This window comes from Blennius ocellaris (assembly GCF_963422515.1).
Source record: "Blennius ocellaris genome assembly, chromosome: 13".
NCBI classification, from domain to species: domain Eukaryota; kingdom Metazoa; phylum Chordata; class Actinopteri; order Blenniiformes; family Blenniidae; genus Blennius; species Blennius ocellaris.
Genome location: NC_137662.1, coordinates 19,698,494 through 19,761,028, shown reverse-complemented (window position 1 = coordinate 19,761,028; position 62,535 = coordinate 19,698,494). Strand labels below are relative to the sequence as shown.

The 62,535-nt window shown below is 41.3% G+C and overlaps 4 protein-coding genes across 4 annotated transcripts; 1 reads left to right on the top strand and 3 right to left on the bottom strand.

Moving 5' to 3' along the window:
* Positions 1-7,629: 7,629 nt before the first annotated feature.
* On the bottom strand, positions 7,630-27,517 carry pgbd5 (piggyBac transposable element derived 5; the record flags this gene model as incomplete). The annotated part of the gene is made up of 7 exons (XM_080507701.1): positions 7,630-7,825; positions 8,370-8,475; positions 9,312-9,509; positions 11,367-11,547; positions 16,110-16,244; positions 20,666-21,096; positions 27,130-27,517. The coding sequence occupies 7 exons, from the start codon at positions 27,515-27,517 to the stop codon at positions 7,630-7,632; spliced, it is 1,635 nt and encodes a 544-aa protein (XP_080363827.1).
* A 2,230-nt stretch (positions 27,518-29,747) lies between these two features.
* Positions 29,748-37,714, top strand: cog2 (component of oligomeric golgi complex 2). Its single transcript, XM_080507827.1, has 18 exons — positions 29,748-29,885; positions 30,423-30,584; positions 30,834-30,899; positions 30,982-31,062; positions 31,243-31,346; positions 31,518-31,626; positions 31,856-32,035; positions 32,260-32,384; positions 32,579-32,705; positions 32,824-32,963; positions 33,700-33,761; positions 33,849-34,000; positions 34,113-34,298; positions 34,669-34,741; positions 34,853-34,995; positions 36,481-36,620; positions 36,714-36,897; positions 37,045-37,714. Exons 1-18 carry the CDS (start codon positions 29,829-29,831, stop codon positions 37,141-37,143), a joined length of 2,190 nt encoding a protein of 729 aa, XP_080363953.1. The 5' UTR covers positions 29,748-29,828; the 3' UTR covers positions 37,144-37,714.
* A 1,237-nt stretch (positions 37,715-38,951) lies between these two features.
* Positions 38,952-41,036, bottom strand: agt (angiotensinogen; the record flags this gene model as incomplete). Its single annotated transcript, XM_080507935.1, has 6 exons — positions 38,952-39,128; positions 39,217-39,373; positions 39,495-39,643; positions 39,780-39,904; positions 40,168-40,534; positions 40,620-41,036. The coding sequence occupies 6 exons, from the start codon at positions 41,034-41,036 to the stop codon at positions 38,952-38,954; spliced, it is 1,392 nt and encodes a 463-aa protein (XP_080364061.1).
* A 16,471-nt stretch (positions 41,037-57,507) lies between these two features.
* Positions 57,508-62,079, bottom strand: ikzf5 (IKAROS family zinc finger 5). Its single transcript, XM_080507914.1, has 5 exons — positions 62,058-62,079; positions 61,829-61,951; positions 61,569-61,735; positions 59,962-60,135; positions 57,508-59,879 (listed from the first exon to the last, which is right to left on the bottom strand). The coding sequence occupies exons 3-5, from the start codon at positions 61,699-61,701 to the stop codon at positions 58,915-58,917; spliced, it is 1,272 nt and encodes a 423-aa protein (XP_080364040.1). The 5' UTR covers positions 61,702-61,735; positions 61,829-61,951; positions 62,058-62,079; the 3' UTR covers positions 57,508-58,914.
* Positions 62,080-62,535: the final 456 nt, after the last annotated feature.

Below are 62,535 nucleotides of genomic sequence, written 5' to 3'. Positions count from 1 at the left end.
TCCAATAAGTGTGTAAAATTCGGAACATTTCTCAAAGGGCTTTATGAATCTGTAACCTCCCGTGAACATTCAATGTGAGACTTCACATCAGTTTTTGTCAGATTTATGAAGCGATAAGACAAAGAAGGAATGAGTCCTCAACTGCTTTTAAGCATTTAAAAGAAATATATAATTAGCATATTATATGTTGCTGGAGATAGCTTCAAAGTTAGAGGGCGTGAACGTCAGCTGTACAAAGCTGTCACTGATTGGATGAATGATCGAGTAAGAGCAAAACATGCAGTCAGTCCTTAATTGTAGACTCTTTACAGTCGGTTGAAACAAAGTGAGAGACAATGCAAAAGACAAGCTCCATTATAACACACCAGCAATTAGTTTGGTGCAGCTTGTTGGCTTTGAAAACCAACCTGCAGGTTTGGTCATTTCAACCACGAGGCAAATACTGAGGCCGTCACAGGCTTGGAAAGCATCTGGTCGACTTTTTGCCAGATCATTGAAGAACGGCTCTCCAGGTTAGACCACAATCTTAACTGTGCAAACAGCCTGCGGCAACTGGCCGTGCAGAACCATGGCAGGCGTTCATCGCTTGCGCAACTCTTGTTCACGACTGTATGCAGAAATGTAATTTCACACGGCAGCTTTGAATTTCATGTGCGTCCAAAATGACAGCTTTTGGCTTTCATCCCAAAAAACTGGATGAGAATTATCGCGAGAGACGTGGAATCACGAAAGGGTAGATTTTATTTGAAGCCGAAGAGAACGTCTGGCTGTTTTGATATCCTATCAAAGACATACATATCATGTTTTGACACTCCCTGATATATCCTTTATTTGAAATAAACTAGCTGAATCACACTGGTGTATTGCCCTGTACAAGATTCAGCAGATTATTCTAATAATTTTTTTTTATTGATTAGGGTTAAGGAACAAATGGAGAACATGTAAACTCTGCATTCTCTTTGAGGCAAAGCGGCCAGCTCGTCGAGCAACGTGCAGCTTATTTCAGATATTAGCAGTGGGGTCGTCCTGCTGGGTAATATTTCTGTCTGGCTGATGATACTGGCTGCAGGCCCCACAGCCAGCCCCAGAGAACCCAGTTTGCGCCTCATCGCCACAAGATCGCTTGCTCGTGGCGAGTAAGAAGCCTTGCTTTCCTTTGAAGATGCTGCTAATAATGCAATTCGACTACCTCTTCTTTCAAATGCAACATCCAACTCCTTGTTGCAATCCCTCTCTTCATATTGTTAAAATTATTATACATCTCTGCAAATTCCTTCTGCCTGGTGATTAAATTACATCTCAATGCTGTCCATTTGGGAAGTTTCTGAGAGCTCTCAGACGGTGTTGCTTTTTGTCAATCAATACAACAACATGAGGAATACAGAGGCCCCTCATATGGAGTTTCTTAGGAACCAAAAATGGTTTCACCTCAATTTGTATGGAAGCAACATCTATCGATAACAATGACGATACAAGTATTATTAGGTTTGTGTGCTGTTTTATGTGGGGGTTGGTAATGTTTGTCATTTGTTTTTGGTTGTTTGTGAATACTCCCAACTCGAAATTAGGGTTTTACCAACTGGTAACTCTGATGAATGCACCATTACAGAATGAGGAAGTGGGATAGTTCTGACTTCTGAGTATTTGGAAATTACAACCACATACTTTGTAAACTTCATCTGAGAGACCACCCAAAAGCAATCTGGAAGCATCAACAACAATATGCACTGAATATACTGTAGATTCACCTCCATGAGTGTTTTCCATCGAATCCTAAAGATTGACGTTTACTAAAGACAGTTTTACACATTTTTGTTTGTACTGTGATAAAAGATTTGACATTTGTTTTCTAATGATTTGCTACAAGGTTCCCCAATACTTCATTTTTTTTTTTTAATGAAGATACATTTACACAACAATCTTGCACAACTTATCACAACACACATGGTTTTTTTTTTTTGGTTTTTTTTTTAAAGAAAGTTATTTGGTCCAGCATACACCAGTTATTTCACACATATGATTCCACCCTAACTTCAGCATTTCATGCACATAAACACATCCTTCTGGCTCCTCTGTGAAGCCAGATAACACTGTAGCCCACAGTACTCAGTTACTCCACATCCTGCAGCCACCATTTCAAACCACAATCAAGAAGAAATGAAATAAATTGTACACTTTTTTTTTTTTGGTGCGCAGAACTATCTATATTCCTCACATTTCATTTTTAAGCCATTCTGACGAGTCGTAGTTGTGTAACTTGTGTGATAAACGACCCTGGAGTTTACTATTGACAAGCTGCTAATAACATCAAGTAATATTGTTCTACTGTTCATTTTACATCGGTATGATAGCACCTGATAAGGTTTTACACGTTTATTTACTGCGTGTGGTTTTATTGAGTTAATATGTTGAACAGCAGTTAGTTGTGAAGCCCTGAGGTTAGTCATTTTAATCCGTTATCACATCCAACAAGCTTACTCCTAGATATCATCACGAATGGCAGCGACCTCAAACACAATGAGAGACAAACAGAGCACACATGGACGCCACCGAAAACACAGTTCTCACCATCACCGACACAAACAAAAGGGAGTCTAAGTTATTTGAAGCCATCCTCCTCAAATTTTAATAAATGGGCCTCGGTCAGTTTAGTTAAGAAGGTGGGCTGAGGTGCACATGTTTAACTGTACCCCACTCTTATTGTCTTTATGAAAACTCAAATATGTTCACAAACTTTGTTTTGTCACTTTGTACATATATACTTCGAACAGTTTAAGGCTATTAGGTCGCTCATAATGTAAGATACACAGATGTGTTGCTCATCTTGTTTCTACCATGTGACAGTAAGCAAAGACTTATACTTAAATTTTTTTCTGAATTTTTGCTTAAATTGAGACATATCATCCACACTATGATTTTTCCCTTCTGATTTACATCTTTAGTGCTCACTTTGGCTCATTTATCAATTTTATGTTCAATTAACCTTCCTTCTTAGTATTTAACCCATGTTTTAAAAAAAAGAAAAAAAGAAACTGGCACACATTAATAGTATCTTAATGTTCTTGATATGAAATGTTAATGCTGCTCTTGCATAACATGTGCATAACACGCTTTTTATATCAAAATTTCTATTGTGAAAACAGTGACTTGATTTGATCATTTCGTGTCTGTTATTTATAACGAGCAAATTTTAACATCTAAAAAAAAGTTTTATATTCCTCCATAAATTGCATCAAGCCCATCGTAGGATATCAGCAATATTGAACCAAAGCCATGACGGGGATTAATGAGCAGAAAAGGCACTGTAGATACTTACAGATTTATGGCTGATCACTAATCACTGAAAGAGGTTCCGCCTACCTAAAATCACATCAAAGATCAACCTGAGAAATTCCAAAAAATGACACCATTTATTTGATTAACGAGGGCTACGACACAGCCTGCCTCTGTACTGGTACTTTTTTTCTTGATTGATGGTAAAACAGAAGATGCATGAAGCTCTTTCTGCAACCGAAATGTTAACCATATCAGAATATTTATGCAGGGGGAAAAATGTAATTAAATTAAAAAAACAACAAAAAAAAACATAAAAAAAACTGCCCTCCTTTTTTTGGCCTCCCAGACGTGTGCAGTATATAGAATTTGTTGCCAAGTAACCAAGGCCCTGCAGACTCCCCGGTGCATATTTTTTCCTCATTTGTGGCCCGAGCTGAATGATATAAACACTAGAGAAGCCTGTCGCAGATGTCTCTCTCTCTCTCTCACACACACACACATCCTCGGAGTGTCACCTTAAGGTGTATGTGTGCAAATCATCACAACATTCAAATGCTGCCACATTCGCAGGTGCTCATTTTCACAAGCACGTGGTAAATTATAATGAAAGAAAATTATGTTAGGAAAACACTCAGACATGCAATTTGTGATGCAGTCCTGGAGTTGTTTTGGACTTTTTTTTGTTTTTTGTTTTTAAAATAATTTTCTGTGTGTACTCACTCTACCTCAGCCTACCTCTTCTATTTCTGCTTGGCTTAGTAATGACTGCATCCATGCCCTGCAGGCAGAAACGCTTGCATCAAGTCCCTGTGAGTTCAGCCTTGGTAGAGATCCTGGTTTCTATGACTTGCATGATGCACTTCTCACTGCCAGATCGTTAGGTGTCAGAGGAAATTTGTGGAATGGGAAGTGCTTGTTTTTGTTTCTCTTTTGTGAAAATCTGGGTTTTCTCAATAATACTGAACAAATACCTCTCAAGCTGCTCAGAAAATAGAAGCAAGTCTAAATATAGCCAATCATTGAAGGAATTGGTCATTAGGGGAAAAAAAGAAAGGCTTAAAAGATGTAGAAGAGCAACATAAAGATGCAGTTTAGGACGAACTGCCGGGACATAATGAGCACCCCTGCAGTGTGTTATAATATTGCATTTCTGAACACACACAGCCACAATGAGCATCAGAGATGCAAAAATCCTGAGGGGCTATGAAACAGCAACTCAGCAGGGTGTTACATAAGTAAAAGAGTAACAGGAGGAATGGCTGAACTCCTGGAAATCTGTCAGATAACAAATCCAAATCAAAGTGTTCTTTCCGTCCTTCTTCTCTTATGTGATTATTAGGAGCGTGGGTGCAACAAGATGAACAGATGGTGGCAGTAATTATCCATTCGACTAAGGTTTAAGTACTACCGAGAAAGAGAATACAGTGAGACGAGCTCCCAGCAAACCACAGAAAATTAAAGTATGCACAAACAGTAAGGGAGTTTGTTTTTGGTTTGGTTTTTTTCCTTTGTTGTAATGAAGCTTCTTGGAAAGCCCGATTATCACACTTTAAAATCATGACACCCCTGTAACGAACGTGCATTTGTGGGATGAGCAGCACAACATATTCTTACTTTTTGTGCATAGTTAATAAAAGGACAGTCTCGGAGTTTGTTTAGCTTTTTTCCACCATTTGTTTTCATTTCCGATCTTATGTAAGCAAATGAAAAAGAAAAAGGTGCATAAAAATAAGTAGAAGCATTTTTTTTTTGTGAGGATTGTTTTTTTACTTCGCTGAAGCGCAGAATATGGGACAGAGGTGATGGCTGAAGCAAGAATACCAGATGTCATGACAAATACGTGGCTTGCAGATATCAAAGATTGTAATAAAATCGTGAGGTGACGGGAGGGCCTCGTAAGGCGAACGGCGTCACTTGGAGATGGGTGGACACGTGACGACACTCAGTGGTTCTCTCACACACGAGCAACAGCAACAACGATGCTTTGGGTTAGTGAAAAAGTTTTGAAAATAAAAAAGAAACAAAATTCACAATCTTGAGTCTTCGATTATGCACATACACTCACAATACTTTGTAAACAAAATATACACAGACATACTGTTCCTCAGTCTCTAAATCTACAATAGAAATCTTTTCACTTTTGGTTAGTCATTTAATTTCAGTCTTCCTTGTGTATTTTTTTCTTCTTCATATATTTAATTATTCTACTCTATTTACAGAATTGATCTATGGGAAGTATACATTTTTTTTCTCTCCTTTTAATGCAAAACTAAAAGGATCATCTCGTAAACGTGTTGCTAACTTAACAGCTCTTGTCAAAGTGCAAGACGTGATGGGGGAGGGAAGTGCATGAGCCCAGTCACTGAATCACTCAGCAGCTCTGCTCTACCAGCATGAAAACTGACATTACATTACCGCTACATGTAATCCCCATTAAACCACGCTGATGGAGTAAACACACAACGGAACCGCTTACTTATAAAGTCCTCCTGTTTCCAGTTTTTAAAGCCGCAGACTGCGGTGTGATGGAAGATTACAGTCGTATTTTAGCATCTCTCTGGATGGATGAGCGACGGCAGGTCTAAATCTGTGACTTGGCAAGAAAAAAAGTGCCTCCGAAAAGAAAAGCAGTGCTCACGGCGTGTAAAATGAAGCCTCACACATGGGAGAAAGCAACATTTCGAAACACATAGGCGTCAGACAGGCATTTCTTTTTAAATGACTTTAACACATTGATAGTTATAAAATTATGTGTATATAAAAAAGGTGTCTTGTCTGTTAAAATAATTGAACCACGTTTTCTAAAAAAAAAAGCCTTAATTTCATCGATTTGTTTAATCTCCTACGCCAGTGATTCAATCTTTATTTCCTCGCATTAAATCTTGTTTCACATCAATTTAGACTGAGCCAATAGTCACATTTGTACAAGACTGAGGGACTGTAAACCGCTAAATTTCAACTTTTACTATATTGAAACATTAAAACGCATTTTTTTTTCTTCCAGTGAAAGCATAGTCGTTGAAGTCCTGTTTATTTTACATGCTTCCATTTTAGATTTTTAATTCTTTGGGAACTAAGAATTTATATTTTGTGTCCATCTAGCATACATTGTTTTCCCCAAAATAGTATTCATGTTATGGTTTTAGGATCATACATGGTCAGCAGAGTTTTATCTTTGGAATATTCATGCAAATTGTTTGAATTAAAAGAGGATTTATCAAGAAAAAGACAAAAAAAAAACAAACAAAAAAAACTAATTCACGATGGGACCTTCATTTATTCTGTATATTCTGTAAAGGGACTTTTAGATTTTTTTTAGGACTTCTCGATTTATTTTCTTGAAAACTGCTTTATTAAACACAAATTTATTATTACTTTTAGGTGAAGATATATATCCATTGACACTTACGCTTTTAGTAAACTCAAAATTTTCCAGTGCTTTCTGCCTTTTCGGGGGCTCTTCCTACACGACAGGTGGCACACTGGTTGATGTCGCTTTTTTTTTTTTATCAATCTACATTCTTCCTCTTGCAAGTACAGTATGCAGCAATACAACACATCTGGGTCACAACAGCCGTACGTTTACATCCTCAGGCTCAAAGCCACGCACACAAATGGCAGTTCCACTTACTTAAATACACACACACACAAACCATTTTTTTTTTTTTTTTTACCCAACAGTCACCTGGAGCAGAAATCATTTTCACATTGAACAACAGAACATCACAATCCAGATTGTTAATGCATGCAGCATGTGGACACACCGTAGTCCTTGTTTACCAAGTTTTTGTTACAGGGTCACAGGTGGGGTTTTTTTTTTTTTTTTGCAGAGTGTAAATGTTGAGCTACAAGTAGCATTTTAGCCTGAAGACGATTGGTGTTGGGTGTTCGGTCAGGCCCGGGTCAACAATTCCCTTATTTGTTGTAAGTGGGAGCTTGGAGGTGACATCATTTAGGAGTGAAATCCTCCTCGTTTCACTGATTCTTCCTCATCCTCTGCATTGTGAAGTTGCTCCTGCTTGACAAATCCTTAGTAAATCTGTGACGTTAATAGTTGCAGCTGAGGCATGTGAAGTGTCCCATGGCTCACCATTCTCTGTTTAGTGTGCAGCAGTGTTTTAATGAATATTTACAGAGCCACAAAAAAACCCCAACAACTATAGGAACAGAGAGACACACAGGCTTGGCACCGCTTCAGTATTATCACATAGACACAGACTTGCAGAGTCTGTAGAACCGAGTGTGAGTGTATGCGTGGGGGTGTGTGTGTGTGTGGGGGGGTGTCAGGGGACCGTATTTGTGTGTTTCTGTTGCGCCCTCCTTCTGCCGTCGTCAGACTCCTCCCGTTCCTCCTCACTGTGTGGGGGAGCAGTCGTCTAGATCCAGCAGCTCTCTGACCAGTCTCTCTCCGAACTGCGCTCGGCTGTAGCGTTTGACCGTGTAGGCGTCGGACATCTTGTAGAGGATGTACGCGTTATTGATGGCAATGCTGATGCTTAACCAGAATACCTGCTGCCAGGTCTTGTTGGGCTTGTGGAAGATAAAGTACCTGTGTGTGGGGGGCAAAACAACTGCTTTCAAAAGAGTTTCTATCAAAAGACATTTTACGCTTTGAAAACCAGCTGCAACTGCGTTTAAAGGGTTAAAGCCGGCCCATCACAAGTCAGACACAAAGTGCGATACAGTCAAACACTCAACCATACCTACGAGCAATTTAAGAGGCAACAATTTACATTAAATCCAATTTTAGAACGTAGGAGGGAAACCCATGCGCACACAAGGAAAACATGCAAACGCAAGAGTCAACACTGATATTAAAAGCTTAAAATGCAAAATGACATAGCTTATATGAATCATCAGCTTACTTGCTACCATCAGATACATTTAAAAGCAACTGAAATTGAACTCTGTGACAAATAATAGCATTCTGGCTATAAAAAGCTATAAAACAAATGGAATACCATATATATATATATATATATATATAAAATCATAATGTTGAAGAACTAGCGTTTGTCACGTGTTCCAATAATCCACAAAACGCTCAGTAAATGTTTTGTCTTAAACACTTTGTAGTCAAAAGTAGGACTTACTTGCTGTATTTATCATCATATTTGCAGATGTAGCTGAGATGTGCAGCGAAGGCCTCAACCGCCAGGGGACATGGGATCTCGCCACTTTTCCTCTTGATGATCATTCCTGTCGAAACAGAGACGCCACGGACTGAGATTGAGACGCGTGACGGAGAAGCCCGGATCTAATTATGGGAATACATTTTTTTTTCTTTTCTTCAGACTGACCAAAAATAATAAAAAAACAAAACAGTAAAAGGAGCACGTGCAGCTGTGCATTATTTTGATATACTTAGTTTGGCTTTTCAATGTTTTATTCTGGATTTAAAGACTATTTGCTAGTTTCAGGAGGAGTTTTTTTTTTTTTAATATATATATATGAAATTGCTCGTGTTTTCATCTCCACGACTGGATAAGAATTTTCTTCGACTTTCCTATACATTCTTTTAATGCTTCATTATTAAAAAAAAAACATGTTGGCGTTATTGATAGCTTCAGAGAAGTGTTTTGTTCTTTAAGCACATGATGAAAAACATTCCCACACACACACAGTGGAAAATCAATACAGGATGATAATGGTTTAACTGATGTGGAGCCTTGCTTTCACACAGCTCATTTAATGACTTAATGAGAGCACGCACACACACGCGCGCACACACACACACACACACACCTACAACTTAGTTTAAAATGTAGCAAAACTGACTGGATTACGCTATAAGACGATGGGAGTATCATGATCCTGTCGACTCCTGGAAATGGATTATCATGGATTAGAAGCTTTCACTGATTCTCACCGACGTGAATACTAAGTGGCAACCGCACCTGATGCTAACCCGAATCCAAACACGGCTGTAAAACTACGTTTATTTTCACCCCGACGTTAACCTCATTCAATGTCGGTTGTCTACGATATGACATATAGCAATCAATGCAACTCCAGCAATGATATCGTTATTTTACCTTCTTTTGTTGGGGAATAGGCATTGCTGAGGAACCTGAAGTGTCCCTTGTTGTACCAGCTGATCAGCGACATGCTGCCCTTCATCATCACGTGCGACTGTCCGCGTTGCGCCGGCGTGGATCCGCAGACCAGCATGTTTTGCGGTAAGCCGGTGCAGTCGCTCTTTCTGGTGCTCAGCAGGCCACAGCAATAGATGTCTGGAAGAACGACAAAAGGACAAAGGCAATGTAAAGATTCGATCCTCCACAAAAGGCGACGCCAACTGTTTCATATGGTTAGAACAACAGTTGACACAATACCGATGCAATGGTTTGTTTATAAATTCAATATCCGAGTGTGACAAAATGGGTCGATTTCATTGTTCCACTTTTTTATTCAAGACATTTGTCGAGTCAAGGTTTCTTTCACGCGTCTTGTTTGGAAAGAAAACCTTCGGATCAAAGTGGTCAGTGTGGTTATCTCTCGCCACGCTGTAAATGGTTTTCTCTCGTCTACACAACATTTCTTTGTCCACCGCCTGAGCCTTTGTTTCTTCCGTGGATGAAGAGAGACGAAACAATCATGTGGCGAACTGCTGCTGATTTTTAATGTTTTCAATTTGTAGACTGATTTCCATCAGGATGGTTCTATGAGTGGTGTGTGTGTGTGTGTCTCCAAGATCTGCGGTAGAGAAGTGCCCAGTAATTAACTCGGCTAATTAATCCTGCAAGATAAATTTGGAAAAACAAATGTTGGAAAATGCTTTCACAAGCTCAGAGCTGTTTTGCGTCACTGAATCAACTCATCTTCACCATATAAGAATGAGTAAATATCAATTTTATCTACAGTCCTCATATTTTAGTACGTGTACCGAGCTCTCTTTGGCTGAGTTTTACACCGTCATTGTGTTGATACTTGAAAACAAAAAAATATTTGTAAAAAGGAAAGTAGAGTTGATGAGATAATCAGAGCAACCCGATTAGTGATTCTCTCTTTTTTTATTTTTAGCTTGTTACGACACGTCAACACGGTCCCACATCTGAATCTTATCGCGACATATCTTAACACAGTAAAAATTAGTCTGTCATAATTAAAAAACAATCTAATGAGCCAGAAAATCAAAGCTTTGAAGATTGAATATCAACTTCAAAGAAGACTAATTTCCCCCACTTATCTTCAGTGATCAAGTGCGGTTCAATTTGTGAGAGGCGTCCCAACCGGTTTGAAAATCCCCACCTTTCCAAAGTCGTCACACCTTGGTTATGTGACATTTGCAAAAGCAGTACAACCGACATGCGCAACATCAGTCAGGGTTCATGCTTGTCATGTGTTGAAGCGAATGGTTTTGCAATGAAGCGTCCGCTAACGCGCCCACTTAACCGATTGATTGTTTTGAGCTATGACCAGAACAAAGACTCCCCACAGATGCTTTATTTTCCAAAGACAACGAGCCGGCGGCAGTGTTTCCAAGCTCAGCTGTGATCGATGTCGAACATCTGAAAATCATCCATCTTAACAATCTTCTTTTAAAAAAAAAAAAAAAAAAAAAAAAAAAAAAAAAAAACAACATAAACAGTGATTATATCCATTTTTCAGTGTAATTTCTCCTTGTTGCAGGGGTATCTGAGTCCCGAAAGTGACTATTGAGAAGCAAGGTACAGTGAATGCCTGATTGGGCGAGAAAGTCACCCGAACTGAAGGCAACACAGAGACACGCTCACATGTGACGGAAAATCTGTGAAACTGGGTTTGAAGAGGAAAAATATAGAAAACTGTAGTCGCAGCCAATCACTTCTCTGAGCGGTTTAGCCTGAAAGATGCTCTTATCACACCATCATCAAAAATAAATAAACAAATCAAAAATGTTAAAGAGAACAAGGGGTGAGATGAGGATAGAGAGATGACAATCGGTATGTGGAGGAATAAGATGAGGGGGCGGATAAAAGAGAACAGTGGAGGAGGAAGAGGAGGAGGAGAAGTAGGAGGAGGAGGGTTTTTTTTGTTGTTGTTGTTGTCGTTGTTGTAAGGCAGGTGACGATAGACCCGATCTCGACTGATACGACCATTTTGCGCACCTTGCTTGCTGAACTCGGTGAAGAGGCTGAGGCTGGTGATGGACGGCCCGGTGAAGACGATGGTGTTCTTGCCGGAGACGTTCTGGCAGAGCTGCTTGGCCACCAGGCTGTGGAGCTGAGGTTTGTTCTTCAAGGTGGCCAGACCATCTGTGCCCTGGCCCTCCTTCAGATGGACCGAGATCTGCAGAGTGGGCGGGTTGAGACATGGAGATGGAAGTAAAAACGGGCTTGAAGCGACCAGACTCCATTTTGTTTTGGGGTTTTTTCCCTTCAAAGTGCCAATCTTATCAAATATTTAGAAATGTAACCTTTCTGGAAGCTTCAATACCAAGGTTACACTAATATGTTGTGTCTACATTAAACAGTGAGGGATTGACAAAAAATATATGAGTTTTTTTGCAGCAGCTGGTTTTCATAGAAAGTCGTTGCTCACTCATGGTGTCCTTTTTGATACGCTCTGCTGCAGCTCATGAGCAACATGGCATTAGTTTGATTGGGGAGCATCTATACCAGACCTGTAGCTATTAGACTAAGTAGGTCAGTCCATGCATGTGTGTGTATGCATGTGCATCTCTGTGTGGTGCACTGGCTAATGGAATCTCATTGATTCGCTCCATTAACTCATTTATCTCTCCCTCCTCCCTCCTCCCTCCTCCCTCCTCCCTCCTTCCCTCCTCCCTCCTCCTCCTCCCTCCCTCCTCTCTCACCTCCTCTCTCCTCTCTCCCTCTCTCCTCTCCTCTCTCCTCTCTCCTCTCTCCTCTCTCCTCTCTCCTCTCTCCTCCTCTCCTCTCTCCTCTCTCCTCTCTCCTCTTCTCCTCTCTCCCTCTCCTCTTCCTCCCTCCTCCCTCCTCCCTCCTCCTCCTCCCTCCTCCCTCCTCCCTCCTCCCTCCTCCCTCCTCCCTCCTCCCTCCTCCCTCCTCCCTCCTCCCTCCCTCCCTCCTCCCTCCCTCTCTCCCTCTCTCCTCTCTCCTCTCTCCTCCCTCCTCCCTCCTCCCTCCTCCCTCCTCCCTCCTCCCTCCTCCTCCCTCCCCCTCCTCCCACCTCTCTCCTCTCTCCTCTCTCCTCTTCCTCTCTCCTCTCTCCTCTCTCCTCTCTCCTCTCTCCTCTCTCCTCCCTCCTCCCTCCTCCCTCCTCCTCCCTCCCTCCTCCCTCCTCCCTCCTCCCTCCTCCCTCCTCCCTCCTCTCTCCTCTCTCCTCATCTCCTCTCTCCTCTCTCCTCCCTCCTCCCTCCTCCCTCCTCTCTCCTCTCTCCTCTCTCCTCTCTCCTCTCCCCTCTCCCCTCTCCCCTCTCCCCTCTCCCCCCCCCCCCCCCCCCCCCCCCTCCCTTAACACAAATCATTTAGACAGAGCGCTCAATGGAGGCACATGTCAGCGTACAGCGGGCTGGTAAACACTGAGTGACGGCCAAAGGGCTGCAGTCACAGTGAATATTAATGCTTGTTGGTAAATGGATCTGATAATGGAATAAGTGGTCAGGCACAAAACTTGTTGTTTGACACAGGAGAAGCTGGATGGGAAGACATAATGGTTCAATCATTACTTTACATTTCATATGAGATTATCTTTTCCTTCACAATTAATTCTGGCTCACACTCGCAGTAAAAAAAAAAAAAAAAGGAAATAGTATGTGTAGTCTTATGGCAGAAATCCATCTATTTATTTGCTTTGTTCAATAAAAAGTTATTCGTTTCTAATATTTGATGTCTCGGTTCAATTCTATCCTCAGCTTTTGTTCCTAAAATTGTCCCCCTTGCTCCTCCTGTGTGTTTGTTTCCCCCTGCTGGACGTTCAAACGATGCATTTGGTCACTTACCAGTTGACAACGAATGAGTCATGTGGTTCACATACTGGAAATGGAAATCGTTTGATTCTCTCACAGATTGTGATCTTTAACTGTTCGTAATCTATGAATCTGCTTTGCAGATTCTGCTATGTCCCCATCCCATCACAGAAAGCTGATTCTTCTGCTCTTACAGTGGATTTTATGCGTTTTTCGGAATCAAGTCTTTCAGGCAGTGCATGTCGTAAAGACCCGCGAGGCACATTTGGGATCAGTGATATGCAGCTTATACATAAAACTGACTTGACTGTGGTTTATGGTTTAATGTTCGGACGTTGGCTGCAGCCCAGAGAAATCGGTGCACCCATTCTCTAATACTGTTGCAGAGACTGGTTGCATCTGCTGCATCAGTCTATCTATGTGTTCATGCTGCACTTATTCTTTGTCTGTGTCTTTCGACTGCTCCATGTCACCCTATCCCCTGCCTCCTATAAATCTCTGTCCTCATTTCTTATATCCATGAATGTTCTGAGGGCTGAGGCCCCCGATCTCTTCATTTAATCTAATGTATGTTGTACCATGTGTATAAGCATCAGTTTAATGTTCTTGTCGGTGAGTAACGGTTTGATTTAAATATCTCAATAAATAAAACTTTTGGATATATATAACTTAAAGAAACAAAAAGGGTTTCCACCTGTCTGTAAACAATGTTTAATGCTCATAATAGCCATAATAGCCCCTCTTATATCAAATAAAAATGATCTCAAGCAGAAAAAAACCAAAACATTTAACCTATAATATGAACAGAAATCAGTTCAAAAATAGTTTCTGAAACTAAAGTCTACTATTGTGCATATATAAAGACACAGACAAGAATTTACTGGCAGTGACAGCAGATTATTCTGCCTACTATTTTAAGATAAAGTACTTTGCTTCTCTGGTGTAATGTCTAGAGTCTGAGTGGATTATTAATCTGAAAATATTTTTTTGTGTGTTGGTAATCGATTAGTCAAGAGCGTCTTAGTTAGTTTTGTGTTTTTCTTCTGTGATACCTATAGGCTTACCTACAGACACCTATAGAAAGGTAAGGACTCTGATAGGTTTAGCCAATGCAAGACAAACCAAACAACAAAAATATAAAAACACACACACACACACAGACATGCATACACAGTACGTTATTTACAGGACATTTGCACCCTGAGTTATTTCTGTCCATCAAACTCTCTCCTCTCACAGATCTGGGATGCCTGTGTAACTAGGACACCGTTTCCAAAAAGAGGTGTTGATGTTGAATTTTTAATATGATTTTCCAGCACTTCAGTGAAAGCCCATGCACCTGCAGTAAGGAGGGAAGAAATCTCAGAGACTAAATATTACAAATTGGAGATATTAACAACAAAACAAAGCCTCCACCCAAAGATTGTGCTTGCAAGATGTTTACAAAACTCTCTATGGGGCACGCTTTGGAAAACTTGGAAATTATGATCTGTTTACTTTCAAAATTCAATAAAAAAAAATTTAATTATGTAATTTATACTACCGTATGTTGAATTGTATGCATCATTCCAATTGAAGTGTACTGAAAGCGTAAAACTAACCCAAATCACAAACACCATGGGATTTAAAACTCAAAAATTACTTTCATTCTGATATATATTTTATTTGAAAAATATTATGTGATCCTGTTACGTAACCTGTCAGTTACATTATCCTACCAAATATGCTTCTTTTATTATGCAAAAAGGTGCCCTACTGGCTATAAATACAATTTCACTAGTTTCATCGCAACAAAACATGTTCAAATTGCTAAAACAAGTTTGTTTTATGCATCCTGATCAGTACAGGATTACTTTTCTTGCTTCGGAACTCTTGGTACTATGAACTCCCTTGTGCAAACATTTTTGTTTGTTAACATATTTTTCAGAAAACCTGAATGTGTTGATAATTGCCATGGCCTCCTGGTACAATATACAAACGCCCTTAAACATGGCCATGAATTGCCCTTGAGCTTAATTTGAACTGAGGTAATATCCACTGTAGTTTTTCTCCTCAGGCTAATGCTGGAAAACACTTGTTGCACCACAGGGTGCAGGATTTATGTAGCCTTGAGTGTGCATGCTTTCTCAAATTCACAACTGTATTATGGATACGATGTTAATGCTATTTCCCTCCCAACAAGAAGGCTTTCACCTCTGTTTTCCGGGTTAGGGTCTCAGTACTGTGTTGTCTCTGCTAGTCTTACTCAAACAGTGTGTGATGCCATGTAAATACACACACACACACACACATACATATATGTTTTTTTTTTTAAATCAATAACCCTGCATGAAATAGAAAAGACTCCTGTTTATCCTGTGTAACGGCTATTATACTGGTCAGAGATCAGGCAGGTCGGTCAAGTGGTCAATCAGGTCTCCCGTGGTCTCAGGATCGCAGACTTGTTACATAATGTGAGTGGAGTGGAAGGTTGCATGAAGGTCGGCGTTATTAGTGTGCACAGTATCTTGGCTTCTGGTGTAAGAGAACACATCTATGCCCCAAAAAGCATCAGAAAACCAATATATTACCCAGAATGCACTTCTCATGTTTGATCAATTTTTAAAAACATGCTTTAAAAAAAATGCTGCTCACCCCCCCCAATGCACTGAAAAGTCCTTGAAATAAACATGAGAAGCGATTTTCTTCTTTTTGGCGTACAGTGCACTAGTAATTGGTAGAAAATGATTCAACATCTACCACTTGGGGATAAGATTTCTGATTTGGTGAGGATCAAAGCCTGCAGACATCAGTCTTCCATATTTGACGTACAATATAAGGTTTTTTTCCCCCTAAGAAGTTTGCGAGCAGCAAATTAAAATAGAATCAAAGCGGACACGTCGTTTCTCTCTCCGACTCTGCACACTGGAATTAAACCCGTCTGATGTGTCACTCTATAAACTGGGAATTTGTGTGAGCTCACCTGACAGATGAATCCAGTGGATGTGCACTGTCGAACCCACAGGCTGAACTTCCTCTTCTTCCTCTTCCTCAGCTCTCGTTCCGTACAGGTGGTGATGAAAACTGGGTCCTCGTCTATTAGGGGCTCGTGAAGAACCTGCAAACACAGAAAGGCAAAAATGTTTCCGTACACGCGAGTTAGAAGATTTTTATATAACCGTGTCACAAGTACAAAAGGTGCTAGTTGGGGAAAGATAGCCTTGACAGGGCTTTCTGTGTGGATATGGTGCATGATGTAACATCCCAGTTACAAAGTGGAGAGGGAAGGCTGCCAAGTGAAGATCCTCACACGTCTTGTGAGAGTGTGATACTGTGCGAGAGGAAAAAAACACTCAGCAGAAACACAATTTCAGCTGCGCAGCAGCTCTGAATGCAAAAGCCCTCTGAAACAATCACTTCTCTCCCTTAAGCCTCAAGGGTTTCCTTTCCAGCGTCTCAAACGGAGCTTCGTCCTTGAAGTACCTCTGAAGCAAATCCATCAATTTGGTTTCAATCTCACGAGTAACAAAGCATAACTGAAATGATGTGAAAAGTGATTTATGTCGTGCTGTGTACATGATGGGTTTCTATTTCGGGAGTAAAAAGAGGAGGAGAAATAGCTCAGTTTGACTTGGGGGGGGCCTTTCTGTGCAGTGTCTGCATGTTCTACCTGTGTGTGCATGGGAATTCTCTCAGTCAGATGGATGTATAGAAGATGGGTGGATGAGCAAAATGTATAGTTCTATAACCGCTTTAAATAAAAAAATGTAGCTTATGAAAATAAACATTGTTCCTGTCTTGTTTTTCTTTAGTTTCATAAAAGAAAACTGACTAAAAAACAAGTCTATGAAATATTAATGTCAATAGATGTGCAACATATCAAGAAGAACTAAATCATCTTTTGTCCACTGGTAGATGTAGACCTAACAAACTATAAATTCACTCATTCTTACTCATCTTACTTAGAGAAATCATTGATCCATAAAAGACAGAGCTGAGGGCTGAAATATGTCCGTCTGTAAATTCAATTACAGCGCACTTGACCAAGCAGCCATTTCTCAGCTCATCATTTTTGACACTGAATGCAGCGCCATGCATCTGGCCTTTTGTCAACACTCCTATCTTACAACCTGATCTGAGATCATTTACTTGACCTTCACCATCACCATCGTCATCCTCATCAAATTTATTTATAGAGCGCTTTCAAGAAGCACCATTTCACAAAGCGTTTTCGCAGAGAAGAAATGGAAAACAAAATGACATCCATAGTGGAGTTGTACGTTATTTGTAAAGGTATTTGAAATTTCACTTAAAATGGTAAAAATTTGTTTTTAAGGAGCTTTTTTCAAGGAAGCTTGTGATTCTGCCAGTCTCATGTCCACAGGCACTTCGCTCTCAAGGAGAGAACATTTTTAAACGATTCCTTAATGTACAGAGAGACGATGCAAAGATACGGATTATATGAAACTTTAGAGTTGGAAACCGTCTTCTGCATTAACAGGTTATCACTTGCAGGGTTTATTGTTTCCGTCAATGTTTCTACAGCACAAATATTCCAGGACACTAAAAATATCTACATTAACACGATACATTGCGTGCATTTATATAGCCGTGGTACTTACGATCAAAACAGCCTGAAAACTGCATAGAATCATAAACAATACATGACTGAAGATTTGGTTTAACTGGCGTTGGGAAAGAAAAAAGCGCCGTGTGCTCTTTTACATGGCGAACGTGGCAGACCTTTCACTCAAACAATCCTTTGTGACAAGAATTATCAACACAAAGCAGTCGATCTGGTGCCTGCCAAATCTGGTGCCAAGTGATTAAAAATTAAACATGAGAGCACATAAAAAATGCATCAGCAAAGTTAAAGTTTTATGACTCTCCACTTTTTAAACAATCACTTTGCCACATGGCAGAGCTACAAAATGGTTAATCAGGAGGTCAGGAAAAAAGAAAAGAAACTATTTGATGCAATCTTTAGAATGTTGTTATAACATAAGTAATTGCAGCCGCTTTTTATAGTTTCCACAGTGTGGACATGATGAAGATTTTATCGTCACAGTTTCATAAGTAAAGAAAAATGAGCCTTTTTATTTTTAATGCCATCTCCCAGTACCATCTCCCAGACATCCTCACTGTCTATGAATAATCAGCCTGGAGTGAGATCAGATACGGAGGATGAAGTTCCAAATGAAGATTACAGCGAGTATTCAATAACTGGCCCACATTCACAAATCTGAACCTGCACAAACACAAGCAATAATGCACAGCAAATATTTGCAATTCAAATCCTTCCTTCCTTCCTCCATTGTCATCCAGGTCAATCGTGATTTGACTAAAGCAACTGCTAACAAGCCAGCAGCCCCCCCCATAGCGCCAATATTAATAAGTAATTTCCCAGTCAAATACCGAGTTATGGGTTATTCCATTTGAAAATGAGAAAATGAATGGGGATATCATCCCACTGGATGGATGAGATCACCCACACCACAAGAGCCTTTTTCAGAAATCTCTCATCCTGCAGCAGCCACACACTCAAGGTGGCAACATAAGCACACAAATCCTCAAAGTAAATAATTTGCATAGGTCCATTAACCCCACATTGAATAAAGTAAGCAAGACAATCCATTAATCGGCTTACTGCCTCTCAGTGGATATCCAGCGAGAACTCCAACAAAATGCTCTTAAAGATTTTACAACCTGTAAGTCGATGGCGATGCAAAGCATCATCGTGTCGTTTGAGCGACTGCAAACTGCCGCCAGGCTGGCCCAGAAACAAAACAAAAAAAAAAAAAAAAAAATGTGACACACGTCTTCGAATAAAAGCTGACACGTAGAGCGAATATGCAGCGCAAGTTTGTGCACATATGCGCGTTGTCACATACACAAACATGCTGAGTGATGCAGAGTGGCAGAAACTTCCAGGTCACAGTCTCACACATGGCGAGATATTATGTGTTTGAACTCCGTGTTGCAACACAACATAGATGGATCACACCTCCTTGGACAAAACGCATCACTGTCTCTGAATAATTTGTACATGTGGATTTTTCTCATCTTTCCTTACGTGGAAAACGTCTGGTGTTCATCCCATTCATGGTGACCTTCCAAAATCTATTTTTTTAAACCGACGTAGATTCATATATTTATTCTACGTATAAAAAAACGTTTTCTGTTATAAATTTAACTTACCAATTCAGAAATAAAACTAAAACCAGCATCAAGATCAATGTTGTTGGGTTTTTGTCCACTATAGGATATTAAATCTATTATTTTCCACACTTTATAGAGATTATCGACACTTTTCTTGGGAAAAGTAGATTAAAATCGTCATTAGTTGAAGCCCGAAATCAAACAAGCCCATCAATTTCTTTCCTCCATTCTCAAAAAGTCAGTCATTAAATGAGCTAATTACTTTTCCATTGTTCGTGGAGCAACAGTTTCCGTCTGCGCTGTGCCACTCTGTCTCTCTGCCCCTGGCACAGAAAAAACCAGTAGCTAAAACAAAGTGTTCTAGACACACGCACAGATTTGGACTGACCACGATCAAAAAAACACATTCCAGCCAATCACCGAACACTTGTAATGAAATGAACTCAACTATATATATATATATATATATATATTAAAAAAAACTTTTTTTACAGTGTTTATTTGGTGAAACGGCACAGCTGAATTAGTTAGAATTGTCCGTATTCTCAAATGCATCAAAACTCTGACGTCACTTTCACAATCATGCTTTATTGCTTATTCTCCGGAGGGGCCAAAAGCAAATGAATCAGCCACTTTCCCACACTTCATTAAATTTTCAAAGCTAAACGTTGGCTACAGAGATGATGACACGTGCTGTGGGAATACAGCTAGCCACCCCTGGTTCTCTCTTTTTAATTAGATTCTGAACATCCGGCGTAATATTTACATTATTTTAAAAAAAGAAAATGTAGTCAAATAAGAAAACTAGCACTTTTTGTAGTCTTGCTTTTTATGAAAGACGGCACATTATGTTTACTCGTGTCTTTCTTTTTGACACACAAATACTCAACTCCAGTAATGTAGAAGGACTGGCATGATCTGACCCACGTGGGTTATTTGTGGGCCTTTGCAAATAGCTAAGCAGTGTTACAGCTCATCCAGATAAGAAAAGTGATGTAGGAGTTGAACAATAGTCCAGCCTGCACAAAGATAGAGAAGCAAGGCCGGCGCTCCACTGCCCCAGTTGCATAAAGGTATTTCTACCATACACAGCATAACACAGAACAAGAAGTCTGTTAAAAATGAGTGCTATTCCACATTCTTGCTGTGCAGACAGTTTTCAAGCTGGAACTCCAAAAATGAGCTATTTAAGTTGGTTTGACCTAGTTTAAGATAAGTTCCTGCACATTTTGATTTTATGCAATCATTTCTTAGCTGCATGTCAAATAAAAACCAAGTGTCTCAGCATTAAATGTATTCATAAAGTTACATTTATTTATGTAATCACAGACTAGTTTAGAAAAAAAAAAAAAAAAAAGAGTGCATGCGATCTGTACACACCTGAGTCTGTGAGGGTCTGAAGGTGCAGCCAAACGACTGCTGCAGCGAGTCCAGGAAGGGTTGGATCTTGTACAGGCCCTGGTTGCTCCCTTGTGATGGCCGGAAAGCCACGATGTGGAAGTACTTGAGGATCTTCTCAAATCGCGACTGGCTCATCTTCAGGGCAATGCTGCGGTTGCTGAAGAAGCCCGAACTCCAGATGCTGAGCACCGACTCGCAGCGGTGGACGCTGGTGGAGATGACGAAGCCCAGGAAGGCCTTCATCTCCTGGGCGGTGACGGGACGCCAGCCCTCGTCCGAGCCGAAGCGCTCCTGGAACTTCTTGGCGTACATGTTGGTCTGGGTGACCATGTTCTGGATGCAGTTGTCTGGGACGAAGAGCTGGAAGAAGTCCAGAGCTGTGGCAGTGGCTGTCATCTTCTGAGCAGGACCTGGATCAATGAGGATAAAAAAAGAAATTGAACTTTCCTTACAGTGAGGAAAAAAAAAATCTATTTTGTTCAGGGTTTTCAATGTGGACTCCGCATGTTCAGAGACAAGCATGACAGGTATATTGATACCCGAAATGCCAATAGGTGTAAGCGCATGTGTTTTCACATATTGGCAGCTAGTTTAAGCTCCAGCTGCCCAAGTTGGATAAAGTAGGACAGACGAACGAATGGAAACTTGACCGAGTGGCAATCAGACCTCCCCTATGTGTTAACTGACAAGCAAAACCATCCCTTAGTACCAAGCTCTAAACTTTGTCCTGAGCCTTCAATGTGATTGATTTTGTAGAATAAAATGTTTCACTTTTGACACAGTGAGCCGTGGTAAAATGTGATTTGTTCAGCCATCACCGTCAAGGCTGGGTGGGATGCACAAAAACTCTTCTTTGCACACATAAACTACACTGGCGTCTGAAAAGAACAGCAGCAGCAGTCACACAGACAATATACGCCATTTGAAATCTTGTTGGAAGACAGCACTGCATTCATACACACATGACACATCTGGATTTTACATAAATCAGCCACTGCAGCTTCTAGTATTAATGTCAGAAGCCCAGGGCAGAGTTGGAAAGTTCACACAACATGACAGTCACCACATTGTGACGCTTGTCACAGCGTGATGCATGCATGCCTCTGGAAGGTTTCAATTTCTCCTTGCTGTAATGTTATGGGAGACAAATGAGTCAAATTCGTGTTTAAGAGTCATCAAGTCAAGAGAAGTGTGTCAGAAAGGCAACATTTTAGGGCTGGTTTCTACTTAAACTGCTGCATTTATGCATTAAACTGAAAGGATAAATTAAAACCAGAAAAATCACACATGGAGCTGACGGACCTATTACTGCCCCTTTTCATCCAACCAGATGTGCTCCCACTCCGGGTGCATACATCTGCATTTACATGAAAACTTGTGGAGTTTTACTTGATTAACTACAATACATAAACACACTATATTCTTAGATATCAGCATGGTGATGTCCAATCCGATGCCAAGGCCGACCAAAAGTCTAGCGGCAGGATGGCGTTACCAAGTGGAAAAGTAACAAAAAGCAACTGCTATTGATGGTTTGTCCACGAGGGGTGGCAGTCACTGTAGCGTGCAAGATCGACAGACAATATCAAGAACTAAACCTGGATTGATAATTGCAACACTGCAGAAGAACCTGCTGGTCTGCAAACTTACTAAACTCCAAGTACGTGTGTCAAACAATGAATGGGCAATTTTAATTTTGAGAGAAAGAAATCACTGTACTCATGAATGGTATAAAAAGAATAATGGATCAAATAGAAATATAATATTTTAAGCAATGGATGATCAACACCACACACTCTCAATCACACTTCATGACAATTTAAAGCCACAATTATTCTCCAATGCATGTTTTTTTTTAAACTGTGGGAAGAAGAGAAGCCGCGAATGCACAGGGAGAACACACAAACTGTGTGCAGAAAGCAGGAAACCAGGGACGATCCCACTGCAAGGAGAGAATACTCATCACTACAACACTGTGTAGCACTGGTTCAATAATCAAACAGTTAAGCCAAACTAAAGTGTACAATAGGATAAAGGTTGATAAAAGCAGTACAAATAAGCAATAACAATGATAAATGGAGGTGAAATAGTAAACTAAAGTATGAAACTGATGAGGACGAACTTCAAACTTTTCCGTTTTCCCCAGATCCCGACATTCACATGACATTTAAGGGCTTCGTGCCTTGAAGCCTTGAGCTGCTGCTTTGAACGCCACACAGTCGATACACAAAGCGACGACTGGCTCGTGTTTGTTCAAGTAAATTAGAGATTTTCTCCGAGGTTGTTAGATCGCACGACAGAAAATTTGGACGCTGAGCAGAACAACTTCAGGCTCAATTGAACAGCGCGATCTCATTATCTCCGAACAGCCACAAACAAGGTTTTGACTCTCTCTCTCTCTCTCTCTCTCTCTCTGAGCAGCTACAGGAGCTGCAAAACCAGTAACACAGGGACGTTTTTTGGGTTTTTTTTTGTCTTTTGCTTCTTTCTGTTAATGTTGACACATACAAGATTTCATCCCTGATGTTACACAGTTAAAGCGTGGAGGAGGACGATACAACAAAGTAGAAAAAGAAAAGAATAGACTTTGGAGGACAAGCGCGCCCACACAGTGGAAACTCGTGGACAAAGCAGCAGAAGTAGCCTGGGCTCGGCTCAAAATTCACTCATTTGCATCCCATTAGGACTTGAAAGCTGAAAGTAAAATCCAGCATGACTTTCAGGCCACTCCTCAATAAAAAAACATTAGACACTCAGACTGAAGGTCCACGAAGGCCGAATGATTCACCTTACCTCAGAATGTAGCCAAGAATACTACCAAAGGAAGAATAGATCATTTTTATAGATAATGAAACCGTTTCATGTGCTGCTGAGCAAATACATCCGTCCTCTACAGACTTCTTTCGGGTACAGTTGATCTCAAGCACAGCCTGCTTCGCAATGATGAATATGGACAAAATGTTTTCATAATTCTTCTTTGGCTTAACTAATATTATCCCATGTTAAGTCTGCACGAGAATCCTAAAAATATTCATTTCCCATATTAATCGTTACGGAGGTTCATCCGGGATGTACAGTCGCAGCTATAATCCACTGTGGTTATCAGCCGTTGGAGTTTTTCCATTGTCGAGGGACAAACATCTGTCTTGTAGGGCTTTTATAACCATGGATTTAACTGCGAGAGATTATTGCGTATTTGTAGCAAATAAACCCTTTACGTAGGAAAAGTGGTCTTTGAGCTCAGTTTTTTTTAGAGGAAATCAAAGAGAGAGCACTTGAGATGTTGAGAGTAACTTTAATAACCACCATCACTACAAGAGGTTTTGGAAAAGAAAATCTGCCTTTTTCTGTGACAAGTAGTACACAATATCTGTGGATATCTTTAGACCTTTATGCCACAAAAAAAAGCATAGTATGTTAAAAGAAAGCAGAGCTTTTGTTACCAACAGTTCGAGCAAATTGATAGCGCTGAAATAAATCCATATATTGTGCTGGAGCAGATCCCATCTGACGAGGAAGGCAGGTAAACCCCTGGACTACACACAGGAGATTTGAAGTGACAAGTTGACCTTTAATACATGTTTTTGTTTTTGTCATAAACAGTGAAGGCCTATGGCTGAGGTGTTGAATCCTGGTCCTGGAGGGCCACGCTCACGCTTTAGACGCCTCACTGCTCCAACACACCCTGATAGAATGAATGCGTCATCACTGAAAGCCAGGTGCGATCCAAAAAGCTCGCATGACCAGGATTTGACATTGTCCTAAGGCTTTTGCCGTTATCACTCATGCATATCGTCCGGTGTGTCGTCATTAAAAATGTTTGTCTCTGCAACTGCAATCTACTATCAAGATGACAAAAATGTCACCGTGTGTGCGCATGCTTTTAAATGTTTTTGTAAAACACAGGCAAGATGGGCAGAAATACACGCCCTGACAGATGACTGACATATGGAGGGGACCACTAATCCATCAGCCACGCCCTGCAAAGTGAACGAATAAATGGCTTCTGAATTCCCCTCAACATCGCAATATATATCATTATATCGGTTATATAATCTTCGATGCTGCATGTGTGCATTATAATCCCCTGGCCCGGTAAAATAACACAAACTGCAGACCGTATGATTAACCATCTCACACTGAGAGGAAGATAAGACATAACCCATGAACCCGCCCCCAGTGTAAGCCAGATTTGAGCTCTTGCCAAGAAGCTCAGCATGGTTTCAAAATTGTGCACCTGCTTGGGAGACAAAAGTGAGGAGCCACGGCGCCGACTGGCCGCATGCACACATCGCCACCTCGTCTGAAGCTTGCGAGCGTTTGTCGCGGGTTTGACTCAATGCTTTTTGACAGTGGCTGATGATTTATGTACAGGGTGCACAGTGTCCGAAGAGGGGGGCTGTCACATCCACACTGTGTCTCCGTCAGCACATTGACAGACATTCAAATTGGGCAGACAGGAAAGCCACAAAGACAAGATCGCCAGACAGGTGGTGAGTTAGATAAAAAATTCAAACTGGTGATAAGAGTATGTCAGTGTGAATCACAGTCCAGAATTTCCTGGGAATAAATAGCTTCAGCAGAATCCTGGGCCTTAAAAAACCTCTACTGGCACATATTTAGATATGTTACATATTTAAGGAGCACTCTTGCCTCAAAAAAAGAACACCCCAGGTTCAAATTATTAGACATTTATTTGTTTAGTTTCCATGTTCTCCCTATGCATGTATGAGTGTTATTGTGCGACTCTGGCTTACTCCCTACAGTGTGAAAACCCCCCCCCAAAAAAACATACATTAAAGGCTAAATGGTATAAATGAACTCCGTCCTTGCCCATGGGCGGCGGGGATCGGCTCCAGCATCTCGAGACCCCGAGTTAGATGAAGCACTTGACAAGATGAATGGACGGTTGGATGAATGCTGATGTTTAGGATGGAGTCAGACTTTAACTGTTCAGGTTGATTCAATCGCAAAATGGCTCCAGTTTTCTTAAGGTCTGAAGTGTGATTATGTTCTCTGGCAGCACCACGTCCAGGCAGCTCTTAATCATTTCAGCCCCGACACGGGATGACAGGCTCACACTCTCGCTGGCCCGCTCTTGTGCAAACACACACACAACTCAACAAATCCGACCAGACTGTACGAAGCAGACAGACACACCTGCTGCCACCCAAGCTTAGGTCAACACAACCGCGACAGTCAAATAGAGCAGGACACTCCAGAATGTGCAACCGTCGTCTAATTATAGACACTCTCATGGTACCCCAGTTTTTGGTTATTTAAAGGGAGGGGTAAAACATAACTCGGACCTGTTTTTTTTTTAAAAGCCGGATTATAACAGATGGCTGGAGAAAGTATGATGGAAAAACAAATCTCAATTAAAAAGAGTTTTTGTGTGAAAAAAAGCCTAAAAGCCACCACTTTCAATTTCCAGGTCAGGAGGCAGATGCAACAACTGAAAACCTTTCTGTCATAAGAGCATGTCCTCTTTTGTTGTGAGCATCGAGTGCAAAATGAATCCGACTTTGGTTAGTACGACTTCCTGCCAGTTTATCTGTGGTTGGTTCTGTGCTTCGGCTTTTATCAATTTGTTTAAGTGTGCTTCTGGGCTGTGAGTGAGAGCAGACTGGGGCCTGGCCCATATCTGTTACAGCCATATGATGTTGGTGCAGCTCCAAGTCCGTAACAGTGCAACTGTAGAGGATCTCCACCAGCAAAAGCTGGAAAAAATTGACAACAAATCCAAATGCTGCACTAGAAATCCAAACTGCAGTGGCTGATGCACACCGCGGTGAATGGTTGATAGAAAAACTGAACTGTTAGGAGAACAAGAGGGAGAGCAGTGTGGGTGCATGCAATTGTTTCACTGTCACGATTCACACATACAAACGTCTCCTGTTTGCACACACAGAGGGATCAGACAGAATGTAGGCAGCCAGCGCTTTTAACTTATGGGAAAACTTGAGTTCATGGTAATTAACTAAACCAAAGGCAGCCTTTGTGCATCAGTTCTGCATATAGATGTACAGCATATGCATGCATATCTCTGTGGATCCAGGAGAGGCAGCGTGCTGTTTCTCTAAATTAAACACCATGGCCCCCCTCCCCTCCCATCCCCTAATACCAGCCCAGCCTGCCAGCATGTGTAGCACAGCACCAAGGGGTGAAGTATCAAAGGCTAAGCGTATGTCATTAAACTTAATACAGCAATTAAGGATGCAGTCTCATGCTTCTCTCGGTCTGTCACTGCACAGATGAGGATGAGACATGGACACTCTTGTGCGGAAGCTGTGTGTGTGTGTGTGTGTTTCAGAGCTGCAGAAATGGCCTGCTTGACCTGGAAAACGTGAAATTGCACGGTTTGGCTCCTGCGTCTGTCCGAAGCAGCCCCGCAGCTGCGGGCAATGTGCACGGGTGACCTTATTTCGCGCTGCACGTCTCACCGTATGTCTCCTTGTACGGCGGCACGGTGACATCCTGCAGGGTCTCCGTCCAGCCCTCCTCCTCCGCCTGGCTGCGGGACAGAGCGCCCGGGGGGCCGGCCCCGCTGCCTCCGCCGCCGGGGACACTTCCCGCTCCCCCGCTGTGACCACTCTCCTTCTCGCCCCGCTTCTGTTGGTGGTGGTGGTGGTGGTGGTGATGGTGCGACTCGTCCTCGCCTACCTCGGCTATGTAGTTGTCGGAGTCGGAGTCTCCGGAGGTGCTGTAGAAGGGATTGTCGCTGCTGTCATCGCCGGACTCCCCGAACACGTCGTCGGATATCTGCAGGCTCTCGTACCGGGAGCGGGCCGCTTCCAGGAGAGACAGCGCCTTCCGCCCGCACTCCGCCATCTCTCTCCGTGCTGATGCTCTGTCTCCCTCTCCCCTCCTTCTCTCTCGCTCTCTGTCCTTCCTTCTCCCCTCCTGTCTCACCCTTTCACAACGGCTCCGGTTGGCGTGAAAGTGATCACGATCTTGCAGGAGCGGAGACGCGTGCGCCTTGAAAGTGGCGGCTGCGCCCTCCTCCTCTTCCCCGGGATGAATTACGACCCTCCACCTGCCGGCTCGGATGCGGAGACCCACCGGTCAGAGAGAATAATTAAAAAAGAAGAAAAAAAACCCAACAACGTGTGGATCCGGGCAGAGCTCTCCGTTTGAAGGGTATTAAAATATGTCCGCTCCCTTGATCTGCCTCCAGCAGCACGCGCACTGGGCTGAATTATCAATAGTTATTATGGCTCAGCAGCAGCAGCATCCGGGTTGGGAAGCAGAGTAGTGACTGCTGCTGCATCACCTGACCCCATCCTGCACTGTCATCCAATAGGACCTCAAACCAACATTCTTCTTCTTATTATTATTATTATCATCATCACAATTTTAAAATTTCAGATATATAGGCTAATGACTTGTGTTGACATACAGAGGCAATGGAGAAAAAATTTTTTTCCCCCCATTTATTATAAATTGCTTCTTGGAAATCACAAGCTGAAAAATGAGTCACTCTGACCTGCAGATAGTGTCCCTTGTGACAGATCAGCCACATTTTATTTTTTTTAACAACTCCTGTATTAGACTAACAACACAACACTGTTTAACCCAAATGGTATCAAACTAATTCATGTTTTTTTCCACATTATACATTAGGATCCATGGGGAATAAAAAAAAAAAAAAAGGCTCAACTTGTGTTGTCCTAGTTCAGGGTAGGGTGTCCATCTTCTGCGTTTCATTATCCTACACATGTGCAGGGTCATGGGGCCTTGAAGCCATCAGCTTACTATGGGCAAGGGCAGGATACACTCTGGAAAGGTCAACGGTCCATCAAAGGGTAAACACAGAGAGACGGATAACCACACACACACTCACATCCACACCTACAGTATGATGAATTCAATGTCATCAATCAAACTCACATGCAGGTTTATGACATAATTTTATGCATTGCTGGACAAAAACAAATTAAAGCACATGACATATACACATAACACACAGCTTGCTTGGTGCCTATATGTCAGCTGACCCCACCTGGACTACCACACTCTTCCACACTGTAAAGAAGTCCAGCTGAGACTGCTTTCGCAGGAACCTGAAGCCAACTCTTTTCCCTCATCCTCTACTGATTAGAGTATAACAGTCAGCCATGAAGAGCCTCCTGACTTACTGCTGCACAACGCGAGTCTTGACCTGTACAGAGTACAGGAAGGACCTGCTGCAGGTGATGAGGTCAATGAAGTACATTTAAACTGACTGACAACAAAGGAAAGCCATCTCTATTTTGAAGGACTTCATAAAAGAAAATATCATTTTTTTATTGTTATATTAGACAAAACACATAAATAAATGGTTAATAATTAGATTAATGGTTTCTCTGTTCCCACAAAGCACACACATACCAGTTCTTTTTTCTTCTTTTTTTTTTTAATCAATGCAAAATTATTTCAATTTTGTTTGTTGTTCAGTGATAGTCATGGATATATATTAAAATTTCTCTCAATATATTTGATTATACTTCGAATTTAAAGCAGGGGTCAACGATGTAGGTCACTGGAGTTTCCATCCTGACTTGAGGAATGACTTTGCAAAGTGTAAACAAAACTCACCACCACAAACAACAATAATTAAAACATTTAATTCAAAAATTAAATAGAAAGCACTATAAAGAAACATTGTGTTTTGACGTGTTTCACCAGGAGGCATTGGTAAAATGCCGTAATGTTGAAATGTAGCCTTTTATTCCTTTGTAAATGTAAACCTTTATAGGTTTTATAAATACATGTTGAATCAAATGTTCATGTATTCATACTTCTTTGCACTGAAACAAAGAGGGAAAAATTTGTAATGTGTGGTCATACACAGAGTACAGTGAGGTCAAAAGTGAGACATAAAGCCCTACCAAATGTGAAGTTGATGAAAGATAAAAGTATCTTATATTTCAGCAATACACGTAACAGATGTAGAATTAATTGCAAAGCAAAACTCTGCTTTTGTTTGGACAGCAGGGTGCGGTTTCGGCCTCTGGGGGACGCTGTGGTGCTTCTGTGCTGCTTCTTCTTCGTTGGTGCGCTTGCCATGTTTGCGGAAGTGTATCAGTAGCAGCTAGCTGTTGGCTCATCGACTCCGTTTTTAATATTTTTTTACGTGAATGAAATAATATTTAGGTCCAAAATGAATCTACCAAAGGGACCGGACTCTCTTTGCTTCGACAAAGATGTTTTCATGAAGGTGTGTTTGTGAACGTCTGTTAAAAGATCCGTCGTTAGTGTATGTTGGCGAAGTAGTGAGCATTGGTTTAGCTCAGAAGATATTGACACACGGATATTATTAAATGTATATATTCATACGTGTGGGTTACAAACAGTATATATTAATATTTACATTTATAAACGAGGAGGTCACTCCATCTTAGACAATTATTCAGCTACACTTCAACACATTGAAAGTATAGCTGAAGTTTGAAAGAGCTTTATCACTCTGATCGTTTAATGCTGTTGGAGTTTTGTTTGGAGTGTTTGTTTGTTAGGAGTTTTACTTGAGGGATTTATTGTTTTCTCTTTATTATAAATATGTTCAGTAACTTTAGGCAAGAAACAGAAGCATAATGCTTTAACCTTAGAATCTGTCTGTGTGCAGGATTCCTGTCCCTTTAGAGCTTGACATTTGCATTTTTACGTGCAGCACTGTTTAATTTGAGTTCATCACCTAATTAGCGTAAGACATGAGTAAACACCACTTCTTTGTTTCCCCCCTCTGTATTTCCAGGATGATTTTGATGCCGACCAGTTTGTTGCTGACTGTCGGAAGCAGGTCCAGTTGGAGGAGATGAGAGAAGACCTGGAGCTCTACTACAAGCTGCTAAAAACAGCCATGGTGGAGCTCATCAACAAGGACTATGCAGACTTTGTTAACCTCTCCACCAACCTGGTCAGTTGATATCAATGCTGCTCAGTGTCAATCATTGTAGTTTTGATCCCATGAAATTAGACCAAGCAAGAAAGGGTTGAGTTCAGTGTCAAAAATGACTCTCATTCTGTTTTGTTAGGTTTTGGCTTATTACCATAGTAGTGCAGCTTTTAGCTTCATCTCCATCTGTGTATGACTGTTCTAATTTCCTACTGCAGCTCTTACAGTCTGAAGACAGTCTGTGTTCTGACTTCTGCTCTCTCCTCTCAGGTGGGAATGGACAAAGCTCTCAATCAGCTTTCTGTGCCATTAGGACAGTTACGAGAGGAAGTTATAGTAAGTCCCCTTGAACTCTGAACTGATTCATTTCTGTGGCGTAAATTATGTTCTTATTATTTCTGCTACTCCTTCCATGCAGAGTCTGCGATCCTGTGTGAGTGAGGTAATACAGGCTATTGACAACCAGCTGTCCAAGCAGGAGGACCTTCAGAAGAAAAAGGTTTGATTCCTTCTTTATATATTTTGAGTTTAAAGTATATTTGCTTTTTCACACCCTGGTATGTCCCCATGTGAGTGGAGCATGGATAAACCTCAGGATAGAATATTGTAGCAATACTGCTATGTGCAGTTGGCAACTGTTTTCCAATCCAAGAGATAATACATTTTTTTCACCCATCAGGTGTGTGTACTGAGGCTTATCCAGGTGGTCCGTTCAGTGGAGAAGATTGAGAAAATACTTCACTCACAGACCTCCAAAGAATCCAGTTCTCTGGAAATCAGCAGGTAAGGAACTGACATGTTAATTCAGCCACTGGCATTGTTTCGTAGATTATAAAGTTGTGCATCAAAAGTGAATGATTTTTGAGTTTCGTGATTACAATAACAAAATGCAAAGTTGATAGTGATACCTCTGTTCATACATGTGTCTGTATCTGTCTTTCTGTCTGTGTGCAGCCCATTATTAGCAGGTCAGATACTGGAGAGAATTGCTACAGAATTTAACCAGCTGCAGTTCCACGCTGTGCAGAGCAAAGGCATGCCCCTTCTGGATAAAGTCAGACCTGTAAGTGATAATAAGTCAGGCAGGCAGACAAAGAGCCCCTCTCTGGGTCAGTATGTGGGCCTGAGAGCAGCTCCTCATGTCTGCATGTCATAATTACAGACAGACATAATTGGCTTCTGAGGAGTACTTCTTTTGAATGTTAAGGGAACTTCTCTTACATCACTGTGCATCTGTGCTAACTGTGTAACAAGACGCAAAACAATGAACCCTATTTGATGTCCTCTGCCAGCGTATTGCAGGGATTACCTCCATGCTGCAACAGTCTCTGGAGGGCCTGCTGATTGAAGGCTTGCAGACATCGAATGTGGACATGGTGCGTCACTGCCTGAGGACATATGCCACCATCGACAAGACCCGCGATGCTGAAGCCCTAGTAGGACAGGTGCTGGTCAAACCATACATGGACCAGGTAAAGAACTTGCATATTCAAGGAAAATTCAGCTTTTTGGAGACAATTGCAGCTATGATAGATGAGAAGTAATGCAGTGACAGATTCTATAATTCATGTAGTGATTTGAATTATTTTCAGGAAGTATTTTTTTTCCAGCTGAATTTTAGTATTACACCAAAGATGCTCTTTCAATAAGTTTTTTTTTTTTTTTTTTATGTTTTCCTACCTTGTCTTATTTTTAGGTAATTGTTGAAGAAGCGGTGAAGTCGAATCTAAATGGTCTCCAGTTGATGTACTCTCGACTTTTGGATTTTGTTCCTCACCACTGCAGGCTGCTGAGAGAGGTGACTGGAGGAGCAATATCTAGGTATAGAGACATATTCAACACATTCATAGACTGAGTTGTTACTTGACATGGTCTTTTTAATTAGAAAAACTAATTGTATAATGGTAAATGTCAATAAAGATCTTATAGTTTGTCACTATTGTCAGTTTATGTGGAAAAATTCAGGCTCTGGCAAAGAAAGTGTTTAAGTTATTTCAAATGTTTTCTCTCCTCAGTGACAAAGCTGACACAGTGCCAGGTTATGACTTCTTGGTGAACTCTGTATGGCCAGAGATCATCAAAGGGATTGAGGAAAGGTTGGCATACCTCTTCAACCCTGGAAACCCCGACATATTCTATGAGGTACAGCCGTAGTTGCTTCGTGTATTTTACAGATTAATAAAAGACTGGCATATTGTACTTTGAATAGAAGTAATATGTTAATCCCAGAAGTTAAATTCTTCACTTGTGTGTCTTCTAGCGTTACAGTGCAAGTGTGGACTTTGTGCGGAGGTTTGAACGCCAGTGCAGTTCGCAGGCCAGTGTGAAGAGGCTGAGAGTGCACCAGTCGTACACCAGCTTCCACAATAAATGGAACCTGCCTGTCTACTTCCAGTTAAGGTGCATATTACATTAAAAAGTCGAAGCTTACAGTTCAGGGGCTACATTTGGTCTGTGGTGTACTCCTGGCTAAAATATGCTTCCTCTTAAGACACTGCACAAAAACATAAATCACCTATTTTTTGAATTTCTAAACTACACTTCTATACGACATGTTATTGTTTATTATAAACTCACAGCCTTACGTTACATGATTTTTATGTATGCTGTAGAAAATGGGTACATTTGAATCACTATTTAAAGCAGACCTACACAGCATCTACTTTGAATAATGGACGGTCCTTAAAATTATAATGGCACCCCGTCTGTATTTTTTCAGTAAAGGAAAATACAGATTGATCGATGATTTCAAAGCAAATGGAGGCGCTTTCCAATGGAATGGAAAGGGGCGGAGAATTCCAAGTAGAATAAATAAAAACGACACAAAACTAAACCTCATATTAACATGGCGGCTGATCTACGGTTTCAACAGCGTATGTGGAAAAAAAACCCCAGATATTGTTTGTTGACCCCTTCGAACACACATTCATCATTACGCAGTAGCACAAAGATTACAGTTTGTGTCCCTATTTCACAATGCAAGCTGCCCCACAGTTTTCTGTGTAGTGAAAAAAAAAAATTGTTTCACGCAAAGAGCACGTGTATATCAGAGCTGATGGAGGGGAAAAAAACAAAACAGATAACAAATCGATTGTTTTGTTCTTTTCTTCTCTGATTTCTTCTTGCTGCCTCCTAGATACAAGGAAATAGCAGGACGCCTGGAGAACGCCATCACTGATGGATTAGAAGTGGCACCAGGTTGGGCTTTATGCTGCGACAGAAACAACAGTGTGCACATTATTCTGTACCCACGCTGACTTTGAGTCTGTGTTTGTTCATATCCAGCTGGCAGCGCATACCACCTGCAGGTATCAGAGGTGCTCTGGTCCTGTTTAGTGAAGTGCTGGTCAGACAAGGTCTATCTGTCCCCACTGGCCCATCGCTTCTGGAAGCTCACTCTGCAGCTGTACTCACGATATGCCAAGTTTCTTGACGAGGTAAGCTTACATTAGATTGTAAAGAGCAACAATCAGAAAAAGAATAAATGAAATAATAATCCAGTTGCTCTTTTTTTGATCATGGTCGTCATGATGATCGAAATCTTCACAGGTGTTGACGAAGACTCCGTCCACTGAAGTGACGAAAGAGCCAACCAGACCGCTGCCCAGCTCCGCCTCTTCCACGTCCAGCCGGACGTCGCTGGACGAGGCCGGCAGTGAGAGCGGGAGTCCCGCCTCTCTTTCCACCAAACAACTGGTTCATATTGCAGCGGATATTCAGAAGCTTCAGGAGCAGGTACACGTACACACGTACACACACGTACACACACGTACACACACGTGTACACACACACACACACACGTGTACACACACACACACACACACACACACACACGTGTACACACACACACACACACACACACACACACACACACACACACACACACACACACACACACACACACACACACACACACACACACACACACTTCCTGCTATTCGTTTACCGTAATTATGACGCTTACACATTTTGAAATTTTCCACATCGAGACTTGATTTTCATTCCCACTTGTCCATCATCACTTTAGGAAAGGGTTACCAACATTCTACATATCCTGCTACTATCTTTGTTTCCTCTCTGACATTTGACTCCTCTTTCGCCCAGATCCCAGAGCTGTTTGAGATCGTCAAACAGCGGTTTGATGCAATCGGATTCAAAAACTTTGCTGTTGTGGAAGGCAAGTTCATCATTTCTTGTCTCCTTTGGTCTTTTTTCCCCTGTACTTAATCAGAAGGATAATGAGATGGTGTGTACCTGTGCATTTACCCTCCCTCTTCCCACATGTCAGAGGCTCTCGCCGAATCCAAGGCGTGCTTGTCGAGCAGCATTCCCACTCTAAACACCAGGATGATGCAGCATCTGACCGAGCGCTGCTGCCGCTTCCTGAAAAGTGCCTCCGAGGTTCCACGACTCTACCGCAGGACTAATAAAGTGAGTGAAGCTGCAGACTTGCATGCATGGGATTTCAGATTTAGATAAAACCTTTAGGGTCTCGTTCCTCAGGTTTTTTTTTTCTGATGCAACTAATCGAATTGAAGGGTAGGATCTTTGGTCCTGAAACTGAAATGAGTAATGCACCAATTCATGGACCAATATACAGTCGGATATATTTGTAACCCCAGATAGCTAATAAATAGAAAGGGGTGTAGTACTCTGGGGCGGAGCCCTGATTCAATTTTGAACACTCGAGTTTAAACAAATATTATTTATTACAAAAAAGAAAACATCCAATAAATCAAAACAAAAAAGTAAACTACTCAATATGGATAACTTAAGTTGACTCCAATAAACGCAGGAGAATCGTTTCACTTCATCAGCACCAATAAATGAACACAGTTAACCAAAGATAATCTAACCTGGATTTGCTCACTCACACAGTCAATAAATTAATAAACGAAAGTAAACAAAACCCCTCGTTGCAGGCCCAGTTCGTTGCTTATGAGCGTGGAGACCAGAAACACAAAATGGCCACTTCACTGGCTGACCAGCATAAACACAAAGCGCGTGCGAAGTGTCGGTTGCTTACTCACAGGTCCCACGAGTGAATGATGGGGAAGGATGAAGGGAAAGGAGGTGAAGAGGCGAATGTTGGGTCAAGGGCAGGTGTAGTAGGAGTTGCAAGGTTCGCAGGCACAGTCTCTCTCCAGGTGGTCCAGACGCCCCGGTCCTCCTTTCTTTCAGTTCCTCTGGCAGATCCAAAGTTCCCTCACTTCACCCGAGACAACTCGTTGTCGGCCCGAGGGGAGGAATGTTCCTCAGCAGAGTCTCTGGTCCTGCTTGGAGGTCGAGAGCACTGTGTCTGCTCCTGTCTCATTAAGCTTCACAAGCTACGCCCCGGGGCTTGCAGAAACCCCTCCCCTCTAACAGGTGTGATTGTTCTGATGAGCTACAGCCACCCAAGGAACATACAGAGAACTGAGGTTGACCTGAAGGCTGAAACAAGCTTGACTGCCCACCACAACACTGGCTTGAGTTCTAGACTGATAAACATAAACACTAGAAAAAAAACCAGTTCATCACATACACAACAACATTATTTCAACCAAGGCTACACATTTTAATGACTTTATGAATGGCTGAATGTCAGATTTAATTATTCAAGGCCCCCCTATGTTCAAAGTGATTTGTCAGAGATTATGTTTCCGTGGTGAAGATTTTCACGATCCGGTATTGGGGAGAATCTCTATGGGGAGTTTCCATGTTCTTCCCATGTGCGTCTTCTATTTGAGGCTCATTAATGACTGTAAATTGTCTGTAAGTGTAATATTATACTAGAAGCTGAGTGGACAAGCCTTCATCAGTCCTTCAGTTTCAATAGGAATAAAGTAACGACTTTCAAATAAGCAGGATTAATCCAACTATGATGCGTAATACAAACAAATGTGTTTTAACCCTTCCATTGCCTTCTTGTTTTAGGACCCGCCAGTGCGTGCGTCGGCATACATGGACAATGCGTTACGTCCATTACATCAGTTAGTGACTGACTCCTCTGGACTAGTCACACCCAGCACAGCACAGGAGTGGCTGCGTGTTGCACTGTCTGAATGCACACAAAAGTAGGCTGGAACATAAACACACCCAGATACTCTGTCTGTCTGTAAATTGAATTGTAAAAAAAATATATATATATGGCTTCATCCCGATTCCAGGTACTATGAGACCATCTCAGAGGTGCTGAGCTCAGTGAGGAAGATGGAAGAGAGTCTGAAGCGCTTGAAGCAAGCCAGAAAAGGAGCAGCCTCGACGACGACGACAGGAGCTAACGGGGGCCCCACGGATGACGGCAAGATCCGGCTGCAGCTGGCTCTGGATGTGGAGTATTTGGGGGAACAGGTCACTGCCATTGACCTTCATATATAATCAAATATTTGGGAAAGACATGACAAATGATTACATTTCTTCTGTAAATCCATTGACATTTAAGAGAAATATCGATGACGTTGCACACTGCTTCTAAGTTTTGTAATGTTGTTGTTTCAGATCCAGAAGATGGGACTTCAGCCACATGAAATCTCCATGTTCTCGGTACTCATGGACCTTGTGAATGAAGCTCGGGAGCTCGCTGAGCAAAACCAGTAAAGAGTTCACGCTGCAGTGACTGAAAGCCTCTGACATGCTGCACACATGCTGAACTAAGTCAGCGTTATGGGAGGGAAGCTGTAACAATTACCAGACCCTGAAGAGTGCAAGGAAAAAACGATGCACAAGTTGTGTTTCAGCGATATACAAAAAGATCTTTTTGAAAGACCTGAGTTGATGACATCTTTCAAAGCCACAGTGCACAAACATCTTAGAGTTGCATCTGGCCCAGCCGGACATTGCTGGAGAAACTTTAGCATCGGTTCTGCTGAAGCTAAGTGGGATTAAAGGGGTTGTGTATTATTGTATTCATTAGGTGTTTTTAACAGGGACCGATGTTGAATGTTTTTGATATGCACTAAAAACTTTCCACAACTGTTGTACTCATCTGAACCTGGTTCTGATGTTTACAAAAGACTCTCCAATCCATATTGTCATGTGAGTTTTGGTCATGCAATGACATTTCCCTGATGGTGACAGATTATTTTCTGAGTACTAAGCTTGTAACATGTATGTACATGTTTGGAACTAAATTATATGTCTAACATGATTTACTCGGGAATAAAACGAGATAAAAGATAATTAACTTATTGTTTTATTAACTTGTTTGCACTGCATATTTTTTCCTAACTGAATAAGTAACCCGAACACGACGTTCCCACGATTTCATTAAAAACAGCAAATCAACAGATGTAGCCGAGCTAAAATCAGAATGATTACTAATCAAAACTTGATAAATTTATCAAGAAAAGGCTGACAATAGCATTTCTTTGAATGGCAATGTCAATATGCACATTATTTTGTAAAAGCTAAAATATTGTGTATGCTACAAGTGCAGCTAGGATTTTTGACAAGCCATGGTAAATCAATAATGTTCTGATCACTAAGTAGATTGTTTCTAATTCACTACTCATTTAAATGACATGTATTGTTCCTGCTGATACTTGCATGCTATGTATTTTCTCATCATGTAGTTGGAAACATGTTTGATTGGCTCCAAATGTATCCTGCAGCAGAGGAAACTGACCCTTGACATGCAGACACTTCATTTAGATCTGCCTTCACATTAAAAAGACCCCAACAGACTACAAATCTAAATCCTTTAACAGGCACAGATTATATGATGTATTTGCGAAGGCTTTCCTATTTCAATGATAATCCCATCACTTTTGTCTCTTGATACCAACCTAAATCTTTTGCACATTGAACATAAGGGGTGCTATGTTGAAATAAATCCTGCATTCAGACCAGAAATTATACTGTATTCCATGATAAAACAAGCAGGTTTTGAAATAATTAATCAGTATGTTAACCATTGAAATGTTAAATGAGAAACGGCTACATTTCAACTATTAGAAACAAATGTTTTATTTCATCAATCACAAGACAAAAATAAACTCTTAGTTACAATATATAATGATAATTAACACAAAAACTTGTGGTTATTGTACTCTACTTAAAAGTAATGTACAGAACTCTGCTGAAACACATTTCACAGGGGGAAAAAAAAATCATTAACAATTTGAAGTAACATGTTTTCATAAATACTGATGTAGATGTCCCCATTGACCGCAGCCTGAGCTTGGGAAAAGATCAGCTTGGGGACGAAGGGTAATAACACTGTTGACTATTGATCTACAGCGAGACAGTGCTGCAGTTCTCATCTAAAAACGGCTGTGATCTAAATGAGATATCTGCGCCTGGATGAGTGATTTCATCTCCTGCAGAGTCGACAGCTGTGGCGGTGGAGCACATCGTAAAGAATCGGGTCTGACATGTTGGGCATTTCGTATAATTTTCGTGAATCTTCAGAGTGTGGGGTTGGTGATTTTGCCCAGTATGAGGATGGAGTTAGAGTTTCCTTCTACCACAGCATAGAAGAAGGGCTTGTTGAAGGATAGTTTGAGAGGGATGCCGGCTTCTTGTCTCACATCCTGTGGTTCTGCTCCTTCCTCTGACATTTCAAACAGCACCTTGTTGACAACCTGAGAAGACACAAGGATTTTTTTTTTTTTTTAATTAGTAACAGATCCAGACAATGTTTTTAAATCTATGAGAAGGGGTTTTATTGACCTTATCTACAGTGAAGGGTTTGGCATTGCTGAGTCGGCTGAACTCGGCCTGTGAGCCCAACAGCGCCGCCTCAATTTTTGGATCCATGTGGGTCAGCAGCTCATGCAGATCCATTTCAGATGACATGGAGAACTTCGGGAGTGAGAGTTCCAACAATCTGGAAGAATTCATAACCCTAACATGAAAACTTGGTGACATACAGTAAAATCAAACGTCTTGTCTTTAAAAAAAAAAAAAGCATTGCCGCGCTGTAAGACAGTAAGAACATCGACACTCACCCTTCCTGGAGGCTTTGGTACCAGCCAGACATGACGCTTGTCTGCAGCTTCAACTCTACATCGTGAAGGGTGGTCCCGTCGTGGGGCAACACCAGCAGCATGTAAGACCGTTTGCTCAGAGGCAGCTTCACAATGGTGCACCGCCGCAACTATCAAACAAAACAAGCACAAATTAAAAACACTGCAGGTCCAGTTTGGGTCACTTCTCAAAGCAGGGAATCAGCCATGCAGCTCAAATGTTTCCACAAAGCAATATTGAACCAAAATTAAATATTTATATTTTACCTTGTCATTCACGTAGTAGTACTGACCCGTGTGGGTCATCAGTGGAGCCGTTACTGTGGTTGTATCATCCACATGAAACTCTTCCATGGAAGTCTTTTCTGGCTGGAAGGCTGTCTTCCAGTTGCCTAAACAGAAAACAATAAAAGAACAATGTCAGGTACAACAAAGATGTGTTGAGAAGCAGTGTCTCTAAATACTCACTATAAAGTTCTGTGTAAAAAGAACTGAATCAACAACAAAATGGTATTCATCCCCAATTCACTGGATATTCACACATACAATGTCAGGTTTGAATATTTCATTGATCATCGACTGAAACCCTGGATTTGCATAATATAAATATCTGGTTCTTTCCAATTTTAGTCAAATGAACTGAACAGAGACTGACCTTGGAAGTTGAAGGAGGTGACGAAAAGCAGGTTGCTGCTGGGATTCAGATCTTTGAAAATGTCCTTCACCTTCTCTCCTGACGTCTTCTCCACAAAGGTGTTCAGCAGCTGCTCGGCCTCCAGAGGTTTGGAGAAGTCCACACCTCGGATGAAGGACGCATCTGAGAAGTCCTGTGTGCCTTGAATAAAGTCCTCAGATAGGTTCGTGTTCTGACGGGCGAAGGCCCAGACCTGGGTGATGATTTCATCTTTGGGTCCGTCATCCACCAAGGAATTGATGCTCTGCAGGGTCTGAAGGACCTTGTGTCCATCCACCAAAGACACACAGTTCTTTTCGTTGGAGCCTTGACTGAGGCCTAGTAATTCCTGAAAGAAAAGCCATTTAAAGATATGATTACATTGCTGTTCTGTTTGCTATTTTTACCCATCTCAATAATTCATAAACAAAGACCTGGAACAAGCTCGCTGTCTTCGTGGACGCTCCCAGGTAGAAGGTGGCGAGGGACCCGTAGGTGTTGACTGGAGAGAGGAGGGTGTTGGCGCTCGGCTGCTTGGTGCTGACAGCCTGGTACATCCTCAGGCCAAGAGAGTTCAGCAGCTCGGCCAGGACTCCCGTCCTCTCCGTGATGTTCTGCTTCTGAGTGTCCAGCCTTGATACGTCCCTGCTGTCTGGTGTCAAGACGTCCACGTCAAGGGGTGCCACAGGGAGCGTCTCCAGCGGCTTGGCCTCGGCGGCATCCAGGCTCACGCAGCTGACGTTCTCGGCAGCGAAAAGATAGAAGGGGTGGACGTACACACGGTTTCCTTGACTCCCCGAGAGGCAGCAGCACAGCAGGAGGGCTGCGAGAGGCGAGCGGAACCTTTGCATTTTATCTTTGATTGGTGGTTACTTCGATCAATACCCTGTTGGGGGAACAGACAGACCTTTGAAATATCATTTACTCAGTGTGTCTAGCACTGATGTTTTATAAATTTTCATCCCAAATCAGTCTGGTTTTTTCTGCCTCTGATTGGATCGGCTTGCAGGAACATGGGCCATGGGCCACCATGTCAGTGATTGATTGATTTCTCTTTGTTTGTTTCTTCTTCTGCTGGTCAGTGAATGTGAGCAGGCATTACCCCTTTCAACAGGGGTCACATAGATAATGAAGATGCATCTACGTGCGTCACGGTGCGTGCGTGTATTTGCATGTATTTTCTGACTAAAGTAAGATCGATGTTTCATTCGGATGTAGTTACATCAGAGCTGCATGAAGGCAGACGCTGAAAATTGCTCATGCTCAAATTGCAAACACGGAGTGAATAATAACAATAATTTAACAAAAGTGATTGGAAAATAGGATTTTTGTTGGAAGAAATTGGGCTTCATATTGTATCCATTTTCCATAGACTTATAAAAGTTGCACAACAAACTTTTACCTGCACAAAAACCTTTTAGTTATCAAAGAAAATATGTCTTCTCAAAACACCATTTTCTCAAAGTTAGGAATCTAAATGAATAGACTTTGCAAACGTTGGAAGGACTGAATGAGTGACATCTCTCTTACACCAAATTAGAACTTTATCTGGCTTACTGGAACATGCAGAAATGTGGACTGATGAACTCTTGCAGGAGGTGAGCAAACACTAAATGTTGTATGTACTGCAGGCCATGGCCTTGGTCCCTGATCAATAAAAGCAGCTCACACAAATTATCTCTACACAACCATCCAGGATTAAAAGAGTTGTGTTTTAACCTCAGTTCAACTTAGGCTTTTTTGTAAATCAAATGTTAAACAGTTTGTCAGAGCTGAAACAACACCTCGTTGTTTTGTTTTTTCCAGATAACAACTGATGTTTCCAACTAACCACAGGGAAGCCGTCAATTGTGAAATTTTGACTCAGCTCCTAAAATCACAGTTAAAAGGCAGATTGAGAGAGATGAAGTGAAAATGTGCTCTTACCAGATGTGTCTGCCGCTGTTTAGTGAGGTTCTGACTCTGCTCCTTTACTTAAACCCACCCGGCCGGCCGCAGTGCTCCCACTCAGGTTACTGATTAACCAAAGCAGCATTGAATTAGGGGCTCTGCTGCTATGACTCACAGCTGGCTTTGTATGGACAAACTCCTCCTGAAGATAAATAGGTCTGACATAGAGAAGACAGAGACCACCCAATGTCCTCTTTATGTTGACTTAGGCAGGATGATGTAAGCACATCCTGGAGGGGGTGAGAGGGAGAGCTCAACTTCCACAAAGGGTACGACAGGGTCCCTCTCTGTGTGTGTGTGTGTGTTTGTGTGTGTGTTTACCAGTTTTCAGTGACTCACTAATTTCTTCATGTTGTTAGGGTTGTTTGTTCGTGAATGTGGAGGAATGGTGCTTTGGACTAATTACACACGTGCTTTCTAATTTCACTCAGTTTGGTGGCTCAACCAAAATGTAAATAAAGTAAACAAGTCCCACGTCAGTATCAAGGGAAAAAACTGTTTTACCAGGAAAATAATAGTTTGTTATTTGAATAATTTACATTTCCTTTGTTATTATTTTCTAAATGAATCAATATAGTTTGTTTGAATTTATGTTTTGAGTTCTGTATTGTGCCCCCTTGTCCATGTTTGCCTTGTTCCAGTAGCCCATTTGTCACTGGATTTCCCCGGTGCCCTAGCAACCGAGCAGACCTTGTTGACCCGAGTGACGTCTGAACTGGTGTGACTCCTCTTTTGTCATGATCACTTGTGCTTGAGTTGTGCTGTCATAACATTGGGAGTCTTGCCAAAGGACTTTTCTTGGATGATGTTGATCTATACCTGGATTTCAACCCTGCACTTCCAAAGGTGAAGGACAGGGGAGTTAGCCACCATGCCATCCACAGGGTAATTTTATTTGTATTACCCTCCTTCCTTTGTACGAGGTGGTATCTGTAAGTTCAGGTCCTCCACTGGAGGCTGGGAGTGTCAGGGAGTTTGACTATTCTGTGGAGTATCTTAGAACTGGGCTCTTCTGGACTGAGACTTCAGTTCCTCGGCTCCGCTGCAGCACAGCAGCTTTAACCCTTCACATCTGTTCCAGCTGTTCCTTCACACCTTGGTACTGCTCAACATTTTCCTGTTCTTTTTTTCTGATGTTGATATCAGCTGGTACGGCCACATCTATGCTGCCCTCTTCAGTTGTTTGTGAATCACCACAGTGTCCGGCTGGACAACAAACAACTGTTTGTCAGCCTGGAAGTTGAAGTCCCACAGGATGTTCGCCCGGTTCGGGGGAGAATTGAGTACTTCTATTAAATACTGGACACAGTTGTTTTTTCTAAACTATCCGAGCCACTTAGTTGTGTCTCTCCATGATGCCTGCAGCTCACGCCCGGCTATGATGTGGTCTGCACCTTGGATCAGTTCTACTGTGACCCTGGCCTCTATGGTCCTTGTGCTCAGTGACTGTTCTGCCATGATTACTGTCTCTGCATTGTCTGTCAGTCCGGCATTTTCTAGCCATTATCTGCCATTTCACCTTGGATAGTGGCTCTATTGCCTTAATTCAAAGAACCATTCCAATTTAATGAATTCATAGTGTATTTCTGAAACAATCATATATGAATGATGTGAGAAAACACATTCATAAACTTGGTGTAAGACATCACAGAACTTACTGAGTTGTTTTAGTGTCGTAATTCTGCAAACGCGTCATTAGTCAAAGCTTCAGCATGTTCTAGTAAATGGGCAAACTCTATTCAAATGTTCAGATACTATCTGACAAGTGTACTTTTCAATGAAACAATAAATATTAACAAAAAAAAAAATCCTTTGTGTTCACACCTGATTGTACAGGGTGGGGTACACTCGATTTTCTCACCAGAAAAAGAGAAACCTATAACAAATCTTTTACAGTCCTGGATTTATCTCCTGCAAACATTGTTACATCAATATTTGATGATAGAACAGGATAACACAGTGGAGATAAGGTGAAACTTCACACTTTACACTTCGTAACCCCGAGGAAGGCACAAATAGTTGTTTTACTTCCTTTTATTGAATTTTCTAACATGCTATCTTCTCTGCTCTCTTCACATGTTATTGTGATTGGGGTTTTAGTTTGTGGATGCTTGGATGCTTGCATGTCCTTGAAAGAACAAAAAGGTGACAATGACTGAAAAATGAAGTGTGACAAATTTAAATTGCTGGTCATCTCGCTGACAGGTAACAGATACTTGTACAGTATATTGAACACTTGCTGGATTTTAACCTGACACTGTTGACACCAATAGTTCACATTTCTACCGTATTCATCTATAATATTTCATGTGTTTTACTCAGAATAACGCAAAATAATGAAAATTACAACCACCTTTGTGTACCTTTAAATCTGGCGATGTAGCTTCATGGACTCCAGGGCCACTTCGCAGCAATGACTCCAGTGTGAATGTGAATAAGTACTGACAGGCTGCACAGTTCTCTGCAAGTTGCATTTCACCTTTTCAAATTCATGCAGTTTAATACAAAGCCTTTACTTAACTGAGATGAGTTTTTATCAATCCAAACCCATGCTTAAAACTGTAAATGCTCCCACTGTGTCATCCCCAGAATTTTTAAAACATGAACATGTTTTATATACCGACATGTTGTTCTGGTTTTATATTGAAGGAACATGGGAAAAAAATATAAACAATGTTGACAATTTAATAAATGTCCTTTTCAATCACCCCATGCAAATTCACATACAAATCATTGTATTGCCAATCAAAAGAAAAAAAAGTTCAACAACAAATTATGATTTAACATACGTGAACATTTGCTACTAACAACACATTTCTATTTTGATTTCATTACTATGATGACACGATTACATTAATGATTGTGCAACAATTGTATGTGGCATAGTTTAACAGAAAATTCAATATGATATTCAGTGTGTGCCAAACCAGACATGAAAGGATTAGTGTTAATTTTTAATATCTCACAACTTACGGCATTATGACATATCATTTATCATAGTTAAACAAGTGTTCCTTTATCAAGATTACTTAGAAATGTATCATTAACTTCTGTTGACTTTGGTGTCTTTACTGGTGGCATAACAAAGAGGCCAATGTTGCTGTGTGAGTATAAAAGCTGTGAGGAGCAAGACCTGGAGCAGGTTGGACGGTGTAGAGATTCACCATGCAGACTCTGCTATTCCTTTACAGCGTGCTGATCGCACACGGAGTGCAAGGTACCGTCCATCCGCTCTTTACTTACAGTCTTCACTGTATCTTGTTCCTTTTGGTCTGCTTTGTTTCCATCCTAACTAGCAGTCATGTGTTTGTATTATTAGGTTTTAGATTGTGTAACGAAAACAGAATAGTTTGTTGATGCAGTCCTGTATCACTTGGAAGTCAGGGGGGATTGAAGTTTGGAAAAATATCTGGATGTTGTCAATGTGGGATTTTCCGAGTGAGAAACTGGGAAGTTTTGGAGAGCTCCCAAAAGATGATGTGATGTCAGACCGCACAAAAGGAAATGTTCTTTCTAAAAGTCAAAACATGTCAAAATTACCATGAAAAAAAATTCCAACTAGCAATAGTTATACATCAACCTGTCTGTGTATGAGCTAATTTGCGGGTTTAATATTTACTTTTTCCTTGTCAATTTTGTGGGTTTAAAATCATAATTTCATTGTGAGCTCATTTACAATATGATATTGAAAAAAGAATGAATTTCTGTTTTCTCTGTTATGTAGTACACTGTCAACTGGCCACAACTGAACGTACAGAAACTCGAACGACAGGGGCACCAGAAGCTCCAAGTACATGACCCTAAAGACTAAATCATCTTGCAATAATTCATATTTGTGGGTAAGCCTGTTGTGTAAATTCAACATGAACATTTGTCTCCCAGCTCAGTCCTCCTGTCGTTACAACTGTGGCGGACAGCTGGGAAGCTGCTCCTGCTCGAGCTCATGTCGATACAATGGAAACTGCTGCCATGACTACAGCTGTGAGTACCTCAACAGCATTTAACAAGATTGTCATCTCTTTCACAAAAGGAGTCAGGGACACACAGATATGATCCATTACTTTCTATCGTACAGCTCAAAATCGTAATTTTATCTTTTCTTTTCCCTAACGAAAAGCTCAGTCAATATGGAAAAATACAAAGATGTCACAGTCTTTCTACAGTTTATCATGAAACGTCCTGAACTAAACTTTTTTTTAAACAACAATCAGTTTTTTTGAGTATCGTTACTGTTATGTTGAAAGAGAGTAAACAAATACTTAACTGAGTGGATCATAGTTTTTATTTCTATTGCCATTAAACAATAGTTTGCGCATTGGTCAGCTTGGATGTCGGTAATTATTACTGATTATCAACCAAAAAATATGGAATCTGGTATGCATCAGAAAACCCCTGTGTCTGGTGAAATCCCACTATTGCAGGATCATAACTGTTGTTTAAAATAAGTATCACTATCAAAGTCATGCTGTTTCAACACACACGTTCACATCAGTGGACCTTTTGTGCAACACATTAACCTGCTCTGCTACTGTGTCCTCTTACAGGAGAGACAACGGTTAGACTTCATTGTCATTTCATGTCACAATTCATGTTTGTCTCTTTTAGTTTAGTTTAGTTTCATATAATCTTAAACAACCACTTTATTTCTCTCTGTGTCAAATAGATTATTGTGGAACAACAACATGGGCAACGGCCACTACAGGTACGTGACCCTGAAGACTGAATCGTCTTGAAGTAAGTCATATTTGTGGGCAAGCCTGTAAAATCAACACCAATATTTGTCTCCCAGCTCAGCCCTCCTGTCGTTACAACTGTGGCGGACACATGGGAAGCTGCTCCTGCTCGAGCTCCTGTCGATACAATGGAAACTGTTGCCATGACTACAGCTGTGAGTACCTCAACAGCATTTAACAAGATTGTCATCTCTCTCACAAAATGAGTCACGGACACACAGATATGATCCATTACTTTATATCACCTAGCTCAAAATCCATCAGTTTATTGTGAAACATCCTGAACAAAACTTTTTTTAAGCAAAAATCACATTCACATCAGTGAACCTTTTATGTAACAAAACAACACTAACCTGCTCTGCTCTGTCCACTTATTTATCATATAATCTTAAACCACCACTTTATTTCTCTCTGTGTCAAATAGATTATTGTGGAATAACAACAGCGGCACCGCCAACTACAGGTACGTGACCATAAAGACTGAATCGTCTTGAAGTAAGTCATATTTGTGGGCAAACCTGTAAACTCAACATCGATATTTGTCTCCCAGCTCAGCCCTCCTGTCGTTACAACTGTGGCGGACACATGGGAAGCTGCTCCTGCTCGAGCTCCTGTCGATACAATGGAAACTGTTGCCATGACTACAGCTGTGAGTACCTCAACATCATTTAACAAGATTGTCATCTCTCTCACAAAAGGAGTCACGGACACACAGATATGATCCATTACTTTCTATCACCTAGCTCAAAATCCATCAGTTTATTATGAAACATCCTGAACCAAATTTTTTTTTTAAGCAAAACTCTGTTTTTTTTTAGTAGTGACACTTTTATGTTGAAAAAAACAAAACAGATGCTTAAATGAGTAGATCATAGTTTTTACTATTTTCTATTCCCATCAAATGATAAATAGCATGATTCTAACTGTTGTTTGAAAGAAATATCATTCTCAAGGTCATGCTGGCTCACACACACGTTCACATCAGTGGACCTTTTTTATTTTAACAAAAACAAGAATAACCTCCTCTGCTACTGTGTCCTCTTACATGAGAAACAACAGTTAAACTTCAATGTCATTTCATGTCACAATTCATGCTCTGTCACTTTGCGTTTCGTGAAGCAAAGCAAACTTATTTATCATATAATCTTAAACAACCACTTTATTTCTCTCTGTGTCAAATAGATTATTGCCGAACAACAACATGGGCACCGGCCACTTCAGGTACGTGACCCTGAAGACTGAATCGTCTTGAAGTAAGTCATATTTGTGGGCAAGCCTGTAAACTCAACATCGATATTTGTCTCCCAGCTCAGCCCTCCTGTCGTTACAACTGTGGCTGGAACATGGGAAGCTGCTCCTGCTCGAACTCCTGTCGATACAATGGAAACTGTTGCCATGACTACAGCTGTGAGTACCTCAACAGCATTTAACAAGATTGTCATCTCTCTCACAAAAGGAGTCAGGGACACACAGATATGATCCATTACTTTCTATCACCTAGCTCAAAATCCATCAGTTTATTGTGAAACATCCTGAACAAAACTTTTTTTAAGCAAAAATCACATTCACATCAGTGAACCTTTTATGTAACAAAACAACACTAACCTGCTCTGCTCTGTCCACTTATTTATCATATAATCTTAAACCACCACTTTATTTCTCTCTGTGTCAAATAGATTATTGTGGAATAACAACAGCGGCACCGCCAACTACAGGTACGTGACCATAAAGACTGAATCGTCTTGAAGTAAGTCATATTTTTGGGTATGCCTGAAAAATCAACACCAATATTTGTCTCCCAGCTCAGCCCTCCTGTCGTTACAACTGTGGTAGTCATATGGGAAGCTGCTCCTGCTCGAGCTCCTGTCGATACAATGGAAACTGTTGCCATGACTACAGCTGTGAGTACCTCAACAGCATTTAACAAGATTGTCATCTCTCTCACAAAAGGAGTCACGGACACACAGATATGATCCATTACTTTCTATCACCTAGCTCAAAATCCACCAGTTTATCATGAAACATCCTGAACAAAACTTTTTTTTTAAGCAAAACTCTGTTTTTTTTTCTTTTAGTAGTGACACTTTTATGTTGAAAGAAACAAAACAGCTGCTTAAATGAGTAGATCATAGATTTTACTATTTTCTATTCCCACCAAATGATAAATAGCATGATTCTAGCTGTTGTTTGAAAGAAATATCACTCTCAAGGTCATGCTGGTTCACACACACATTCACATCAGTGGACCTTTTGTGTAACAAATCAACATTAACCTGCTCTGCTACTGTGTCCTCTTACATGAGAAACAACAGTTAAACTTCATTGTCATTTCAGGTCACAATTCATGCTCTGTCACTTTGCGTTTCGTGAAGCAAAGCAAACTTATTTATCATATAATCTTAAACAACCACTTTATTTCTCTCTGTGTCAAATAGATTATTGCCGAACAACAACATGGGCACCGGCCACTTCAGGTACGTGACCCTGAAGACTAAATCGTCTTGAAGTAAGTCATATTTGTGGGCAAGCCTGTAAACTCAACATCGATATATGTCTCCCAGCTCAGCCCTCCTGTCGTTACAACTGTGGCTGGAACATGGGAAGCTGCTCCTGCTCGAACTCCTGCCGATACTACGGAAGCTGTTGCCATGACTACAGCTGTGAGTACCTCAACATCATTTAACAAGATTGTCATCTCTCTCACAAAAGGAGTCACAGACACACAGATATGATCCATTACTTTCTATCACCTAGCTCAAAATCCATCAGTTTATCATGAAACATCCTGAACAAAACTTTTTTTTTTTAAGCAAGACTCTGTTTGTTTGTTTTTTAGCAGTGACACTTTTATGTTGAAAGAAACAAAACAGATGCTTAAATGAGTAGATCATAGTTTTTACTATTTTCTATTCCCACCAAATGATAAATAGCATGATTCTAACTGTTGTTTGAAAGAAATATCACTCTCAAGGTCATGCTGGTTCACACACACGTTCACATCAGTGGACCTTTTTTATTTTAACAAAAACAAGAATAACCTCCTCTGCTACTGTGTCCTCTTACATGAGAAAAAACAGTTAAACTTCAATGTCATTTCATGTCACAATTCATGCTCTGTCACTTTGCGTTTCGTGAAGCAAAGCAAACTTATTTATCATATAATCTTAAACAACCACTTTATTTCTCTCTGTGTCAAATAGATTATTGCCGAACAACAACATGGGCACCGGCCACTACAGGTACGTGACCCTGAAGACTGAATCGTCTTGAAGTAAGTCATATTTGTGGGCAAGCCTGTAAACTCAACATCGATATTTGTCTCCCAGCTCAGCCCTCCTGTCGTTACAACTGTGGCTGGAACATGGGAAGCTGCTCCTGCTCGAACTCCTGCCGATACTACGGAAACTGTTGCCATGACTACAGCTGTGAGTACCTCAACATCATTTAACAAGATTGTCATCTCTCTCACAAAAGGAGTCACAGACACACAGATATGATCCATTACTTTCTATCACCTAGCTCAAAATCCATCAGTTTATCATGAAACATCCTGAACAAAACTTTTTTTTTTTAAGCAAAACTCTGTTTGTTTTTTAGTAGTGACACTTTTATGTTGAAAGAAACAAAACAGATGCTTAAATGAGTAGATCATAGTTTTTACTATTTTCTATTCCCATCAAATGATAAATAGCATGATTCTAACTGTTGTTTGAAAGAAATATCACTCTCAAGGTCATGCTGGTTCACACACACATTCACATCAGTGGACCTTTTGTGTAACAAATCAACATTAACCTGCTCTGCTACTGTGTCCTCATACATGAGAAACAACAGTTAAACTTCATTGTCATTTCATGTCACAATTCATGCTCTGTCACTTTGCGTTTCGTGAAGCAAAGCAAACTTATTTATCATATAATCTTAAACAACCACTTTATTTCTCTCTGTGTCAAATAGATTATTGCCGAACAACAACATGGGCACCGGCCACTTCAGGTACGTGACCCTGAAGACTGAATCGTCTTGAAGTAAGTCATATTTGTGGGCAAGCCTGTAAAATCAACACCAATATTTGTCTCCCAGCTCAGCCCTCCTGTCGTTACAACTGTGGTAGTCACATGGGAAGCTGCTCCTGCTCGAACTCCTGCCGATACAATGGAAGCTGTTGCCATGACTACAGCTGTGAGTACCTCAACAGCATTTAACAAGATTGTCATCTCTCTCACAAAAGGAGTCAGGGACACACAGATATGATCCATTACTTTATATCACACAGCTCAAAATCCATCAGTTTATTATGAAACATCCTGAACAAAACTTTTTTTAAGCAAAAATCACATTCACATCAGTGACACTTTTATGTAACAAAACAACACTAACCTGCTCTGCTCTGTCCACTTATTTATCATATAATCTTAAACAACCACTTTATTTCTCTCTGTGTCAAATAGATTACTGCCCAACAAATACAGCGGCACCGACAACTACAGGTACGTGACCATAAAGACTGAATCGTCTTGAAGTAAGTCATATTTGTGGGCAAACCTGTCAACTCAACATCGATATTTGTCTCCCAGATCAGCCCTCCTGTCGTTACAACTGTGGTAGTCACATGGGAAGCTGCTCCTGCTCGAGCTCCTGCCGATACTATGGAAACTGTTGCCATGACTACAGCTGTGAGTACCTCAACATCATTTAACAAGATTGTCATCTCTCTCACAAAAGGAGTCAGGGACACACAGATATGATCCATTACTTTATATCACCTAGCTCAAAATCCATCAGTTTATCATGAAACATCCTGAACAAAACTTTTTTTTTTAAGCAAAACTTTTTTTTAGTAGTGACACTTTTATGTTGAAAGAAACAAAACAGATGCTTAAATGAGTAGATCATAGCTTTTACTATTTTCTATTCCCACCAAATGATAAATAGCATGATTCTAGCTGTTGTTTGAAAGAAATATCACTCTCAAGGTCATGCTGGTTCACACATACATTCACATCAGTGGACCTTTTGTGTAACAAATCAACATTAACCTCCTCTGCTACTGTGTCCTCTGACATGAGAAACAACAGTTAAACTTCATTGTCATTTCATGTCACAATTCATGCTCTGTCACTTTGCGTTTCGTGAAGCAAAGCAAACTTATTTATCATATAATCTTAAACCACCACTTTATTTCTCTCTGTGTCAAATAGATTATTGTCGAACAACAACATGGGCACCGGCCACTTCAGGTACGTGACCCTGAAGACTGAATCGTCTTGAAGTAAGTCATATTTGTGGGCAAGCCTGAAAAATCAACACCAATATTTGTCTCCCAGCTCAGCCCTCCTGTCGACACAACTGTGGTAGTCACATGGGAAGCTGCTCCTGCTCGAGCGCCTGCCGATTCAATGTAAACTGTTGCTACGATTATTACTGTAAGTGGTCCTAAGGTCAACAGAGGTGCCACAGCACACTACAATCACAGGGAAAACCATTTGGAAAAAAAGAAGAGAAAAAAAAGGAAAACAAAATCATTAAGAATACATTTCATGAATTTACACCCAAAGTTTTTTTGGGGGGGATTTTACAAAAGAATTTCCTTTGTGTATTTCAACAGCACATAAACCGTTTTTTTTAATCTTTTTTCTTCTTCTCATTTATCTATGTTATGTTTTTCTATTAGCACATTGCTACTCAAGCCCGCCAACCCCCACAGGTATGGATTTCCCGACAGCCAACAGTTTTGCTGACGCTGCCTTGTATCGTATTAGAATGAAAAGTTGACATGTCTTTCAGCTCTCCCTTCGTGTCGCTACAACTGCGGGAGACACATGGGAAACTGCTCCTGCGAAAGCTCCTGCCACACCTATGGCAGATGTTGTCCTGATTTCAACTGTAGGTTTTCTGTTATATATTCAAAATTTTTTTTTTTTTTTGAATATCACATTTTGTTTCAATGAAGTCATTCTAAAACATTTGTGTTGACAGACTACTGCCAAATAGCAGCCACAGGTAGGCTTGTCACTGAGTGAAATTAGTTTGCTGTTGTTATGATTTGTTTTTTTATTTGTTTACACTAACATTTCTTGCATCTCCAGAGAAGCCATGTGGAGGCTCTCTGTTTGCCTCAGGCACCTTCTCAAGCCCCGACTACCCCGATCACTACAATGATAATACGTACTGTGTGTGGAAGCTCACAGCAGCAAATAGCCAACGAGTCTTCTTGGCATTCGAATACCTGCAGTGAGTAAAGAAATCTGCAACAACAAGTTGAAAACTTGAAGTAACACTGACGACAACAACGGAGTCAGCACGGGTAATGACAAATGGCTTGTGACACTCGTCTTAACAGGCTGGACAACTGCTGCGACTGTGACTACATTAAAGTTTACGACGGGCCGTCCACTTATTACCCATATCTGGGAAAAGTTTGCAACAATACTTTGAACACATTCTACTCATCTTCCACCGACATGACGGTGATCTTCAGGACTGACAACTCTGTGGTCGGCCGAGGATTCAGCGCCCAATTCATGACCTCTTTGAAATCAACCTCAGGTCGGGTTAATTATTGGTCTAACAAGTTGGATTTTTCAAGTTTAAGCAAGGCAGAAAATGCTTCAACTTTAATCAGCAGAGTCATTCAAACTGCCGGTGTGATATTGTGATCTACATCCAATGGCAGGTCGAGTGAGCTGCTCTTCAGACAAGATGAACATCGTGATTGAGAGGAGTTACCTGAACTCTTTGGGCTACTACGATCACAAGCTGTACCTGAACGACCAGCACTGCAGACCCACAGTTAATCGATACCAGGTGGTCTTCAGTTTCCCCATTCACAGTTGTGGAAATGTAAAACAGGTAGACAGCGCCTTCTGTTCCATTTCTTTGGCTATTTAGCTCAAACGGAGATACGTGCAGATGTTTATTCTCCAATGTTTTTCACACTGAACAGTTTGACCATGGCAGAGTTGTGTACACCAATAGTCTCCGTAACTACAACAGCAGCTCTGGAGAGATCACACGGCAGTCTGTCCTGAAGCTGAACGTCACCTGTATAATGGATCAGGACTCGTTGTCCGAAAACATGTTTATGGTCCAACAGTCTGGAAACAGCACTATAATCGGCACGGGCAGATTCAATACCACCATGACATTCTACACATCCGGTAGTTTCTACTACCCGGTATGTTTATATGATATACCTCAAAATTCTGTTGTCTGCACACAATACTGATGCTTTCGCTCTCTCAGGTGACTGAATTTCCTTACGAGGTCGAACTCAACAAGTTCCTGTACGTTCAAGTGGATCTGATCGGGAGGGATAGAAGTTTGGCCATCTTCCTGGATACCTGTGTGGCTTCTCCATCGCCCCATGATTTCCAGACGAGAGCTTACTACTTGGTTCGCAATGGGTGAGAATAATAAGGTTTCAAAGCTCTCCACACGGAATGTACATTAATTAATGGCTTGATGGGCTTATTTTCAAAGCATGGCACAAGTGAGTACTTACAATTGCCCCTCATGAACAAGAAACTAAGAACTGAAAAACAGCCTGCCTTCCACGGTCATTGCGTTTTATTTCTCCCTCTAGATGCACAGCAGACAGCACCTACTACGCCTACGTTTCTGGCACTCAAGGCTTTGCTCAGTTCAGGGTGAAGACCTTGCAGTTTCTGCATGCAACTGAGTCGGTGTACCTTCAGTGCAAGGTCCTGATATGTCAAGCGTCTGACTACAATTCCCGCTGCCGCCGGGGCTGCGCCAGGCGCAAGGCCAGAGACCTCGGCTCAGATCACGACAGCCAAACTCTCGTTTTGGGTCCAATTAAACTCAAAGGTTTGTATGCATTTCAACAATATTAGGAGGGAGGGGGGGGATAAAAGTTTAATGAAACAAAGTTTTTAAAAAGGAGAGGTGGCAGAAAGATGCACCTTCTACTTTCAAGTACCATACGAATCTCGAAAAGAAAAAACACATTATCTGAAGAGTCCATGAAGTAAAACGGTGGAAATAAAGGGTTTTTTATACCAACTGTTTTTTTTGTGAGGGTGTCAAACATTAACCTCAAATAAGGAACCAACTTCACTGGTTCATGTTACTGCCAACTCTGACTGTCACGGTCGAGTTGACTAGATAGTCTTTTCTCTCCTGTCTCACTAAACTGATTTTAAGTACAAGGAAACCAGCTATCAATGTAAGACAATTCTGTGAAAACCCCCAATGTTGTTGAACACAATAAACAAAGAAAATGTGAAATTAAAAGATTTAGAAAATTAATCAATTCAGCACAGTTCCGTTCACTAATATGTTGTTGCAGTAGACCTGTAACAACCAATATCATAATAACTCAATGATTCTGCTGATTCTGAATGCAATAAAGGCAATAACATAGCATGCCAATAATGTAATGAAAGAGTAAAACTGGATTGTATGTTTTCTCAATGAATGAATCTGATAATTATTTCACCCAATATACCTATTTTTCATGAGGGAATTGCACAAAAAAGCTTTTATTTTAATGTTATCACAACAATTGATCAAATATCTTATTACATTAGCCAGTTATTACATCATGGGCTTGATTACATTGAAAAGTGCCAACATTATTACATTATTGCCAGGTATTATGTTATTGACAATTACAGGTTTTTTTTACAAGGCCTCTTGCAACAATTATATCTAACTAATGTCTCACATCTCCTCTGCTGCTTCACCACTGGGGAAAAAAGAAAAGAAACCGTAAACAAGTCTTTTTTTCACACAACCAATTATTTATTGATCGACCCACTGAAATCAGAGCAGACGGATTTGTTTATTAGTTATACTTGGTTTGATTCAAGTGTTGACGCGCAGTGTAAATTTTATGGATAATCTTCTTGTTTTTCCCAATATTCTCATATCAAATTAGATATTTGTGAATGTATTTTAAAATCTGGATCTAAAATTAATAAGTGCCAATAATTCTGAGCAGCGCTGCACGGGTACTAGTTAACAGGTAAAGGTCCGGGGTGAGTGTGCTTCAGGGTCAAAAGTGTATCTTTATAGTTTTGTATCCAAATCTGTTGCATGATCAGCCATCTCCCATCCTACAATAACACAATTTATTATGATCCCTTTTCAGAGCTGGTGAAAAAGGAAGAAGGAACTGGCCAGCAGGTCCAGGCCTGACAACCTGCTACAGTGATTTATTTTTCTTTATAATCTTTATTATCCACAATCACACTTACCCTATTTGTTCTTGATTAAAAGCATCATCAAAAGACAGTCGGTGTTTGTGTGCTTTATGTCAAACCCCTCAATAATCGAACACTCACACCTCATATCGGTACAATTTGTGCTTTTGAAGGTAAAAAAAAGGGGGAAATCAAAAACACAAACCACGGTTCAGTTAGAAAAAAAACAAAAACACTCTACTTATAAATTAGTTCAAATAATCAATTTCACAATATAATGATTTGCCATCCCAGAGGGAGGGAGCAATCCCCAGAAGGCTTCGACATTCACCATTACCTATGAACCTACGACACACTGGGAGAACATAAGGCAGTCAGTGCTCCATGTACCCATTTTTTAGCAAATATGGTTACAGAGAGGCGGTCCTAGTAACAGTAACTATACTCTCCACATGTTGATAAGCAACAGACGACAGTACCCAAGACACAGGACGACCTTGCTAAAGTAGCAGTGAAACTGCAACACGATTTTTTTTTCTTTTTCTCCACACTGAACATCTAGCCAACCATTCAGAATACAATACTCAGTAAATATCCAGAAGAGCACTGGGGATGTGTACGATGAACAGGTTAATCTCAGCATTGTGTTGTCACAATGGCAACAAAAAAAAACAAACAAAAATGTGGCAACTTTGATTTGCTACGTGGCAACTCCGAAAAGATGCTCGCACGAGACACAGGACTTGGTCATTCTATTGTCAAGAGAGACACCGAAGAACCAGAGTGATTCCGTACAATATCAAAAGGACCCGGATAAAACGGGATGGAGTTAAAGGAACAGTGAAACATTTTCTTCGAACAAATGGAGCTAATTTACCACAGTCGTGGTCAAGGAAGGAAGCGTCCAAAACACACCACTTCAAAATCTGGCTCTTGATGCTGTATCAGGCGTTTTTCAACTGGAGGAACTTCACAAAGCCTTTGAGCAGGGTTCCCCTTTTAGTAAAGTATGTGTAACTATTAACTTTTCAGGTTCTAGAGCTTCGTTGGGACTGACTGCCTTTTTAATCCCTTCTCCAGTAATGGAGGTACTTGTTTCTTTTCCTCGGATGTGGAGGAGCAGCCACATTACGGCGCTCCGGAGAGCTGATGGGAATCAAGGGTCACACTCAGTCAGCAGTGGGATTCAAACCCGTCTCCAAATATGTGCTGAATGAAGCATGTGTGAATGTAATGTTTAAATACCCACGCAAACAAATGGAAAAAAAAATTTTTCAGGCTGAGAAAAATGTGATAATCACCTTTTCTCAGTGTGTAACTCGAAAGGATACACATTGAAAAGTGACGGGGGTTATTTTTTCCAGCTGCAGTCTTCCAGTGCATCGCGATCTGCAAGTTTGATCCCCCGATTGGCCTGTTGGGATTTGAACATGCTCAGTGGTCTAACCGCCAGGCCTCCACTGCGCCACGATACACATCTAAACAAAGCCAAGTTACGCAGCAAAGTCTGAAATATCACCCCAGCCAATTAAAATGCACACAAGTGCATTATCAAGAGGGAAACTCCCTTACAGCCAAACAAAATCAAGGCTTTGTTAAGCCTTTACTCGTCAAAATACATTCAGCTCGACTTCAATCCAACAAAAAGAAGCATGCGAGTCATCTTGGTTGTAAAGCTCAGTTTCATGTTCTATAATTGCAATCCAATCTTTGTTGGTCTTAATTGAAACATCAAAAGGCCCAATAACATTTTAGTTCTGGCCGGGGAAATGATTAGAGAATCAAAGTTCTTCATTACCGAGTCTCTAACTATCTGGTCCAAAATCGCACCACTGAAATTTCTTAGCAGCTTTCAAGACGCACCACTTTGGCAATGGAAAGAAAAAAAAAGAAAAAAAGATGGCTACCATTTAAAAAAAACCAAACAAATTAAATTAAATTAATGCATATCACAATGGCCAAACATTTTTTTTTTCTGTAAGGTTCTGGGTCTCTAATAAAGTGAAACGTAATATAATTACCTTAAAAAAAATTAACAGTCCTTTCTACTCTGGACACACAGGAAAGTGGCTATATCAGGCACTGCAAAGAAAGAGGAATAATGCACCAAGCACTGAAAGAACTTCTCCAAGGCTCAAGTGAAGATCACTCAAGGCCAAGAGTTGCACTCCTGAGTTAGTATCAACATAGCAGTAAGTAGATGTAGTGCCAGGAATGTTGAGAATTTACTTGTGAATCACAGTCATAGTTCGTCTCAATGGAGATGCTGCTGAGAGGAAATAAGATCTACGAGAGGATCCCTCCTACTTAACTATTGCCTTGTTATATTGTCAAGAAAATGTGCAGTTTTACAGAAGATCTGAACACTAGTTATTAGTTAAAAGAAAATACAACTGTTTTGTCATTGCATGTTTTCCATAACATGGTTATGCAACTTTACTTTTCACTGTTTTGAAAGGTGATTAATTTACTGTTTACACTTTTAGAAAGTGAGCAAGTTTATTCCTTGAACTGAAAATGCCGATTGATTAATTTAATTTCCGAGTAGTTACAGATCTCCAGTAATGTAGTGAATTCTCATCACCTTAAAGTCATTAGGTAGGAGGGAAGAAAAAAAACAGTATGTGAATGCGAATACCTCCATCAACAAATAAATTCTCAACCTGTCAAAAACACTGATCATTCCTTTATAATACACTGGAATGGGCACCGTTGATTATACAAAAAATGAAAGAATCTGAAAGTTGACATTTTCCTGTGCAAGTACAACTACACTAGGCTACATGAAGGCCAGGAGACCAATAAATAAAATCACTATGGACTTATTCAAACAAAGCTGTTCATTAGAAGTTCTTTGTGAATGTTCTTCAGGTAAGCCGTTACTTGTGCTGCCCGCGCGCAAAGTGGCAGGCAAAGTCGTACTTGCTCTTGCACTTGTGGCCGCAGATGTTGCACTGGAATGGGTTCTCGTAGCCGTGGCAGCCCATGTGGATGGTGTAGAGGATGTTGTCGGGAAAGTAGATGTCACAGTGCTGGCAGTGGTGGAGCATGTGGGGGTCCTGAAGCGGAGCCGACAAGCCCGGGGCCGGCGTGCTGGGCTGGCTGTTGGAGATGCTCGGGGTGCTCGTGCGTCCGCTGTGGTCACTGCAGGGTCCCCTGCCGGGGCTGCAGCTGCTGTGAGGAGGGGCCCGGGGCTCCGGGGTGATGGGGGATGAGGAAGAAGCGTGGGCTAGGTTTGCCGTGACGGCGACGGGAGCGGTGGCGGGGTGCGGCGGCTGGATGAGGAAGGGCTTCTCGTCGACGATGGACTCCGCCCCTGGAGACATGGGAGGCTGAGTCTGGGGCTGGGACTCTGAGGGAAGGCTGGCCAGCTGGCCGGCCAGGGTGGACAGTTGGTTTAGCGGGTTATCCATCACCAGGTCGTGGTGGTGGTGATTCTGACTTGCAGAGAGCTCGTCCTCGACGGGCCTCCCCTGATTATCGTAGGCCTCCTGCCGCAGGTGGGGCAGCTCGTGGGAAAAATCGTTCACGTTGTCAGCCTTGTGCACCACCATCGAGGGCGGGCTGAAATTGATGAGGAGGCGGCGGCCGTAGCCCAGCGAGCTGGCTTTCTTCTGCAAAACGCTGAGCATCTTCTTATGGGAGAGGGAGCGAGCCCCTTTCATCGGCAGCAGTTTGTGACGTCTCCGCCGGTGGTGTGACAAGTTGCTGCGGTCGCTGCAGCGGAAGGAGCACAGCTCACACTTGTAGGGCTTCTCGCCGGTGTGTGACCGCATGTGGGCCTCCAGGTGGCGCTCGTAGGCCGAGGCGAACGGGCAGAGGTGGCAGCGGTGAGGCTTCTCTCCTGTTTAAACAGGGAAAGCAAGACAAATAATTGACTAAATCTACGTCCGATCATTTCTTGAGGACTAATTATGAATACTCACCGGTGTGAATCCGGATGTGTTCGATGAGGCGCGCCGTCCCCCTGGTGGCGTAGTTGCAGTAGCGGCATTTGAGCTTGCCGTCATAAGTCCTCTCAAAACCGTCCACCAAGATCCCCGAGCTGTCGTCCAGCGACATGTCCACTGAGGGGTGATCCAGGCCATTCTGACTGCAATCTGCACGCCGAATTTAAAACACAGACACTGAAATACTGTGCACAGTCTCTGGTTGTTCTTCACCATATTGGGAAAAAGAACACGTCTGCAGGAACGTCTGATTAGTACATGTTGTTCTTTTTTTGGAATTTCACAATGCCTATGTAAAACAAGCAGGGCAAAGGTTCTAAATTTGTTTCTAAAACCAGTCAATTATTGAACAAAAGTAGTCATTAGGGACTCTCGGAAGGATGGTGATGAGGGAAGACTGTGTGAACAGTTTTATAACTGCAAATTACAACAGGAATATACAAAGTAATCAAGATCCTAAAAACCAGTGAAGCAACATTGAGCCGAATTCCGACAACGGTATACGTGAATTAAAAAAAAAGATCAGGGCGTTTCTCTTTCGTCTTTTTTCCCCTCTTCCATTTATGGGACGCGAGAAGAAACCACACAATGGATTGTGGGTTTTTCAAGTGTTGGTTACGATCAGAAAATACACACCATGTGCAACCTGACAAAAACAGTGGCCAGACGACGTGATCTCGAAAGTGGCTGCAGTCCAAATCTGGTGCAGCCTGAATGCAATCACAGTAGACTGCGAACCAAATGCACAGTGTAAACCACAAGTTGGTGTGAAGAAGGCTCGGGGAGTCCAGTGAGTACAGAGCAGATGAAACACATCTGGATTGAGAACATGATGTCCTGCTGTCTCAGCATGTTATTTAATTTACGACTGTACCTTTTCAAAGTCTGTGATGACATTCGAGGTCATTCAAAACAAGAAGGAATCACTATTAGTTTTACTAAATACACCTGGAGCTCCTCCGTTTGCCCACATCACTGGACACGAAACTGATTCGGCCACTTTTCAGTTAAATTGAACTGTTAAATGTGACAGAGGCCATATAGGCCACAAAAAAACCGCCAAGCTAAAAAAATTGATTTTGGCATATTAGAGTCACGAGAAATCTTAAATTATTTCAGACTGTGAGTGAATATTCAGCGTATCATCAGCCAATTTGATGAAAGAGTGCAAGACGGTTTCCTCCGCTCTGCAATCCGAACTATGAGACGCAGCGTTTTCCCACAGAATTCTGTAAAGCTAAAAGGTGTGGACTTTGTTTGGGGCCTACTTGACTGTCAGTCCACCCAGAGGACACAATTGTATGTTTGAATGCATCACTGTAGTTTAATCATTAGTTATAATAAGAAGATCGGACTATGTGAAGATTTCACTGACAAAAATCAAACAGCAAAAAACAAAACGATTTGTCATTTACATTTCAAGGTTATCATCTTGTCTTCTTTAGAGTGCTTGTGATACTTTCTGATTCTCGCATGTTCTATCAACACTCAACTTGCATTGCCACTGTAAGAGCTGATATCTCGTAGGTGTATTGTGAGAAGAGAAACAGATGAGTTTGTCACGGTGATCAACGACGGGTTACCTGCTGGCAGCTCGTCTACCTCCTTCACGCCACTGACGGAGCCTGATATCATGTTGACATGTTGAGTCTGCTGGCTCAGATACTCCTGAAAATCCTTCACGAAGTCCAGCGTGTCGGGCTTTTCCTCCCCCATTGAAAGGAAATGATAGAGACGCAAATGTCCAACACTGGGGGGGGGGGGGGGGGACTACTTATTAGCACGTGTTATCCGACACCAGTCACACAAGCATGATGTCGAGACAGTATTGATTCAGACTTACCTTCTCGAAGATAAACGGATCTCGTTTATTTGCTCTCAGGCGCCGCTTTGTATCTTCCCGAGCAGAAATACAGTATTTCCCGAGAAAATTATTTGGCAAACAGGAAATCAGCACCGGTGGCTCCTATACGCAAATGTTGCTCCTCATCATCATCATCATCATCATCATCCTCCTCATCGTCATCATGTTGTTACCAAAGCTTAGCCGAGGGAAGCTAACGTTAGCTCACCTTGAACAAATCATCTTTTGTCAACACCAATACCGGATTGTGGTCGTAATGATCATTATCTACAGTTTAGTGAATTTCCGAAACACTTGCTACTTTAGAAATGTTACTTCTACGCCAAAAAAGATGCAACGGTCCACGGCAAAAGACGCCCTGCTTAATCAAAACAATGAACCAGTCAAAGTTCACTGTGTGTCGTCAAAACGGGTCCGCCGCGTGGACAATGGTGCCGCGAAGAAAGGTTCCTACTAATACTAATAAAATACAACAACATTAATACTACCATGTACTAGTACTACTACTACTACAAATAATAACAATAACAATAACAATAATAATTAGATCATTCAAATTTTATGTGCCTGCCTCCTTTGATGGGTGTGTGTGTGTGTGTGTGTGTGTGTGTGTGTGTGTGTGTGTGTGTGTGTGCGCGCGCGCGTGTGAGATCTTCATTGCTTATGTGTGCTTTCAAATTCATTAG

Bases quoted from the DNA above. Each gene is read 5' to 3' on its own strand.
- cog2 (XM_080507827.1), top strand. From the start codon at position 29,829: ATGAATCTACCAAAGGGACCGGACTCTCTTTGCTTCGACAAAGATGTT. The intron at 31,347-31,517 runs GTAAGGAACTGA...GTCTGTGTGCAG, and splicing joins AGTTCTCTGGAAATCAGCAG to CCCATTATTAGCAGGTCAGA. The intron at 34,742-34,852 runs GCAAGTTCATCA...CCCACATGTCAG, and splicing joins AAACTTTGCTGTTGTGGAAG to AGGCTCTCGCCGAATCCAAG.
- ikzf5 (XM_080507914.1), bottom strand. From the start codon at position 61,701: ATGGGGGAGGAAAAGCCCGACACGCTGGACTTCGTGAAGGATTTTCAG. The intron at 60,136-61,568 runs GTAACCCGTCGT...TTCGGCGTGCAG, and splicing joins GGTAGACGAGCTGCCAGCAG to ATTGCAGTCAGAATGGCCTG. The intron at 59,880-59,961 runs GTGAGTATTCAT...CTGTTTAAACAG, and splicing joins ACACATCCGGATTCACACCG to GAGAGAAGCCTCACCGCTGC.